This window comes from Camponotus floridanus, unplaced genomic scaffold, assembly GCF_003227725.1.
Source record: "Camponotus floridanus strain SB8 unplaced genomic scaffold, Cflo_v7.5 scaffold20, whole genome shotgun sequence".
NCBI lineage: Eukaryota > Metazoa > Arthropoda > Insecta > Hymenoptera > Formicidae > Camponotus > Camponotus floridanus.
Genome location: NW_020229326.1, coordinates 140,474 through 206,510, shown reverse-complemented (window position 1 = coordinate 206,510; position 66,037 = coordinate 140,474). Strand labels below are relative to the sequence as shown.

The following is a 66,037-nucleotide window of genomic DNA, read 5'->3' as shown; positions in this document are numbered from 1 at the left end:
CACGGTAGAAAATATCACGAGATGTTGCTCCTGTGCAGTGATGCGCATTATTTTGCTGAAATGTAGATGTATTTTATAATAACATATACGATGTATGTTTTATTGTAAAATATACCCACAATTTATAGAATATACACTACATTTTTATATTGATAACTATATTTGAAAGAAATTTTTGCAGTGTCTGAAAATTTAAGTTTCAGAATAATAATATTTTAGCAATAAAAAATTGCTTAAATATTAAAACAAAATAATCCTTAAAGAGATAAAATGTCTATTAAAATTAAATTTCTAAATCTTATTCCAATTTTTTGTTAATTTTAAGAAATAAGAATATTAAGAGAGAGAATATTTGACACTAATTTTAAAAAAGTTACCTTGTTCAATTTTTAAAATCTTTCAGATTCATTAAATAGATTGATTAAATAAAATATACATACGTAAAATCATATGTATATTACATAATATGTATATATTGTATATCCAATCTATGCATGTCTCTGAAATATTAGTTTAAAGATAAACGCTTTTTCAAACTGATATTATTTCAGTTTTGAACCAAAATCTAAAAGAAGATCTTCCTTCCTCCAATTCTAATCGAGCATCTCCAGGACCATTGGATGGACGACAAAGATATTCGGATGCATCGCGCGGGATGCTCGTAATTTCTCGGGTAAGCTCCGGCAAATTAGCTCCGGGCATACGTTACTCTCGCCTTAGTTGTCCCTCTCCTGCGCTCTTCTTAGTCTTCTCCTGCCGACGTTCTCGCCTTTATCGCCCCTCTCAGGAGAAAACCGAGCTTTTCTCATATAGCAAGCCACCCAGAGCCTCGACCATTTCCCTCTCCCGCTCACTTCCTTCCCCTTCCTCCCCCTGCGTTCAACCATCTCCCATACACCGTGGATAAACACGTACACGGCTCGCGAAAGTGTGAGATATCCATGTGACCGTCGTAAGGTGGCGAGACTCGCCCTCTTACCTCGAAAAAGCTCCGGAAGGGAAGAGAGAGAGAGAGAGAGAGAGAGAGAGAGAGAGAGAGAGAGAGAGAGAGAGAGAGAGAGAGAGAGAGAGAGAGAGAGGCAGCTCGACCAGAGAAGGCATTCAAAGTGGGGGAGGATGATAGCGAGATACGTCGTCCTGGACGTAGGACGAGCGCGCCGGCTTCGTGGTTCGACGCGAAAGCTACTCGTTCCAGGATGGGCAGAATCGCGCAAGCTCCGCCCGCAAGCTCCACGGTGTACGCCCAGGGTACCAGAGCTTTCACCATCCGGCGTTCCGTGCCGACCCCGGCAAACCACCCTTGTCAAGGGCCACCGCATCCGATAACGCGGTAACCAGCCACCCCCGCGCGTCTCCCCGCTCCCCCCTTCCCCCGGACACGACCTAGGACGCGCGCGTTCTTCGAATCTCTCCTCCCTCCTCCTTTTCTCCTCTCCTCTACCGATCCCTTTTCCACCCTCCGTTTCCCATTTCCCCCTTTCTACCGATCCATTCGGTACCCACCCACATCACGGTCCTCCGTTGTAGGAGTTGCAACTTCAGACCGCTTTGCACACAGATTGCATCATAGGCATCCGCGGATGCAATCGTTACCCCACTGTCGTGTTTCCTCACCCCGCGTCTTTGCCCCTAGGGAAAGGTGCACGCGCGCGCATGTATTACGGTATACGTGAAAGGTATAGTTGATGCCGGAACGCAAACGAAGAGTGCATCGCCGGACGGGGAAGTTTGAAACGAAGCTCTCGATTGCGATGCTTTATTGGCTTCGGTGTCGTAATCAGTGGCGCGGGATTAAACGATGGGTACGATCAGAGTAATAACGGGAACGAGTAACAAAGCGCTTGATAAAGCTTAGATAGCAATGAATCATGTTCCGAGTATGTATTCGTTAACTCTTAAACATGAATAGCTTTGTTCGTAAGCGCTAATAAATGAGATTGTTATAATGACATATAAAAGATCAAATTAGGTAACATCGATTGTCATTCATATTCTTTATATTTAAAAATTAGAATGAAAGTAATTAATAAAAATTAATCACGAATTTTGTCTTTATCACAGTCACAAAGCGAATTATGAAAGTGATTGATTAAATAAAATGCTGACAATTTTTTTTAAATATTTAATAGAATTTAAATTGTAGCAGGATTGATCAGAATGAGCAGCAGGATTGATCAGATTGAGCAGAACGGATTAAGACTGATGGTGGGATAAGATGCAGATGCGTTTTATGACGCCTCCGATTACCGTCTATCCCCGCGAAATAATGCGATCGGATTTGGCGAGTGTAAAATGCTGTATCGGCGAACGAAATCTCCAGCTAGAAACTCTTGTACTGTCGAGACAAATTTGTCTGAAGATTTACGTACGCGGCTTCTGACGATACGCATGAAAGCCAGCACGACAGACATATGTCGTAGTGAGATATCTTAATGGGAGCGATTCTAAACTTTATTATCAACGAACTTTAAACACGCTGTTGTTTCATAAAGAAGGAAAACATTTTATTTGAGTGCTATATCTAATAATTAAATTGAATGATGTTTGAAAATTTAATTATTATTTCTAGCTATTTAAATTAATTATATATTAGTATTATTATTATTTTATCTACTTAAAGCATTCTAATTTATTTCTCGTCTCTTTTGTATATTTTATTACAATTAAATAATTTTAAATATTAACGTGACAGTTCTATTACGTAAAGGCAATATCAACTAATACGTGTCAAATGGATAAGGCATTATCTATCAAATTATCTCGGTCTAATCTCGGGATTATCCAGTCTGCCAATTGAATGCTATCGGAGCTAATTATTATATATCGGATATACTACGATAATCATTTTTTTCTCTATCAATATAGGTAACAAGAAGTCGATTGTTTTTTATATTAATCGATGTGACTAAGCGATAATAAATATTCGAAAAAATTCTTTATAACGATTAAAATATTAAGCTTTGTTATTAGAATAATTTTACAATGCATTATCTAGTCTTTTCGGAAACGATAGTTTACAATTCATCGTTGGCATCGTTGGTTTCCTATCACATCTCTCCTTTAATAAGCATTCAGGAGAGAAAAACAACAAGAGAGCATCGAATCAAACAGATTTTCATCACACGAGAGGCGACAGATTAGGTAACATTGTCGATAAGAAATTGACGAATAAATTTTCCCACTGGTTACGTAATCAACGCATTATCTATCACGATTCTCGTTGATATTTCCAGTTACATCACAAATACTTCATTTTGTCGTTAATCCCTCGATAAAACGTCCAGATATTTGATTCGCTTAAGCCGCGAAATCATCCAATTCCAATGGATTATCAGATAATAATGCGCTTTTATTTACGCGAACCCGATCGACATCTTTGTTTCCTATCACATCTGACGAGATGAAATCGTACATGTGCATCACATGTACGAATATACGAAAATACATGTGTGTGAAGATACATAAATGTAGAAGGATGTAATCGGGGAAGAACGTCACTCGCGAAGCACCGGAAATTCATGGATACTAGCAAGGATCGGTAATGACATTACTTATTCGTCGTCTATGGAAATTAATTCTCAGAAATCACCTAATCCGACTGTGACATTTACAGCAATCTACGAATACGTACGTACGCGCATGTACTATGTATGTTATTGTATATTCCCTTTGAGATTCTCCGAGAGATTCGAACGATCCATTTTAATAGCGCGATGGGACTCGCACAGTTGACGTATCGAGGGGAATGCTTCTATATTAATTACTGCTACTTCAATCTAGAATTATTTTTATTGATTAAAAAGAGAGGATAAAAAATACATTACAAGAAACCTTAAAAGTTTGAAATCTTTTGCAATTTATATTTTTGAATTTTGCAATAGATGACGGTAGTTTTATTATATTTTTAATTTTCTCTTATTTTTTCTCATATTTTTGTTATATTTTTAATTTTTTTTTATTTTTTCTTACTTTAAATATATTTCAAGTTTCGATATAAAATCACACAAACCATGTTTTTAATACCAAGATACGAGAACAATTTCTTTTTCATATTAATCTGTGCTGTTAATCTATTTGCTTATCGATAGATGTATCTTAATGTTTCAGATTTTAATTACGAAGGTGAAAGAATGACTTTACCAAATCAGTTCCTAATTTGGATCTGTTGATTCTTATCGATTCTTATTCAAATTTTATATTTAATATAATTTTATATGTATTATTGACGTGGATTTGATTATTTTATAGCTTACACATACACGTTACATATTTTAAATATAATTTTTAATATTTCTTATATTATCTTATACCAACATACAGATAATATTATTCAACAAAAAAAAATGGAAATGTTCTAAAAAATTAATGCATTTAAAAAAATACTTTATTTAAAAATATCCCACAAACAGTACATTAATACATATGTGACATTAAATAGAGATTTAATATTTGGATATTAATATTGCATTGTATTAAACGTAATCCATTAATATAGGTTTCATTAATCTCTCAAATAAAATTCTTTCGTAATAATATAAATTTCTGTGTTACACATCAACAAAGAATTGTTCCAATGGGATGCTCCGCAATCGAGACCGCAAGAGATCGATGAGATGGCATGGATATCGCTTGATGCTCCTTCTGCATATAAGCTCGGTCATCGGCAGTCGCAAGTCTGTCGCAGTGAGCGTGTTGCAGGTGAACAGCTGCAAAGGTGTACGTGCATCTTATCTGTAGACACACCCCCGGAACACGATTCCGTGGTGGGGATGTCGAGGTGCAGACGAGAGTGGGGAATCGAGTTCGACGGAGGAAGAAGGATTTCGAAAGGATGGGAGGACGAGATAGGATGAGAGAACGGATCTTCCATGGCGCGAGAGGAAGAAGTATGGATATGAGCGAGGAATTTATGAAACGAGGAGCAGAGAATTAACAATAAAAAAGAGAACAAATATTTCGACAAATCATATCATATTTCGACATATCATTCGTAAACGTAAAACAAGCTTTTCAAACAATAACAAAGTTGTCACAAATTTCTGAGCAGAAAAATCGTACTTTCACTGATTCCAACGACAACAACACAAACGCGTTGAGATGCGATTAGGATAACATACGGCGATATTAAAAAAAAAAAAAAGAAAACATACAGTGATCGAAAAAAAACAACAAGGAAGGAATTAAACGGGACGAACGCGTGGAAGAGAGACGACGCCTTATCCGCAGCGAGCAAGCTTCGGAATCAAGGGAGGATAAGAGGGAGATGCGGAGGACGACGAAGGTGGGTTCCGAGGAGTCGACGAGAGGGTGAACCAGCAGCAGCAGCCAAGTGAGGACCAGAATCAGGCAGACGCGAGACGCGACGATGTCGCGGTAGGTGTTGGTGGTGGTGGTGATGGTAGTGGTGGTGGTGGTGGTGACGGATAGGGGTGGGGGTACTCGCGATCCGGCGCGTGGTGGGGGTTGATACTGACGCTCGCGACGCGGTAGGGCGTCGTAGGGGCAGTAGATCGAGCGCCGCGACGCCACGACGCGCACAGTCGCGGCTCGAACGCCGTTGCCTGCGAACGTGTGTCGCGCTCGTCCTCGGCGGCGCGAATGACATCTCGATTCTGCTCTCTCTCTCGCCGATCTCCATAAGGAACGCACGGGAGGAGAGAGACAGACGGCGATGTGAAGGTGATCGTGTGACTCCTGGACTCGACTCGAGAACTCTCCTATTTAAGAAATCGACTTCGATTTTCGGGGGACGCACATGTTCGCACTCTGACGATTGGTGCCGATTCGCGAAACGCGACTTGACTTTACGACCGGTGATTGATTTGATTTTGTGATCGATGAGAAACTCTGATGAGAAGTGTTGAGAACGGTGTGCGTGACATTCTAAACGAACGGACGGACGGACAGACGAATCCGGACGCGACGATCAGTGATCGGAAAACGGGACGAGACTGTAGATCGCTCTATTTACTTTGGGCGATACTTATTGTAATGAGTTGCGTGGCACGTGTGTGATTTTCCGCACTCTAGTCAGAACGCGCAGTTTAATCGTATCTAACGTTTCACGCTATACCAAATAGAAGTTAGAGCAGTTCGTAGACGCATAAGTTGTTTCGATATAAGAGAAATGATCATCCACATGTTAATCATTAGTATTCAGTAGTTAAAAATTAAGAAACTGTTATATAAATAAGCGGGCATCTCACGCGTCTCTACATATCTGTGATTTCAATCGTGAAGAAATTTTATGTCGCGCGATCATCGATAATTAAAGACACCGGTGCTCTCGTAGTGACGTAAAACTATTTAAAAGGACAAGGATAATCGACAGTTAATTTAGATGCTTTTGCACGCTTTTCAATCGCTTTTGACTACTCGATTAATAAATATCGAAGACAGAATTGACACTAAGAGAATTTGTGAGAACTCGGGAACAATCCGCGATATGTCACGAATGGCGACGACTTGCGAGGTTCAAGAGAATTACTGAGGGCCCCAGAAGGGAATGGATTTTCAGAGCGCAATGGACACTTTCGTAGAGGCATGGATGGCTGCTAACACGAAGACGGATCAAGTACAGGTAACACTTTGCTTGAATAATTCATTATCGATTATGCATATAATTATATTATTTTTCTCTAAAAACAACTTGAGAACTTCATCCTAAATTTTCAACAGCGCATGCATAATAGTGAGAATCTAAAAAATATAAAATAAATATAAAAAGTTTAACATTTATTACATTTTTTGAAAACAATATTAATTGGAAATATATAAAATATAAAATACAAATAATATTAATTGAAAATATATTTATTGGAAATAGAAACATAATTTAAAAAAGAATAGTTTTTTAATACAATAATTTAAGGATGAAAAATAGAATAAATAAAATTGATTAATATATTTTATAATTTTCCAATAGCTTTTTTTACAGATGAAGTCCTCAAATTATTAATAATAAAATTGAAGGCCCGATTGAGGCCAATATCGTATTATGTAGGACCAACTTATCGATTGAATTAATTTTAATAACCGAGTTGATAAATATATCAAAAAAATTTCGCAATATTAAAAATTAAATATTTCTATAATAAAAATATTTCTATAATAAAAATATTTCTATCAAAACATGTGTATAACAAACTTGATACGGTATATAAAATTTCGATAAGATGGTTTAGCCGTGGATTAGCCTGCCAATATCGTTTTCGGCATTCGGTCTGCCGAACTTATTATAAAAATAACGCAGCGTCTATATTTGGTGTCGACGAGTGCGAGGGGTGAGAAGCAACCCCTTTCTGACATTACACAGCCAATTGGCCACCCTACCGCTTCTTGCACCTCTCTCGTTTTCTCTCTCTTTCTCTCTAAACGCGCTTTCAGTCCGCTAATTCTTCGTCATCAATTTGGCACATTCTTTCGCATCTCAAAGCGGCCGGCGTTTTACGTGTAATGCGCGATTATCCAGGTGCCTAAAATAAGTAAACAAGGCGTCATTTTTAAGAAATAATAAAGGAGAGAAATTCTCAATTTAAATTTGTTCAAAAAGAGATTTTTTTCATGGCTATGATATTTATAAACATCAAAGTTTTACATTCCAGCAGCCCATTAGAGAAAACAAACTTATTATTACTTATTTATAGTTGCATTATGCCTACAATCTTAGAGAAAATAATAATGATTCGTTCGAGTGTCCCAAGAAATATATCGTTCGGATTCGATTTTTCGCTTAAAATTTGCGAGCCAAATTCAGACATGAATCCAACATGTTGTATATCTCTCTTGACGATCTCACAACGAAAGGACGACGAAGGGCGAGGGATAATCCTTGGCAAAGCCGCGACTCGCGTGTGTGCTGTGTGGACGAGCGGCGCGTACGTTTACACGTGTACGTATCGGGGGGTCACGGGTTCTGACCACGATACGGATGTGCCCCTGCCTTCTTCCTGTGCCACGACCATGTTCATGTTCTGACATTCAGCGAAATAAGACCGTATGTCTCCATTGACCGGTGGATCTCTCGATCCATAGCCGCCTTTGGTCAACGATGGCTATCGAAAAATTACCAGTCAGAAGTCGCACGAGTTATAAGTTTCACATTTATATAAAAATTATCGCGATAGTTAGATTAACATAGATTTATCGTAAATGAGAATCGCTCTTCGTTTCGCTATTAATTCAACATTTTATTCATATTTTATCTTCGTTATCTTGCAATAAGATAACGAATAAAAAATCGACACATATCGATAGATTATAAATTTATTAGACTTTCTAAAAAATAGTAATATTAAAATATTATATTAAGTATGTCATGTATAGATATTTTATGTGGATTGTTATTTTATTTATATTTTGTCGCGCATAAAAATTGCCGTATAAAGAATCAATTTTATTCGTAATCATTATTAGTAAAAATATACACGAAATAAATTTTTTAAAAAAGAAGGGCATACGCATTCCGAGAAATGCGTTGTCCATAGGCGTAGTCAAGAGAAAAGAAGTGAAAGAAATCAAATATAATCCCATAATACTGTTACTTCGAAATAGGCTTTGCTTGGTCATGGTATTAATGTACGAAAACTCATTTCATCTATAGTTTACTCCTCCAGGACGGAAGGACAATACACTCGGTTGTAATTACAGGATGTGGCGAAAAAAATTTGAATTCAGCTCTCATAATTTCCACTGTGGTCACTTAAATTATGTCGCTAAAGAAAAAATTAATATTCATAAATGATAGCAAGTGTCGTAACAAGGAAGAGGACGAGACGAGGATCCGAGTATGGTTAGTAACCGAAAAGATATGGGTGTGGCAGAGTGTTAATTAAAGTTTCCATCTAGATCTCGATAGCAGCCGGAAAGAGCGATCACTCGATAAAGATAATAGATCTTGATTCAAGTTCGCGAAATTGAAAAAGAAAAGAAAAAACGGCCGAGTTTATGATCTAAAATTTTCACACCGCGCACGCATCTCTCTTGTATTCCGATACATGAAAAATACGTCCTTGCAGCGCGTTACACGCAGCACTGGCTATGCACGAGCGCCACGTGTGTACTCGAAAGTGCGTCGTATGCATGTGCGTGTACGAGGATACGTTTGAAGCACGCATGGTCACGGTATTTGACCACCCTAGCTGCCGGAATGATTGTAATCCATCTATCCGGCCACCGAAGCCGATATATCAAACGCAGGTAGAGTGTACGTTCGCGGACTCCTCTCTCCGTAAACCTTTTTATATTGCCTTTTTATGCCAACAGCCACGATCTTTTGTCTTCTCGGCGAATATATTTTGAAGAAAAATATTAATTACGATGTTAAGAGGGAACCGCGTCGAGAAACTTTATTACACGTAAAAAATAAGGTGTTTATTCTCGTAACGTAATAATTATCTTTTAAATCAAGATGAATATAAAGCCATTTTTTTTCTCTCCAGGATCAAAATGCATAAGTAACAATTGATAAATATTTCTTTCTCGATTTAAGAAAATTTCTCGGAAATATTGTTTGCGATGCATTACGTTTGTTCCGAGTCCTTGTGCAAAGATATTATTAATTTCTGTTTATGGATGTTAATATGAATAAGAACGTCTCTCTCGGGTAAACTTGAAATGCATTTAGAAATTTTTTTCCTTGCATTAATATTAATGAACCGTTCGCGTATGTCGCGTATGTCGAAATGGATTGTAATTTTGGAATGTATCCTCGTATCCTCGCTGCTTTCTCTGATAAATCCTCGAAATCTCAATGCTTATAACCGGTACAAGATTGTATCTTTACTGCTTTCTAATCTTTAGCTGTACCATGTTTTGCACTTAGGAACGAGATGTCTGACATCGCGGTCGGCAACAATTTACGTAACGCGATCGCAAACGCATCAATCCGCGGATTATCTGTTGCGAAGAGGGAATCAATTATCGCCTGGGGATATCATTCGTTCTGATATTTTGATAAGTATGATTAGAATATTGCAGATTAATGTGGATCGCGTCACATTTAATTCCCTCATATGATGATTGTCGAAAGATAGCCAAATTATCGTGATGAAATAGATAGTGGATCGTGTTAAATTTTATTAAATATAAAAAAGAGAGAGAAAGAGATTAATAAATTATTATTAGTACATAATATTGCATATTTATTATATCTATTATAGAGATTAAGAATTAATGGAGTATTTTTAAATGCTTCATAAAAATGTGCCAAAAATAGGTTGTCTTTAATTGATTCTTATATAATTGATTTTTTTATATAATTGATTTTTAACAATTATAAAACGATTGCCTTGATTATTCATAATTTTTACAAAGTTTTGTACAGAATTTAAAGAAAATAATGTCCGACTTTATTTTCAAAATTTTAGAAAAATTTTAACTCCGATATTATATCAAATTAACTTAAATCATTTACGACTAATTAAAATCGAAATCTCTAACAAATCGATGAGAAACTTGTAAAATATCCACCATAAGAAGATTTGTCAGAAATAAACGAAACGAATCCTTGTCTGATTTCAAGATTCAAACTGGAGTTGTTGAATTTTCATAAAACAAATTAAATGCTGGAAACTAATCGCAGAATTTTGAAAAAATTTCAAATCGAGGGACATCGGAGCTATAAATCGCCAATTATTTGCGATTGATTATTTTACAAAAAGTACTGCTGAAACGAACAAATCTTGCGTCTTAGGAAACGGCGGCGCGATTTTTCATGACGCGAGCTCTCGCGACTTAATGCGGCATTCGAAGAATTAATCAAGACGCAAGCGAGACGAGAGTGCTCGGTATAATTTACACGCATCGAACATCGCAAGAGAGAATAGGATCCTCTTCAACGAAGAGGCGAGAGTGTGTCGCGTGGATTTTTTCCTTCTCTTTTTTTTTATGAGAGTAGAATTATAATCATACGAGAAACGCGACGACGCTGTCGCTGATGTAACACGCCGAAAAAGGACCACTCGTTCAATTGGCCCAACGTTAAAGACCGTCGTCGCGATTCGATCTTACGTAAGCTCGTTGACGCGGTGCGATGGTGCTTCGATCCGGCGTTTCGGAGTAAAAGCATCGTCGCAAGTTAATTTCTGGAATCCCGTCAAGCTCGCACGTCCTCTCCCTCGCGGCTCCAGGTCTACGAGGATTCTGTGCTCGGTCAGCGATTAAGGTTATCGCCTTAACGGGAAACACACCAGCAGGAAACGCGCCGTCGCTCCACGCATATCTCGCGTACACCCGGTAGATAAGCTGATCCGCCGATAAACGCCTGCCGAATCGTCGTCGCGTTTGCGACGCGGCGCGAGCGGGGAGCGAAAGATATCGCGGTTAATTATTTAACATTTCGTTTTTATTGTCGGCGCGATTGAGACACGTCCGTGCGATGTGTGCAAACATAGCTCATTCGAATTGGAAGCGGTCCTTCACGCAAAATCCATTGTCTTTTACATCAATGTCGACGCGAATATTAACAAGTAAGTTCTTTTGAAAACATTTTGTTTTGCTCAATTTTAGCAATTCTGCCATCATTAATATTTAACTACGATAAAATTTAATTGCGAGTAAAATATAATTCGATACGATACATAATTTGCTAATAATTAAATAATTTACCATAATTATTTCAACATTATTATAAATCTCAATTTAATTGACTTAGTTTTTATTTTAGTATCTTCGAAAAACGGTACTTTGATATGTCGTTATAAATAAATTAATTCGCGCGCAATTATAATATACTAGCGTAAAATGAATTGATAGCAAAAAATATTTTTATCGATTCGAGCGAGCAAAGTATTTCGGGCAGGAGAGAAACCTGTGGCCTATAAGCCTTTGGACTACGCGATTCCCCGATTCGATGGGAGGCCAAGCGAATCTTGGACCGTGGCGAGAGCCGGATCGATGAACGAACCGAAATTCCTGATTTTACGACAGCGGCCCGTCGTAACCCCTCGCGCGTCAGAGTTACCGCGATATCACTTGGACGTTAGCCGGATAAGCCGCTAACCCCCATCCACCTGTTGCCCCTTCTTACACGTTCTCGCGTTTCGATCTCGGTTCGTTCGTCTTCATTCCTCGCGCGTCCACGAGCGAGCCGAGGGGCCCCTCTCGTTCGTCCTCCTTCGATCCACGTGTAGACCCTCGGGGCCTCGTCTCTCTTCTGTCAACGTGACGCGCCGACTCTTTCCTTCTCTCTTTCTCGCTCACCTCCGGCACCTCGAGGCATCTCGCTTCTCCGCCACTTGCCTCCCTCCCCCTCTTTTCTTCCTCTTCTTCATCATCTTCTCGCTTACTCCCATTCCAGGCCCGGGTCTTCAGCGGTCTGACGTGTTTTTTGCGAGTGCATACCTCGAAGCAGCTCCCGAAACAGTAGCTGGTACCCGGTACAGTCCGGGCAAGTGAAAAAATCGCCGGTCGATCCTTTGCAGTTGATCGTTAGATTGCCCTGAAACGACGTATGGAGAAAGATATTCCAATAAAATAAAATATTTCGTTTTTTGTCGGCTTGGATAACTCTGAATATATATATTTTTATTTCCAAATTTTCCGCAAGTAAAAGGATACAAGAAATGTACTTATCTCGAAAGAAAATCAAGAAACTGTAAATTAAAACGTATCTCGAAGGATTTAATAATTTGCATAGATATAAAATGGCGACGAAATCTGTACCATTTGCAATCTATTTAGTCAAAGATTAAGATTATTATCTCGGAAACATATAAGTAATTCACGTTGTCAATCATCAAAGATCTCGTCGGATGCGCGAGCTTGGCGGCTGATTAAATTCTATAATTTCGTAATTAAATGACCGAGATTAAATAGCCGCGAAAATGGCTGATTGCGAGCGAGCACGAAACGCGGCCGGAAATCGCGAGAGATCAGAGGGTTAAACGCCGCATCTCTCCCGGCTCGTTTTGCCGCTGACGCTCGTATTCCAGGAGGCGTCATCATCGACGAGATCCAGTTTTACAGACAATGAAAACCATCGCGTCTCGCGCGGTGCATTTCGCACATCGGCGGCGGCGGCGGCCGCGATGGTGATGGTGTAGGATTGTCGCATTCTGGGTCCAGTTGACCCCAGTTGACACCGTGGACGGCTTAGCCGTTAGTGTTAAGTTCAGTTCACTCATACATAAATCTAAGTCCGCGCGCTTATGCCTTAGCCTGGCTTTTTGCCGCGCGGAATTGAGCACGTGCTCAGATTTCATCGGCGACGAACGCTTAGATCATCCGGCTCGCTGCTCTCCTCTCGAATGCGAGCCGAAACGTCGCAGATTCGACCGCGTTTAGGCGACGCGACACACTCCCATCTCCGTGAATTGCCGCCGAAGGCTTTTTTAATCGCCGCATTGCCTCCAATCGCGCATAGTTAATTCGTACACGAGCTGTTTTTGAAAAATAAATTGCCGCGACGTACGTTTATTACAAAGTACATTTCGCTAGAAATGCCAAGGCTGCTTATTGTGTAGTTTCCCTAAACACATTATCGCTATAAAAATGTCGTGGCAATTTTTGTAGTTTTTAAACACATTTTTTTCTTGGGAAAATTTTTATGATAGTCTAAGTGGCGCGAAAAAAAATTATGCGGTTGTTAGAAATATGACGTGTGTGTGTCTGTGCGCGCCAGGGAATTTTGTCATCAGAGATTAAGAGCAGCGAAGGATTTGTATTACCCTGCGGCGATTACCATGCTCTCGTCGAGATTCTGTACAAACCGACGATGAAGTAGACATCAAAATAATTTACATAATGTGCGTAGAAAATATTATTCTGCGACTTTCCTAAAAAGAATGCAAAGAGGTCGGAGGAGAACTTGTTGCCCGAGTAATAAGCGTAAAAATGAGCAAATCATGCTTTCCGATATTAAATTTTTTCCGCGTCATCCTCGCAGTGTATATAAAAAGATTTTCTTACCTATATTCTTATATACACCGTAAAGCTTATCGAATTACTCTATATTACTTTCTCATCTTCGTTTAATAATCGAAATGGATGGAATCGGTTCTAGCTATTTTCATGAGAAGGTGGGGATAATTAGGATAAACACTACGCTTTAATAATGGATACGACAATGACCGATATCATTCAGAGTGATCGCATCGAAATTATACCTATTATTCAAAATAAAAATGTTAATTGATATTTCTCTGCGGTTACAGAGCCAAGCATTGGCATTGACACATAAGGCCTCGCCGCCATCGAGACCGAGCAGCGTATCCTCGTTACCGAGGAGCCCTCAGTCTCATCAATCCCAGCAGTCTCAGCCGCAGAATACACCTCAACCACCATCGGTGCACCCGCTGCAGTCGCAGACACCTCTCAGTGCACCCCAGACACCGTTCTCCGCGCACAACCAGCACCCGAAGCAAGAAATCAGCGCCAGTCCCAAGCAGGAGGGTTTCGATCTCAGCAAATCCGCCTCCAGCACAGGTAAGTTTTTCTCTTTCTCTTCTTTACCATTTACATAATTAAGTACCGATCAATCTATCAATTATCAGCTGAAAACGGAATTATGATACTTCGATTATCGATTTTATTTTGACAAAATTTAAGAATCTCGGAAAATCTATTCAAGATTGATTATTTTATAATCAATTTTCAATATTATTTTTCATAACACGTTACGTGTACATATAATTTATATAATAATATAAAAAGAGATTGTGAAATAATCGAGTCTGGCTCTTGTGTACTTCGTACAATCCACGTTCGCTTCGTATTTCTTCATCGTCCAGTCCCTACTTTCGAGTACATCTGTGTACACTACATTACCTCGAGCTGCATCCCGGGTTTGACGGCTTGTCCGGGGTTCCCGCGGCCGTAAATCGTCGATTCGCCGGGCGAATTAAGTTACCTTTTACGAGAAATGGGGGTCGTGTGAAAACAGCTTTAACGTCTTTACAGCGTGGTCGGGATTTGTTCGGGATGACGGTGGCAAGGAAAATGCGGTAACGATGCACCGATGTCACGTCCATTAATGCACTCCGTCGAACGGGAGCAGCGTTAATCGTCGTCACTATTTCGCGTCGATATTTTGCGTAATAAATAAGCGAGCGATATATTTGAAATTTATTCAGTAATTTTGTTTCTACCATCTCAAAAAAATCTCGCCTTATTTAATCAATTAATATTTTATAAAAAAAAGAAAAAAGAAAAAAAAGTATACGCTTGAGGTATTTTTATCGTTAATGTATTATAGATAGTAATAGTATGAAATATTGAAGTGACAATTCTACAATGACAGAATGATTTTTGCTGCTACTTATCTACTGTAAAAGATTTAATCGCTCAAGAAATATGAAATGAATAATATAGAGAGCCTATTGTTCAAAATATTTTTATTTCATACGACAATCTAGGAACTTAGTTACTGTGTGTCGCGTCATAAAGTCCATTTCCGCCGAGGATGACGAAGACGTATATACTCGATGGAGGTCGCGCGAGAGGGGTCGTTAAAGCTCGTAAACGAGATAGACTATCGGCGGAATTTCCTTGATCCTCGATAATGCGGTGGAAACAATTTGTACGCGTTCGTTTATAGTGAGAATTAAACGCCACATGAGCAGAAATGCGACGTTTAGCTTTCATGTAAAATTCGTAAAGAATAATGGCCGTGAGAGAATTAAATCATATATGACAAATTTATTAAATGTTTGTGACGCTAAATGAAAAATCCGGTTTATTAATTATAATTTTTCGGATGCAAACCCCGGGGTTCTTCTCTGTTCGAAAATCATTTCAATATATCGGAAAATATATATTTGCTATTTGCTATTTTGCAATTATACTTAACGACTGATAACATAATATTAACGATATGTTATTTTTTCGAAAAATATTTATTTTCCAGAAAATACTTATTTATTGATATCTGAACTTGTTTTAAATATATTGGATAATATAAGTGATACTTTAAAAATAAAATGTTAATGCATAAAAATCAAATGTTTGCAAAATGAAAATAACATTTGTGTAGAAAATCGATAATTATAATCAAAGGAACAATCATAATTGAATTTAATTTAATCTATCATTTATATTGTCGTACGACTTGTCATTAAATTAATAAAATTCTCTATCTTTGCTACTGCAATATCTTCTTTATAATGTTGCTACGAGAAGAAAGAACACGGAGAAGACTAGTCAAGTTAAATTGCTAAACTGCGTCTCCCCCATAATACTTTTCTCAGACTAACTTTGAGAAAAATCGGTTTCAAGAATTCTTAAGAGAAGGTTCACTGTTGATCGTGACGATACGAGGGCATGCAGGAATGCAAAGAGCCGAGAGTACATATTTGCTTTTCCAGTCCCGACCTACGCGAGGAGAAAAGGGTGGCGCGACGCGATGGGGGATGCGGGTGGACAGAAGCACGCACTTCCTAAATCTACGGATTTCGAGGATCCCCTTAAATCTCCGTGCGTCATAGTTAATCCTTCCCCCTCTCTGTGCACGTGGATCCTTTTCCTGCCTTTTCCAGTTCTTATCTCCGCCTTCCTCGTCGACTACGGTTTTTTTAAATCCTACGAAAAGCGCGATCCACTTATTCCTAACTCGGACGATAATACGGAGAATAAAATTTATAGCATAGAGAGAAGACATTCTTGTACGCGATAAAGGCGGATCAATATTTTAAATCATTATTTAGGATATTTTTATTATTATCGCGTATACAATACCGTTAAACTCTGAAACGTACATAAATAATACAATTATGATCTTTGATTACGTTTAATATCTTAACATTGCAAATAATAATAATTATAAACAAGAAGATAGAAAAAGAACAAACGCATTCAAAGATGAATCCGTACCGCCTTTCTGCTAAAAAAATTATTTTACGTCGGCACATATCAAAGATGAGTTAGAAAGAGAGATGAGATTTGTTCCCTTTTACTCCGCGAGCCGTAAGCGTCAGCGCGGAATTAGGATAATCGTCCGCGTGTGTTCTGTCCGGATTTACCTGGACGTCTATATACGCGTATCCATGTGCACGGATGGAGGGTCGGAGACGAGAACGAGGTGCAGCCTTCGAGAAGAGGAGGAGGACGAAGGAGGGGAGAGAGAAAGAGAGAGAGAGAGAGGATATTGTGACCCTTACGAACTAATCCGGATTAAATTCAAATCCCTGGCTATGCGGCTAGGCGACCTGCGAACGTCTATCGTGGCGTCTTGCGCCATACGATCGGACTCGTTACGCCGTTTAACCCTATACGCGATGCTCCCTCCCGGGAGAGATAGCGCCTTTTGTGGCGGGCTGCCTTTGAATTCCCACCATTTTCGTTCCCGCGTCGCTCGACAGGATGAAAAAGTACCCGTGGCATAAAAGAGAGTTTTGATTTAGTAATCTCCAAGCTTGCGCGATACAAAAAAAAAAGGAAAACTCGGTCGGGGAATATATATTCATAATTCGCGGAAAAAAGTCGCAATAAGTACTTGGAATTTTCTCTCCGTAAACTAAAAAGAAAATATATATTTGATATTTGTAAAGTATAGAGAACGTAGCGTAATCCAGATGTATATACGGAATTATTACGCCCAACTATGGCTTTACGGGTTGACAAAGATCTCGTTTTTGAGATTTAAATTTATTTCAGTCTTCGGAATCTTTTCTATTTATAGAAATAATAGCTTCATATTGAGAAAATATAAATGACCTAGTAGTAAATGCAATAGCATTTAGCGAATTTATATATTTTGTAGAACGTAAAGCAAAGATTTTATAAATTACAGGAAATGATTTTCAATACTAGAAAAAAACATGCATTTTATATTATTATAAGTTATATTATATTTGATAAAATTCTTTGCAAAAAATTAAGTATTTAAAAAGAAAAATCAAGAAAAAAAAAAAAAATAACATAAGAAAATTCAAATAAAAAATTTATGTATCGTTTAATGAAAACGTTCATAAATTAAATTCATTTATCATTCAATCGACATGAAAAAATGAAATGCGTACGAAAATTGACAGAAATTTATTATCTTTCGTGTCTCTTACGATTCGAGAGTGATTCTCTCACAGGACGCCCTGTATATGTTCTAGCTTTCAACCTGACCACACGTTAAGCTAAAGGCAAAATCGATATCATAACTCGCGGAGAGCAATCGTGGGCCATATTGCGGATGGATATTTCTCACACGTATATACATACAAGCGTGCGTGAACATACGCGTTTTCCTATTCTTAATATTCTTATATCTTAAACTTTTTCGAGCGAATTTTCATGAAATATTTTCAAAATTTTACTCTCAAATAAAGATCAATACCGTTAAATTATTGATATCATGCATATGAACGTTTGCATTCAATTAAAAAAAGTAGCTTCTTCCGGAAAGCAATTATGAAAAATAACTTATAACTTTTGTAAACTTATATATATATATATATATATATATATATATATATATATAAATTTAATTCCAAATTGATTGTAAAAAAACTTTATCATCATTAAAAAAGAGAAAAAGAGAAAAATCATCATTAAAAATCATCATTAAAACAGAAAAAAAGAGAAAAATATATACAGGTATATATATATATGTACATTTTTCTCTTTTTTCCTTTCTTATTTAATGATGATAAAATTTTTTTACAATCAATTTGGAATTGAATTTTTTGGATACTGCCTTAAAAGAAGGAAAGAAAATTAAGTGACAAATCCAATTTCGAGATAGCCATTTACAAATACATATTCGAATATATGACTATCGATTAAATTCTAATATCTTATAATACATATATTAACTGGAAGGGAAATTTAGTTAATTATTTGCCGTGATACAACATGGATAATGAGAAGATTATAATGTAATTTTGGATGTAACGAAACTGAAAAACTCGCTTAAAATTTTCAAGTGTTGCGCATTATCCGTGATATCAGCAACAATGGTTATCATGTACATAACGTTTAGTCCAATGATTTTTAATCTCTCAGTTTGGATTTTGAAAAAAAAAAACATATCGGAAATAATCTCCATGTACTACTTTTACGCACTTTAATGCGAATGCATATTGAAAGTTTGCAATAGAGCGCGTAAAATGTATGCTGTTTTAAATAATGTAACGCTGGAAAAATACAGAAAACATCGATCGACGCAGTCGTATTGAAACGATAAATTTCGATACGATAATATCCTTGAATCTCAACTCTGCCCTATTCAAGTTTATCTTACTGATAAGTTACCGTGCGCGAAAAGACAGATGATTTTTATCATCGCTTCCATAAAATATCATGTCGAAACAAAAACCTAAAACAGAAATATTAATAATAATTTCGAGTCAATTCTAGATCGATAAGTTGCCGTAAATCCGATAAGTTGCCGAGTGGCTTTTAGTCGAAAAAAAAAAATCACAAAGACCAACGGACGCATACTTCCGGATACACCCTGTAGACAACGCGCTCCGCATCGTCGGTGGAGCACACACAGGATACGAGGGAGAGCGAGGTGAGGGCGACGAGGTGGCGGGAGGAGGGTGAAAAGGGGAAGGAGCGGGGGAGGGAGGAGAGCTCGAGGAGAAGGGGGGAGGGGAGGGGGTTAGGATTAGCTGAGTTGTGTGCGTTGGATTTTGGATTTGGACGGCGGGCGGCGCACACACGACCAATAATCCCGGATTAATCCCGGACACACATATACGCGCACACATGGATAGCCGCGAACGCGAGTGCATACATGCAGTCCGGTCAAACCCGGTGACGCAAGTGCACGTGTGCGTGTGTGCACCCTTGCGTACCCCGACACACGCACACATGCACACGTGCACGCGCACAAATACCCGCGGAAGAGAAAGAGCGAGAGAGAGGGACGAGAGAGAACCATACCGGAGCCACTAAAGGATTTGGCCACGCACACACACAAAGCGGCTCGCACATGTACGCGCGGCGCCCAAAGATAATCCCCACGAATACAGAGCCCGGATAATCCCCGTGCAGGGCCGCGCGTATACGGCCCGCTTTCCGTTCCGTATATATGCGTGCACACGTACGCGCGCACTCATACGCGCGCCGTGGATGATGGTTCGTACAAAAGGGCGGTCGAGAGGCTGCCGAAGGGGCGGGAGGGGAAGGGGAGGCAGCGGCGGGAGGACTATGGCAGAGCACACAAGGTTTAGAGGCTAAGCGGCTCATCCCCCAGGAAGCTTTACATCCCGTCCTGATACGACGGGAATTCTACGAACGATTCGAAAGATATTGCGCCTGTATGCGTCAGCATACATGTATGTATCCGCGCGAATACGTCGGGCTGTGCATCGGCGAGATATTGGTCGGGCGCGAAAGAGATCTGGAACAAGGCGCGCTTTGTCGCGCGGGATGACGGTCGTGAATGACGGTAGAAAATGCGCGGTGACGATGATCGGGTTGGGTCCCGGGATGAAACGCGTCCACCGGAACGAATCGCGGGGCAGAATTGCGAGGAAAATCAACGATTTTATCGCCAAATTTTTTATCCGACAAATTCCATTCCGAGAGACAATCATCAATCGCAATCGATACGTTATTTCGTTGTCGATGAATTAGACTGACGTGCGAGTGTACGTTTCCTAGTTAGGGTCTATTAGGAAGATACTGCGCTTTAATGGCAATTGCTATTTTTCATTTTAAGGAAAGCCGATCATTAATAGAGAATCACGATTATATCGTAAATGGATTTTTAACGCAATTTTAGATAAACGCTAAAATGAATGTAAATGATAATAATTAAGAAGACGGGAGTTGTTATTCGCGAATTGGCTCTTCACGAGGAACTTATATTTACATTTGTAAATGATGATTTATTCTATACATATGTATATCCGAAAGAATATATTTTATTTTCACGCTTAAGAAATTCGTAACGCATATGGCACGATACACAATCCGGTTTGTCTTCATGGCAGAAAAATTTCGAAAGAGGTCGTCGGTCTATGACCATAATCTTAATCCCTGGATTAAGCGATACGGGATTTGTATAATCTTGCCATTTTGTCTCCGTGGCGCGCCTTTGGGATTAAAGAGTCTAAAACCTCGCCTCGCGGCGGCATCTCCGACGATAAATCTGCGGATTGTGACCTTGGATTACGTAATGCCGAATACGCCGTGTAATAAATGATTCATAAAAAAGATTTAACGTCTTGGCCGTGTGTCACCTGACTTTTCAGCGTTTCCCGCCCAAAAAAAGAAAGGGAAAAGGAAGAAACAAACCCCCCCTCCGGTATCCTTGTAATAAAGATACAGTGGGATTTTGGGATTGCGACGCTTTATCACCGCCAAGTAATATCAAGGTTCGCTGGCTTTGAGCCTTTTGCAGTTCTATTAACAAAACTCTGATTATCACCGTCCCGCTGTCGTTTAATCCAGGATTATGGCCATAGCGCTATGGCGGCAAATAAATTATATGTAATGACAAACCGAAAACTCGCGTCGAACACAGAAATAACGGATTATGCGGAGGATTCGAGATTAGCGTATCAACGAAACCGTCGCGAAACAATAATCAATAACTTTTTGTTTCAAAGTAAGATAATTTGAAACTTTCGAGTAATAACATTTTGACAACTTTTTGACATAAAGACTATTAATATTGCATATGCGAAATTTTTAATACCTTTTATTTTATAAATATGGAAAGTGACGAAAAAATATTCGATAACATTTGTTTAAAGAGAAGAAACCCTTAATCTGAATCCTTCCTTAGGAAGAAATTTAATTTAAATTGAAGAAGCTTTTTGGACGTTACACTTATGTCATTTATGAAGGTATTGCATATGTCACTAAGAACAAAATTATACCGAATAATCGCACATGCGTAAAATTTTTCTCTTCGAATAAAAAGGATCGTCGTGTCTCGCTATCCCAAGTCCACGTTTCTATCTCCTTTATCGGGATAGAAACTTCCCAGGAGATTATTGCGGCGAGTTTCGTGGGCCAGGATAGCAGGAGGTATCGAGAGGGATCACGACCACGTGTAGATCCTTTGTGCGTGCCATCAAAGAAGCGGCGTTAGCCTGTTGCACGAGGACGCGAAAGAGGCGGCACACGTGGCGATTCGGAGTCTCTCTCCAAGTCGCTCGTTCAAGGACGTGCTCCGCGTCCCGAGGACGCCTCTGTCAGGCTCTCGGATCACGCGCCCGAGGGATATCGCGGATATCCCGCGCAAGGGAATTGGGATAAGGAGCGGCGGTGACAATCAGGCTCGCAGGAAGCGCGAAAGCGCGTCTCGCGACGCGTGATATGAAGGCCTGATCCTCGCGGATTTTTGGGCTTCCCGGTTTTCCAGACCCCTAAACCGCAACCGCATTCCCCCGGGCGATCCTTTGGCCGGATCCTGCGTTCCTGATGCTCAAGGGTCATCCGCTACCCTTTTTTACCTTCCTAAATGCTCCGTTCTCTTATCGATCGCGTTACATTGCGCTGCGCGCGTGAATATTCCTTCCTGTAGTAATAACACCAATATTTATCTTACTCTTACATATTTCTGAATAAAAGTAAAAAAATAAGCTCAAAGTAATAAACATTGTTAAGTGACAAAATTGGAAAATAAAAGCTGAGGCGCGATAATTGAAGGACGAGAAAATTTTCTTTTTATTAATTATTCCAAAATATATTCAATATCATTCAATTATATGCATTTAATTCCTTAATTAATGATATCATTAAGAACGTTATATAGTTTAACGATAATAAATATTTCAGAATTTATTAATAAAAAGAAAAAGGGAAAGTTTATTTTCTTGAGCTCTAATTAACAGTTCTTATTGGTCAATTTTGTCTCTTACTAATTAACACTTTTATATACTTTTATAATGACAACTAAAAATTTATTGATATATAAAAAGTTATAATACACAGCGTTTCATTAATAATCGTAAATCATGTAGAGTAATTTCATCGAAGAAGAAAATTGTTATAATGACGACAATTTTATAATTGTTAAAAAATGTGTTTTTTTCACTACACGTATTAAAAATATTTCATTCATATTGAAAATTATTTTCTCCTTGTATACGAAATATATTTAATAATATATATTTTATTTCCATTTTTATAACAATTTTTTTGAATTTAATTATATTTTTACAATAATAAGTAACTTTATAAATTTTTAAAATATTTTAGTATTTCAAAAATATTTGTAATATTTAGAATTTCTATCTTTTATGCAATTAATTATTTCATAATGAAACTATTTATATAACTCATGTGTTTACGTATAAATATTTCAGTCTGCTAGTTTATTAATAGACAATCAACTTTTTCTATTTGTCTCAAAAAATAGTGACTAATAGAATGAATTCAAGTTCGATGAGTTTTACAACTATATATCTTATTTGTTATTTTGAAACAACGTAGATATTTACGGATCAACTCACTGACCCGGACTTTCGTAATTACAATGTACGCATAGATATCATCTATGTAGTAAGATCTCATAAATTCAAATCATCCAAGAAGAAATGGTGAAGGCATTTAAGCAGCTGTTTGATTTAATCAAGAGATAAATTGCATACATTAGTTTCGACGAATGGATGCAATATCTTCGAAGTATATCTTAAATGCATCAACTTTATAATAGAATTCTGATACATATTAAAGGGAAGGGTGAAAAAGGGGGAAATGAAAAATATTATGCGAATAAGTGCGAATAAATATGATAAAAGAACGCTTCATCTTTTTTAGAATCTGAATTATTTACTTTTTCGACTTTAATTAACAACTGTAACATGATGACACAACGATTCACGTTTTTTTACAATGCAAATATGTGTACATTGACCCGATTACACCTGCCGCTCCGCGCCTCTTTTCTCGCCAGCTTCCGCTGGAGCTGGCCGCGCTATCGATCTGGGACAATTTATAGGCCTAATAGACGTCTCTTGTATCAGGAGCGCATACCCCGGCGCCGAGTGGCCGCGTTACCCGTTCTTAAGCACGTCGTGATACGTTGGAACGCCTATTCGGCGAACTCGGCTCCGGGAGACTCTGTCTTGCCGAAAAATATGCAAATGAGGTCCTTTGTCCGATACCTGTCGCCTTATTTTCGCTGACCGGACAGCAGGAGCGGCAGGAAGGTGTCCCGCATCCCGTCCCGGACCCTCGGAAATGCCCCGTGACCCAAATAAGGGCTTTTGTAGGACCCCGGCGATCAGGAGAGCAGGACACCAGGACGTGGCATTCTTACGCATGTGCCGCACACGCACCCTTTCTCGCTCCCCCTCTCGCTACTTCTCTCGCTCCCTCCCTCTCGACACTTGGATGCGCCTCTCCGGCTCTTCTCCACTGCTGGGTTTGCCATCCGCGCTTCCTCTCGTCTCTCTCGCTCTATCTGTCCGCCCGGCCGAATTGTGGCTCCCGAAGGACCGCGGATTCCAGCAGGGTGCGTATGCTATCCTGCTAGTTGTTTACGCACGAGAGTCGTGAAAAAAATCCTAGCAACCGGTGGCTGATTGGAGGAGGGGATAATGCGTGAATGAGCCTGCGCTGCATTCGTTGATATCTTTTTTGGATCGCTCGTCGCAGCTCAATTTGACAGATCGCGGTTTAATTATATATATCATCTCAACAAATATATTTTTCTTCTATTTGTTTTACGCTTTTTATTTAATTTTTCTTATTTTATTTTTATTTAAAGTTACATATAAATAATTTTTTATTACATCAATTTGTTTCTTCGACATAACAAATATCAAGAATACGAGATGCAAGAGATGCGTTAGTCTCTCTCTTTTTCTTTTCTGGAAAGAACAGATGTTTTGCTCAATTGTCTTAATTATGACTCTATTTTGTTTGTTATTTGAATATCATTTAGAATCTTTATCTTTATCATCTCGGCCTAATTATTTTATGAGGCAAATCAAATAAATGATACTCGACTTCTGTGAAGACAAAATGGAGTGCAATGCGGTTAATGCGAAGATGATGTATTGCAGGCACAAGTAAAAATAAGATGGATCAATTGCGAATTTTTATCGTTAATATGTTATCACTCGCATAAATTTTTTCGATAAATATTAAATAAATATTAACATTTTTTATACGCTTGATACGAATAAATACGATTATCTTTTACAATAAAAAAATATTGAATCGATTTTTTTTTTCATGCTCTAATGCAACCAATAAATGTATGAATATTTGGGGTAAAAATAATATACGATATAGATAATCGTATTTTTCGAAAAAATATCTGAAATATTAATATAAAATAAATAAATGGAACCGCACTCTTATCGGTACGCATGAAATTCATACTGATGGCAAATTAATTGCCACGTTTCTATCTTTCGAGTAAGTCCAACGTAAGCAATCCGCCGGATTATATAATCCCGTCATTTAGGACTTAGACTTACTAATCCTCAAAGCGGCCTCACCAAACAAAACGCCAGGGTTATATAATCTCAGAGATTGGTTAATTCATTACGGATTATAGACGAGACAGTTCGAAACGCAACATGGACGAAGCACTTGTTTCAATATATTTAGCAGTTATTCTAGTCAAATACTAATTGTTATTCTTATTGGTTTAGTAAATTGTCATTTTTTTATTTATGCTGATTTTTTACATAAAGCTCAGATTGTAAATTAAAGAGGAAGGGAAAATTTTATAAATTATAAAATATATAGCACATAAAAAAGATGTATTAATTATATCCATAGGATAAAAAACATTGGCAGATTGATATTTATTATTATATAAAGATTATCATAAAAATTTTCTGTCAAATACAAAGAGTGGAGAATTATTGCTAATGTTGAAGCAAAAGAAATTACAAAGAGACAGTTTCAAATTTGAATATGCTATATTTGGTCTATTTTTAAGATCTTTGCGAATAATAAAGAAATATTAAACGAAAAATATTTTTATTAATTTGATATTAATAATAAGAGAAATTGTGTGTTTCCTTAATTCAAAATAATATATTTTATTTTTCTGTATCGATATCTGCTTTCGAACGGAAAATAATATATTTTATTTTTCTGTATCGATATCTGCTTTCGAACGGAAAATAAAATAATAAAGTTGGAAGATAATAAAGAGATGCGAAAATCAGATGCAACGTCGGCTCTTCGCTCTTTCTGAAAACCTCGGACAAACTTATACCTCCAGCACCAAAAATGAAATCCTGATCATTGCGATGGAGTGTCATCACCGAGAAATGCCGATGCCATTTGGCTACCTCTGTGCTCGGATAGTGTTAGACAAACAATAATAATGTCGGTGATGCTCTCCTAGTCCCTCGGTAAACAACCCTCCGTCTGTCGAAGAATGATCGCTTTTTTTTAAAAAGAGTGTTTATCTCGAAGAAAAATGACTATAGCCATTTATTGAACAAAGGTATGACGCGAGTCTTTTCATCGCGCTAGAATTAATTGTAGATAAATGTATTAAATTTATTATAAGATAAAATATTGCTTATGGAAGGATATTCTTATATAAATATATATATGGATAAATATGATAAAAATATGTTTGAAAATTTTGCATAGTTTATATATTGGAAAAATAAAAAATTTGCAGAAAGAGAAAGAGAAACAAAATAATAAAGTAAATAAATAATTAAGACTAAAGAAATTATATTTATTCCTTACAACTTTTTTATCATTGAAAAATAAGGCATTTTTTAAATTTTATTAGTAGTTTAGTATATTATAAAGAATGCAAAAGTAAAATAGAATTAAAATATTATTAGTATTTATATTTTATATTATAAATATATATATATATATATATATATATATATATATTATAAATATATGTGTGTAAAAATATTAAATTAATCGTTACTTTCTTTGTGTTTTATTCGAAGCGTTAGTTTCATACACATTTATTATAAAATTTTGAAAATTCTTGACACGGCAATGCATAATTACATACAATGAAATTTTTAAAATATTTCAACATCTCTTTATCATTCATATTGATTCTTGCCCATATCCACGTCTGTAAAATCTCCATGTATTGTACACCCGCATGCTTATAATCTTAAATATTAATTATATACGAACTTGTCATTCTCTCGTGTTGAACGGGGGAAAATCAATTACGAATATTTCGAAGATCTTTGACACCCCCGTCACAACACGTCGTTTCCTTCCCCGTCCTTCCCCCGCATTATGCTCTCCTGGCACGGAGAGGTCACACGATGGCCTTACCCACATTCTCATGGGATATCGTGGGGAGCCGACAGGGATGATGACCCGCCATCATCCGGCAACAGGCGCGAGGATGGGAGAGCCGACGAAATCCGGGCTCGTAGGCATAGCGAGCAAAGCCCGTGGACGATTTAGAGGGGATATACGTAGAAGCTGATACCAGGGTGGCAGGATACAGAGGATCCTTCGGCAGGATTCTCGAGAGCGCGCGTCGCAAAATCCTTACCTCATGAGGTCCTGATGGCAAAACCTCCGCTAAATCTAGACAAATCCGTCCAACGGAAGTGGGGGAATTCGCTAATCTGCATGTCTTTCTCTCTCGTACGTCAGTCAAAAACTTTTTTCGCGCAAGATAAATTTAATCTCTCTTTCAAAACGGCCTACAATGAAACGCAATGCGATAGAAAGGTGATTAAAATATGAAGATATAATTTTTTTTCTATTATTATCGTAATTTTTTAAAACTTGCTCTATAAAATAGCGCTACATCATGCGATAAATTCTCCGGCGTTAAAAAAAAAACAAATAAATACGAGAAAACGCGGTTAATATTAATCCGCAATCTCAGCTGCATCGATCATTCCAAGAAGATTACTGCTTGATAAGTGCTTTAAAGATCTCAAATAGGGATTTAAAAGCTAAGAAGACTGAGTTAAACTCAATGAAAAGGACCCGATTACATCTTTTATCAACGCTAATATAATTTCTGTGCGGTTTCAAGTTTGACATTTTTAAACGATGTTTAATTTTTAAACGATGTTTAATTTTTTTAAATTATCATCCTTACAAATGTATATCTCGTGCAATCGATACGTAGACTGACAGTTACAACCGGAATGATCCTTTGGGTGATCCTGCCGTTTAGCGGTGAAGGCGCGAACAGTAAGGGCGCCGATGCGTAATCATGAACTCCTGATATGAAAACCCCCTAAACTCCGTCTAAATCCAGGATCAAGCGAGGTCTCGCCAATAGTTATCCTGGCGCGCGTTTCTTCCGCGAAGACACCGCGCGCCTTGTCCGCGTTTATCCTATAAGATCCTGGTACAAAAAGCCCTTCGAATTCAACGGAAATCTCGGGAGCGACCGGTGATCCTGCGGCGCGCGGGTACAAACTTTCGATTCCTTTTATGTTCCCCTGCTGACTTAAGGACTCGAGTATCCTTAGAAAGCTCGCTAGATAATCTCGATGTCCTTTTCTCCTGTTCCCGTTGCGTATTCAAACGGCCGTAACGATATCCCGTGTATTCTTTCGGAAATTAGAATCGCGCGCATCCCGGCGAAGGAAGAATTCATTAATCAGAGAGCCCTGTATCATTTGCGAGCCGACTTGGCCGTCGTCGGCCGACTTTGATCTCACTTCGACTAATTCCTCATCTCTTTGCGGAATAAAAATGAGACGGCGGCGAGGAGGGCAGGACCAACTAGCGATTAAAGTTAATCGACCTTGGTGAAAGTAGCCATTAATTTTTATCGTCGGGCTCCTTATAAACTCGACGTTAATAGACGCGTGTTTTTCTGGAAAGGCCATCGCCGTCGCCGTCGCCGTCGTTCGCAAATAAGTCAACTCTTCCCCTCGAATTAATCCCCGATCCCGGAGGTGGTACGAAATAATCCGAGATTAAAGCTCTTGCGCGCGAGAGATGGACTGCGAGCGATGGCGGCGATGAAAGAGAAGCGCGTATAAGCAAACTCGAGCGAGAGTAAGAGCGACGGGGGGAGAAAGGAGCTCGGCTGCAAAAAGGAAAGGACGGAACATGATCTTAATTCCGTCGAATGGGGACCGTCACAAATCTCGATCTTCCTGCTTAGCCGTCGTAGCCGAATAAAGAAACAGGACCGGGGTGAAAGGGGGGTGAGGGAGAGGGAGAGGGTAGAAAGAGGGATGGGAAATAATTTCACTTGGTCGAACTGGTTAAGATTCATAATTTACGATCTTGGCAATAATCCGCTGCGGGATGGAAAAGAGCGGGAAACGGCGGGCCATGGGGTGGTGAGGGGGGACTGGGGTGGAGGGGAAATACCGGGTCGGAGGAGATGGGGAGGCTGAGGGAGGGAGGGAGGAGATCGCGCGCGAGAAGAGGGGGGGGAAAAAGTATATGCGAATGAAAAAAAAGAACGGTAGGTAGGACTTATCCTTTGATCCAGGATTTATTTAACTACGGTCCCAGCCCGGGCTTATCCCGGGGGAGGTTTTAACCATCAAGGGGGCACGCTATTGATTTTTAGCTCGAGGGGGATTAAAAGCACACTTTCGTAACACTATACCGTCGCACACACGGACGTTGTGTACGCGCGCGAGTGCGTGTGTGTGTGTGTGTGTGTGTGTGTGTGTGTGTGTGTATCTGCTGTATGTATAATACATATATGGCACGATTGTCATCGGGCGGACGCCCAAATGTGGAGGAAATGCGGCGCGAGTTGAATTAATTTGGCGCTCTTTTTCGCGAAAGACCGAATCGACGAGCCTAGGGAAATCAGCGATTTTTCGTCTTCAGCCTTAGTCGATTTCGATGCACTTCTCCTCCTCTCTTTCTTCCATATTTCGTAATTATTATTTTGTCGCACTTAATTCTACATCGCGTTATCGAATCTCCGAACGTAACTTTTTGTTTGCTTAAATAATCCCGCAACGTAAGAGTCATAAAATTTTCGGCGCATTCAAGCTTAATGCTAAACGGTAGATTTTTTTCGCTATCATATATTATTTTGTAATCAAGGGTGTCGCTTTACGATATTTTTAAAAAATTACGCGACTCCGAAAAATCAAATGCAACGATAAGAAAATATCAGAGATAAAATGATTGAAAAAGATATTTATTATATACTTTAATAAATTTATTATACTTTAAAATCTGAAATTTTCTTATAATAAAATTTGAAATTTGAAACTATATAACACATAATTGTAGATAAAATATTATAGAAATCTAAATTTGTACGTCTCGCTATTGGAATATTTCTCGTGCGATTTGATATAGTCACTAAAGAACAATCGTAATAAGGAGAACCGCGACCTGCGATTTCAGTTTATACTCGATCGTGACGCAGTCATGTTATTGAAGCCGAAGAGCATAAACGAAACGTAATAATCCGGGTGCACGTGCCTTGTCTCGACCGCGAATGAGTAATTCGTCGATAAGGGAAAATCTGTTATGTGTATCGAGAAACGACTCCGTCATCCCCCTGTCCGCCTGTCTTGCGTTATCTGCGCGATTCCTCGCGCGTTGCAGGGATCAAAGTGCAACGAACGACGGCGGCTTCTGGAAACCCGAAAGCTGGCAACGAAGACGAGATGCAACACTCGGGCTACGCTCGCGGGGGTTGATAAAAAAGGCCGCGGCTTATGAGCGCGCGCGGGAAAGGGTGCGCGTGAATCGACGGAGAGGGTCCCGACGATCGAAGATCGGCTTTAGAGGAAGAATACACGGTCTCGGTTATCTTCACGGGTCAGCGCCCACGGCTGCCACGGCTTAATCTGACGGCCGCGACCAAGGAAGAAGACGAAGAAGGAGACGACGGGTCGAACGCGCTTATCTTTATCCGGCGCTCTCTAACGACTATGCGAGTCGAGTGTCGCTGTCTACGATTCTAACGATGCGTAGATTGCGATTATCCTGCATGTTTTAATCTCTGATGATGATCGATCGATCATTGATGTTAATCGTCAAATCCAAGCGACCTCCTTTCCTCGCGCGACTCTTTCGCTCTCGAAAATCTCTGATACAAAAATAATAATGGAGAAAATATTGAAAATAATGGTGCATGATTAATGAGATGCATGTTAATTAAGATGTCAATTAAAGATTGCACGTCTCGATTATAACAGAAATATATGTTATGCTGCATTGTGCGGAATATTACATAAATAAGCCTGTAAAATGGTGAATTCAACAGTTAAAACGTATGTAACTTGTGTAATTGAAAGGGCAAGTGGACGTAATATTTGCAGTGATTTAAGGTTATCTGCTTTAAAGTTTAATTGATGATCACCGTAGTATGATTTAATATTCCGCATAGACGCTTACGCCATGGAAGTTAAATCCATCAAATACTATCGCTTCATTAATTTAATAGTATCTGCAGTACAGACAATTGGAAATTACATGTATAATTAAATCGTTAGAAGACAACACATTTTTTATTTTTCCAACATTTGACTTTTTTCATAAAAACAATATATACATCTTTAATCGTCGTTGATGGCTCTTACTTTATAAGATCTCATGCGTAGTCGATGGAATTTCCTTTACAGAAAAAAACTGCATTTTAGAGCGAGAAGCTTTTTTTATCCTTGACGAACCTCGTCATTTCTTCCATCGTCATGAACAACAAATGAACACGCAATTCCTCGCATTCTGCATATATTTTTGCGCTAATGCTTGTAATAATTAAAACGAAACGTTCGCGCTTGGAATAACGATCAGGTGCAACCGGCCAAATCGTTAACGGCCAGTCGGGCTGGTGCGTGCGTCCCTGCGAGCACGAGCTGTGTAAATCGTATTAGGGATTATTGCACGATCAAAAATATCCCCCGTAGGATAATCCCCGAAGATGGCGGCGATGTGTTAGTGGCATTAACTCCGGCGTGTTATATCGCGATGCGTATAGGTATACGGCGATCCCACCGACCTCACCTTTCCCTCTCGCTTCGCCACCCTCGTCACCCCGCTCGTCTCTCTTTCTCTTTATACCTCTCTTTCTCCCTCTCCCTCTTTATCCCGCACGTTGCCACGACGGGAGCATGTGTGTGTGTGTGTGTGTGTGTGCGCGAAATCGTGTGCGCTTGTCCGTCGCCGCGTCGGCCTCCGCGAAAATCCACGCCTCTGCATCCTGCTTTCGATTTATCTTTCTCCTCTTTCAGGCTCGGGGCAGGTGATGTCGCCGATGGGAGCTCCCGGCCGACCGGTAATAATCGTTAAAACGTCTGTATTTCGTCGAGAATGGCTGAGAACGACACGACGGATAATTCGAATTTATTTCTAGCATCGTTTTTGCCGGAATTAATCATCGGAAGGTGATAACAATAAGCGCGTTGTAGGTCGAAATAGTTGTGTTAGTCGGCCAATTTAAGAGATTTCGCGTTATTTTCGAATCATATAAAATTTAAGGATGCTCTCTCCTTTTAAATATAAGGTGTGTTTGAATTCGATATTAGACGTATTAATTAAGTAGGTATTAATTAAGTACGTTATAAATGTGATTTATGTCACGTACACTTTCGTCGACAGTTTCAAATTTTAAAACGAAGAACTATACTATTATTATCGAAATCGCTTTTATTATAAATATCGATAGTCATTAATCGCACTTACTATTATCACGATTATAACATGCGAGCAATTATAAACTCAAACTTTATTTTCATGATATGTTTTCATGATTGTACAATTATTGATGTATACATTTTAATCTAAAATATCCGCAAATATTTACTATATTTTACTAACGATAGGAAAATTAAATAATCCAATTCACGAGCGAATCACGAATTAATTTCGATAATTTATCTCTATGATTCTCGCGAATTATATTGATTTATAATCTAATAAGAATAGAGATACGTTGTGGCGATTAATGCGAGTTGCTTTTGCAGCTCTAAGGATACATTATCGAGATAAGTAAGACGGGAATAAAGTTAAAGGGCGGCAAAGGGAGACTTCTCGTGAGCTGAATCGTCGAATTGGCTCCCTTTTTAATTATCCCGACGAGGATCACGGAGACGAAGCCGCGACTCTATTGTGCATTCATAATGACCGACTGAGAGCTTTTAATGTTCTAAGGCTCTTATAAATATAAATATAAGGCAGTATTAAGGAGAGCATCTTCTCAATGTTGTGCACCGACAATGTTGGCGACACGACATCGGCTTGTTTTAAATACCGCCGTCTCAGTTTCGCTGCTAAATGTATTTTTAATAGGATTTGTTAACCGGTGCGTTGTATATACAAAACTTTACATAGATAGCAATGCAACGTACCTTATTATCCTAAAAAAAAACTACAGAAGACGATTGCGAAACTCATCGTTTTCTTTCTTTCTCTCTCTCACCTTCATAGAATTGTATTTCTAGGAAAGAGGTTTTATGTTTTATAATAAGAATAAATAGATTTTAAATCGATATTAATATCGAGGTCCTCCATAAAAGGATTATTGCTGCTTATTACTCGATTAATTATTTGTTTAATTGAAGATTAATTTGCATGTAGCAAAAATTGATTTTCCCGGCTTAAAAATAAGAGCGTTAAGAAGCAACTGGTAAATTAGATTTATGCGAATCATAGGCCACCTTTGACGCAACTCTTTGCTTGACACGTGTCGCAATTTTCGTTCTGTGAAGCCGCAGCGCGACTATTGAAATGATATTGACAATGACCGCAACTTATCAGCGTTGTTTGAACATGAGCGCTAAGTTATACGCTGTAATCATCATTAATTATTATTTAAAGTTTCGTCGACGACGATTGGTACTCCAGGAATCCATTTGTCTTCCGCTGGCAACAGCTGCGTAGCAGCTTTTTGTTACTCCCTTTTTCAATTCCGCGTATCACGATATAGAGAGTAGCGGGGCGCGCATTAATCACTTGGTAAAACATCACGCGCGTTTTCGCGCCAGATCGCGATGCGCACCGATGCGAAATCCATGAAAAACATTGCCTTTATATCGGCAGTGTCGTTTGAATATTTCGCGACTTCCGCAACGAGATGCTACTACCCTAAAAAATTGTCATAGAATCTCTATTATCTGGATTTCTCGGAGAACACAAGATATTCATAATCGATTTCTTCAGATAATTGATTGTGTTATCTTAAAGTAAAAAAATGATAATGATCTTCTTTTTTTATTTTTTCTTCTAAGCTAATTTGTCTACTATTTTTAACATGGTTATTATATTTTCAATGAAGTTGTTTTCTGTATTTTATATATGCCATTTGATATTATATTTATTTTACATACTAGATTTTCTCTTCTTGATATTGTTTGGATAATAGAGATTTTATTATATTATTATTTCTTTTTCTTATCGTTTAATAACAAAGTTACTTATTTTATATGACAGTTGTAACAGTAGAATAATAATTGTTTAAAATGATAATTTCTTCATCTTATGAAGATAGATACAAAATTATCTCAATCAATAAATTGGTTGTTTTCCTCGCAATTTCCACACTAATATTAATTAAAATTATTAATATCGAAGAACGTAGACTGAAAGAATGAAGATGAATTATCGAGAGGAATAATCGAGGAAATCTCAAGTAAAAGAATATTTAATTAACAATTTATAAAAACACAGAGAAAGATTACATGATATTTCTCGTGATAGAAAACAACCCTCAGCGAGACACAGAGGCAGAGCGGAAGACACGCCTCGACAAGGGCAAAACAATCCTATTTCTTTCTTATGCAAAATCTCCGTACGCGTAGCGTGTTAAGGGATTAAAAGTCTGCTCTATAGGGTCAGCCGGAGGCTTACAAGGCCTAACAAGATTAGCCTAAGACGCCGAGTCCGCATACTTCGAGGATTACATATTATGTATTCACCTGGATGTATTCGAACGCAGATCTAGTTCGAGTTTCTCCGCCGAGTATGTGTAAGAAGCGCAACTTAGTATCGCCTGTGCAAGTAGTTAACGATCGCATACGTTAAGCACGGTGATCTTAGATCATCAAGGGTGGGAATAAACGCGCAGCAGGGATTTGTGAATCTTCTGAACGAGGTTGGAACATCGTCCTATTTAAGTCCTTGCATTGCTCGAAATTCTGCTTTTCATTCTCAAATTTTATAAAATGGTTTATTACATTTAATTAATTCAAGAACCTTAAATTTAATTATTAAAGGATTATATTTAATATTTTCTTATATATTATTCTAAATTTTATCATGTGAGATATTTAATAATTTTTAATCTTATAGAGGAAATAAAGATAGCATCTATCTATTTGGACGTTTCCTAGCCAAGAAATTAGGAATACGTGAACTAACAATATGTCAATCGATGACACAGAAAATTATTTCAGATCGCTAATTTACATTTAATAACGCTATTTTGCCGACATCACAGATTAATGTCGTGCACGCACATAGACTCGTCGTTGAGATAAAAGTGCGTAAAGAAACGCTATACTTCGCGTCCCCTGTTCTGATCTGTCACGCTTTATCACGCGGGCCGAAACATTTTTCCGTTTCGCCGGGATCTGACATAATCTCCTCACCGGGCGCGGAAATCGCACGCGACTCTCGCAGGCGCGTCTGAATGTATTGTAATAATAGAGCACGCATATAGAGCGATCCTATAAGAACGCCGGAAAGAGAGCAGCTCCGAGGGGGAGTCTTATCTTCCCTGGTTGGCTAGAACTCTATTTCGAGGCGAGATACCGCGGGTCTCGCCGCGGCTTTTAATGTCTTTTCTCTCTCCGTGTTTTGATTAAGAGAGCGGAGAAACGTCCGGGAAATGCCCCGCGATCGCGACGAGGAGGAAAGAGGGATACAACGAGAGATACGAGAGAGAAAAGACGGGAGGAAGAAAGCGCGCTTTGAGTAATTGTCCGTTTGTAACTGTCAAGTCGTTAGAAACTGACTACCTGAGAGAAAGAGAACGAACATCGAGATAAACTTTTATCTCTAATTCGATGGCAAATCTCGTGAATCCGAAAGAATCAATTTTTCCAAAAAACAATTAATCATAATAAAACGATAATCGAAATTAATGTTCAATTAAAATTCAAATGACACATACACAAAGGAGATATTAATAAATTATCAAAGTGAAATCTGCTATCAAGATAGAAATAAAAATAATTAATAGATATAAAAATAGATATAAGTAAATAATTAAATATTAAAATAAATATCTTAAAAATAAATATCTTACGCTATTTAAAAAAAATGTTAACATGACTGATGCATCAATAATTCATCCTAATCGATATTGTTGCATTCAGATATATACGCGGTTTTGAATAATTAAGTTTTGAATCATATGAAGAATACAAATTTGTCGACAATGTATTTTTTTCGAAAAGGGTTAACGTCACCGAATTTTACGCGCGATCTTCGGATCGAAGAAATAGGAGTAAGAATTTCCTTAGTCGAATACCGCAGATATCGGGCGAAGATGGTAGGAGTAAGTGGTGGTTTTGGCAAGGGGATGTTCTGATGCGATTTCACGCTGGATTTGCCTAAGATCTCCGCTAAGGAGCCCTTTAACCCTCCCCTTTTACCCTACCCCAGACTTTACCCTTCTATCACGAATCCTCTTGCTCTAGTGGCTGCCGTTCCTCCGCCCCTCCTACTCTCGCTTCCTCACTTCGATCTTAGTCACTTCCCGGGAAACCCCGGAAGATTACGTACCTTAGCACGATGTCTCTAAAACGCCGTTATTGTTTAAAAGAACCATCTCGACACTGCGTTTCAATTAACCCCTGCACTCTCGAAACTGAGAATACCCTGAAACATCATCTTGAGTCTTAAAGTGCGGGCGGGGGTGATCCGCGAATTTTATAATTCATTTCTACATATTCTGCATAAAAAGAAAATCTCTCAAGCGATTAAATTATATTTAACCGACGAGGGTTCCCGGGAATGGGAAAAGGAAATACAGACTTGTTAGCGAGCTGTTTAACGGTCTACGATTTCGTAAGACTCGACGCGACGTAACGTTCATTATCAGATGCTCGCGAGGAATGCAAGTCATACGCGAGTGCGAGACGCACGTTCGTAATCTTACGCGTTGGCGAACTTGTTTGATCTCACATCTCGACTCGTCCCAGACCGACCGAGTCGATCCAGCTAAATATTTCAGATCGGCCAGAGCGACTGTACGGAATAGCCAAATCCGTTAGTATTCCTCGGCCAATGGGAATTCGGGTTTTGCTTGAGACCCTCGTGGATTAGACGGCGCCGGGGCTGCGCATATCCGTGTTTTAAGGACCGCGTTGTGCACGCGGCCCGGTGGATGTGCCCGGTGTCTTAGTGTCGGCCCCATTCCACGTGTATGCAAACCCTCACGGCTTAAGCTAAGGCTAAGGCCGAGGCTCTCCCCCGGGATTACTACGTCATTCTGCAGGACTCCTCCGGTCGCCGGAAGGATCAGCTCTCTTCCTTCTGAGGATTTCGTACAGAAGATTCCATCCTGTTCCTAAATCAGCTTGTCAAGTCGAGTCATTGCGCGCCAGCTTCGTTCTTATTTCCTTCGCGCGATTGTTATCATCGCGCTTATGGCGATGATATTATGGGACAATAGCCCAAAAAAATGTCGTTTTTTCATAAATTATTTTAATATTTTATTATTTTATTTAATGAGAAATAGATTATTTTTATTTAATATTTTATTTTATTTTATAAAATTAGAAATAAATTATTTTATTTAATAAATATTTTATTTTATAAAATTTTTTAATAAATTAGAAAAATTTATATGCTTTCATATTTTGTTATATACTTTCACATTATATGATTCATTTATAAATTTTATTAACTAATATTAAAATTGCATAGAACAAAATTATTGAATAAAGTCGCAAAAATATTCGCTTTAAATGGCGCAGAATTGAATTAGTGTTCGACGAATAAAAAATTCATGACAACATGAAGAAAAAATGCAAAACTATTTCTCTCTCTCTTTCTTTGGATATCATCTGATTTATATGTTTACCGAAATAAGTATGTAAAAGTATATAAATTATGAGAAATAATATCTCTCTCGTAAGAATTGCGCTAGAGTGATACGAGTTCTTAGGCTCGCTGCAATAAATATGCTAATACAAAGCTAGGTCCCTCCCGATTCTGGCGTTAATATTCGGCGCGTTTCGGAGACGACGCTCACGGTCCCTCCTATCACCGCGAGCTTCCGCTCCGGAAAACTTTTCAGAGTGACAGGCGGTTACGCGGCCCCGGCGGTGATAAGAAGTTTCTAGATATTACTCTTCAGAATCCGAGGAATAATCCGTCTATCGCGCGACGGTAATAGACGACCGGAACCTGTCCTTGGTGCCACCTAAATCATCTCCCAATGAGTTGGCGCTCACAATAACTCGTTACCGAAAATCCAAATTAAGCTCCTTAGCCGAGAAATTTACGAGACGTTCGCCCTCTTTGGGGGGGCCCCGCGTTTCGCGCCACCCCTTTCGTCCTGCGCGAGGCAGTTTACCGAAGTAATTTTAATCTTCCGCACACGCGAAACAGACGCGTGTGTACGCGAATCGATCGTGCGTTACGCACGTGCAAAGAGCGCAGACATGGAACGCACCGGTGAAGTATCGGAGAACTACACCCTTCTCTCTTATTCTCCACGTTGTATAAGAGCTTACCCTCTAAGCATCTTAGGGCAAGTTTTCACCCTTGCTTTCAGGGAGCAACCTTCGTACGTTTGCTGTCGAACCGACGATTTCGACGATCGCTCGTCCGCGAAGAAATCGGTCGAATCCATCTCGGGAAATAAAGATATTAATTTTTTTATCATTATTCTTTCTCTCTCTTCCTCAATTATAAAAGACAATTCGAAATAATGTATTAATATTAAGGCATCGGTAATTTTCGAGAGCAGAAAATCATGAGATTTTGATCAATTAAACTTCACATATTCTCAATTATAAATTCAAAATAACGTATCGATATTAAGACATCGGTAATTTTCGAGAGCAGAAAATCGTGAGATTTTGACAAATTAAATTTCACACAATAATATAGTAAATAAAATAATTTTATTTAAGTTGTAATCACAGTCGGAACAAATGAAAATTCTTTCTTTCTATTCAACTTGCACTCCGCGCTTTATTTTGATACATCAGTTTATCAATATGATGAGAACTTCTAGATGCTATTAAGATATGTTGCGTGTTCAAGTCGCTATGAATCGGCTAACATTTAGATTTAGAAGGTTTCGTCGCATGGCCGGTGATCTTATAAGCTGCACTAACTGGAAGGTTATCTCATTATATGTCTTATCCAATGTTTTCGACGTGAGCTTAACGATACCGAAAGAGCTTAAATCACACGCAAGCTTATGACCTTCCAATGCACTCGACCAGGAAAGCTACCGGTATCCGCGGTATTCTTAATCGATTACAAATAAACGATACCAATACGAGAATATTGGTATTTTTCGATTTTTTATAGATTAATCAAACGTTGATTGAACAGACGTAAAATCTCAAACGTATATATTGACATATTATAAGAAAAAAAAAAACTAAATGACTGGGACGAACAAATTAACTCGTTAACGAGAAGAAAAATAGAAATGACAGGGAAGAGACAGGAGGAAAGGGGAAGTAGAAAGGGGAATGAGAGGAGGGAAGAGTGGACGGGTGTCGTAGATAAAGACTTTGAAAGAGTCGGTCGTTTATCTGTAAAGACCGACATCCGCCGGATCAGCCTCAGATACGGAAACCACCCACACTTTCCTTTTGGTGAGCGCTTAGGCTAAGTTCCGAGGACGGAAGTAGCCGACTTCCAGGGATCGTGAATACCGTACGCACAGCTGGACGTGGAAATATTTCACGCCACGTGCCGATTTATTTTCTACAAATTGACTTTTCCAGTCAATCGCGTGCAAGTCGGTGCCGCAAATCAATAAGAGAAAAATTGCATTATTCAGGCGATTTAAACATGGCTTCGTGATTTGACTTGATTTTTCGAATGATTAATCGTCTTGGATTATCGAGTCACTAAGAGGAAGGAGAAACCTTAGAAATAAAGGGTCATAGTTTTCTTTCATTCACTTATACGATTGATTGCAATTTAGGGATTTTTAAGGTGTTTTTAATCTGTTCGTGCCACACAATTATTATTAATATAAATATTTTCTTAACTTATTCTACTTAATTTATTTAACTTAGAGCGTTAAAAATAGCCAAATATTTAATGAAAAGATGTTTCTTCTTATTATTTCAAATCGCTCGACTCCATTTTGATTCATCTAGAAATGAAATTCACTTTACTTCTCCCTTCGTTGCTCTGCTTAATCGCATTCGAATATACCGATACAGTGACGAAAATATCATTGATGATGAATCTAAATGGCGCGTGTTTTTCCCGTCGATGATTTAGAAAGATCCTCGGTAATCTCGGGGCCGCGCCGGTAATCATTTCGCGTGCAGAAACGAGGGTTGAAGAGACGTGGAAAGAAATATTCGACGGAGGTTCTTTGGCCGCGGCCCCTTCGAATCGCGCTTTCCGCGCCGAACGTACGCCAGCTATTATCGCGATGCGGAATGGGCGATGGTCGGGGTGTCGAAAAATATGTTCCAACTTTTTATCTTGTATCTGCACCACCGCCTCGGTGCAAAACTGGGCGTTCATTTGCGAAGTTGAGAGAGCGCGCTGGATACGCTGGAACTCGACGCATTTAAAAAGGGATGATTTCATGAAGGAAGAAAACGAGTTTTTAACCCGTTCTCTCAAATATTTAATCAGAGATTATATTTTCTTTCGAAATAAAATAATAAAATCTCCCTCTTGTATATATTTTCTAATATTTCTCAGCTAGATTTTAATGCTGATGAAAACGTTGTGTATGATTTGTTCGCATAGTTTTTATTGTAATCAAGTTAACCCCATATAAATAATAGAATTTACATATACATATAATTTTATATTTTTATATTTAGAGTAAAATTTATATAATCTTACATAAATTTTAAATTTATTTATTATATTATCATTAAATTCTAAATTTCTTCTCTATAGTTCATTAAATTTGAAGATGATTTTTCTCTAACAAAAATATGATCGATTATTCTTTAATACTCTCTTATTTTTTATATTAAATTTTAAACGAATATTATATGTGACATAGATCGAATCAAAATTAAATGGATGTTACCGTTGGAAGATTTAACAATACGAGAAATCGCTAACGCGAACGCGAAATGAAAACGTCGTAAATGAAAAAGAGCATCGAGAGAAACTGGTTTTGCTTCTTCAAGGGTTGCCCTTTGGATGAATCTTATCTTTCGACGAGAGCTGTCAAAGACGAAGTAGCATGACGCTTCCGTCGTGCGGGGAGATAACCGGAAGCCTGATAGGACCTGCACCAGAAATGAGAAATGTCTTTGCTGCAGAGATTAAAGATTTCGTGGATGAGTGGTTGCCTCCTTCGTTTCTCCGTTTACTGTGATAAACTTACATTTTTACACAATGTTCAATTGTAAAATCTAAATATTATTCAAACGATAAAGACGTGGAAAAATACTATGATAATTAATCTATTATTTTTAATTAATTATGTTTTGATGAGAAATTTTAATCGATTTTACCGAGAAAAAAATCAATTTTGATCTCTGAATAGAAATGGAAAATTAATTAATTTTTAATTAATTAATGTGTTATTTCAATTTATAGAAGTGGATTCATAAAAAATATAGATGGACATTTTCGTGATGTGCGAGGGTGAGTGTGTCGTCAAGCCACGTAGAGACGACGACGCGTCGGTAATAAACAGAGCGCGTAATACGATGTGTCCCCGCGATTAAATCCTACGGCGTAAAAGCCCACCTTAAACCAGCTGATCCCGGTACAAAGACGACGCAAGGACGGGGCGCCTTAATGAAAACTATACGTCCCTAGATTAAGGTGGACGCCGGTCAGCCTTCGGACCCGGCCAGATACGACCTGTCTTATGCAACGTAGGGCGCTCTATGATGTCCGGCGTATTAGATGGAAGTTTTGGCCATTAATACCTAATATCATGCCGCGCCGGCAGTAAATCCTTTGTTGGTCATCTTTGACGGGGACTTAGCGCCTTGCAAGAGACGTTCGACCTTATCAATCCGGGTGCAATCCAATATTGCAGTTTGATTAGCTCATTATGCTCGATGTGCGATCGTATCTTTTTTTAACAAATTTTGGATTGATTTTTAGCAAAAATTAAAAATGTAAAATTATTGTTACAATGGTTTAATCATTTGTAATATTAAGTGTCAATATTATTATTAGGCTCGTTGGAAATTATCGAAATTTTAAATTTATTGTTGAAACTCCATCTAAAAAATATTATAATAATAATTGTGACAAATTAACTTTATTCTTTACCGATGAATCAATCAACCTTTTTCATTATGGATATACTTTTCGGATGCAATATTTTTTTTTTTATAGATCAAAGCAATTATGTACAAGCATTTCGATAAATGGAAATTGTTTATTGAAAATTTGACGATGCTCTTTAACGACGGATAAGCATAGTAGAGAATAGTATGAAACTTTCCCCTTCTCTCTCCTTCTTCTTTTCATTCTTTCTTTTATTATCCCTCTCTCTTTCTCATTCTCGCACTCCATTTCCTCGGTTTCGCAGAACTCTGGGATTATGATCTGGAGTGGGATAGACTCCCGGACTTAAGTCAGGGTTACACAAGGATCGCAGCTATTGTGCCATCGCGCAGGTCCCATTGTCTCGGGATAGACGAGTGGATCTGCATATGCTTAGCACCAGAGTTAAACTCTTCTCTCTCTCCTCCTCTCCCTCTCTCTCTTTCTCTTTCTCTCTTCTCTTGACGATCTTCAGTATGCGCCCCGCGAATCATCCTGCTCCTCAAATTTGGATGCCGAATGCCAAAGACTCTATACCTATTGTCAGCCGGATGTACAGAAATAGTGCTTCAGTCGAAGCTACCAGACGATTTAAGGCATTCACAGACTGAGCTTTCGTGAAGATATCTTCGGTTCCCGGTTTCCGAATCGAATTAATTACATCTGCTAACAAGACTCGTATAATAATATTCTGACAGAAATCCTTAAATTTTTTTAAACTTTCTCTAGCGAAGGAAATGGAGCAGTTATAAAAGATTTAGAAAACATTAATATATTAATTGTAATTATTTAATTTTCTAAATGAAATTTTATATAATTATATACATGAAAAGCTGTACATCTTTTATTTAATCAAAATTTCAAAAATAATCATAGAGTTCTTAATTAGGAATTAAAATCACACATGTAACTAAATCACATTCGTAAAATGACGCAATTGTTAGTTAATGTGTTATGCTCATAAATTTATCATTCTATTGTTTCTCATAATAAGAGGATTGTCGTTGCTTCACGTGAATTACTTTGTCTGTTACAGCGAAAAATCTGCCGGTGCATTGTGTGGTGGAGACGATTCACAATATCGTGGAAAGTCATGTGAGCAACAGCCGCGAAAAATGGCGGAGTCCTCAAGTGGAAACAGACTCTTACGTTATCATTCCGGTAGCCATGCCCTTTCAGGTGAGAATATTTTCTTTTATATCAATACTATCATTATTTTGATATAAATAATATAATTCGTTAATTAATCGTAATAATTATCGGTAATCGTTATAATTAAAATCGAGATATTTATTTTAATTTTATTTTATATTTTAAGAAATTAAATCTTTACGATAAAAATGAAAAGCTCATGATATCAAAAACGAAATATTGAATTAATAACATAAATATAAAAATAAATATCTTTTTGAAAAATAGAAAGATACTTCTCATAGATTTAATTAAATTAATATAAAAATAAATTTAACAACATTACTAAAAATCTTGATCTCCTGCCGATAGGATTTGGTGGGCGAGGCTCTCGTTCGTTTAGGATATTCCAGCGATCTGATACCGAGCGCTAGAGGCAGCATCGTTATACGAAACTGGAAACCCTTACCGATGGAAAAAGTCGCCGATGGCCCGTTACTGACAGTAGGGGACATTTTGGCCGAATTGACATCAGTGGCAACCCTGAAGATTCAGGTGTACAGATCGAGACCACCACCTCCCAGCCCGGCTGCGGAAGTTCGAAATAAATTGCTGAGGTTGCTACTGTTGCACAGCCATACGCTTCTTGTCTCTGCCGGATGTCCCTTGGACGAGGTACGATTACCCCGAATCTTTAATTTTCGAATATATATCGATCTGAGAAACAGATAGCACGTGATTTTACATTTTAATTATTTAAATATTTAAAAGAGCAATATTTAGAAGCTAGTGAATACATTAGAAGGATGCAAAGGATAATGAGATATATTCAAAAGAGTGTATTTTTTATACAAATTTAAGTTTTATTCTGAATACATACATTGACAAATATCTCATGCACATTCGCATCTAGCAATTATAAAACTATGATATAAATCTTCCTTAATTTTTTTAAATGACAGTAATGTATACATTATGTCTTTTTTATCTTCTTCTATATCTTGATGTTATTAGAAGCGAAAGTACAATAGCAAAAATAAGAGGAGGAAAAAGAAAATACGTAAGCTGTATATAAAGGTGCGTTTATTTGAAGAACGAGGTTAAATAACCGCGCACCGAGAGAATTTAAGGGCCATTCAAGGCGAGATCGGAGCAGGGAATATTCGTAGTAAGACGACCGCTTAAAAATGTATAAAATGTAAATCTAGCCCAGAGAGTGTTTGTCGTCGGGGCACTTAATCTCATTAAGAAGTCCTCCGGCTCGGTGCTCTTGTACCTCCCGCAAGAACGCGACGAGTGGTAATCTTTGGTAGATTCTTGCTCGCGGCCCGTTGATCCTCATCTTGAATAAATGCTCTTCCTTGGTTTCGAGTCACTAGTCGAGAAGTCACCGTGCGTTTCTTGTAGCTTTCCATCTTGAATCGAAGCGTTTTCACGCGAATAACGAAGTTTTCTCTGATCTTGAATCTTCTTGTAGTTTTTCGCAAAATTTTATGTAGCGTATCTATTTTTATATAATATATCTACAACGATATCATATTATTTTAAATATATTTTTGCGAGATAATTAAATTCGATAAAATTCATAATATATTAGATAATTTATTTCTCAGTCTGACACTTATTATTATATATTTGTCAGCCTCCATATTTATTATCTGCCATTTCTAAAACCATTGTCCTGAATCAATATTTTAAACAATTGCAGAACTTAATGAAAGAAACAACGATTATCTCATCTGACCATAGAAAGAGAGATTTCACCACAATGTCAACATTTTTCGACGATTCCACGCAAAAGCCGATTCGACGAAAGTTTAACGTTGCGCGAACTAGTGGCTCTCGTTAATCCTCAACGATGGAACGAAATAACGTAATCTCGACTATACCAGCTAACGCGAAATTCCTTTTTTTTTACGATGACTTTTCGAGGGGTTTATCCCGGCCGCGATCCTCTCGATTTTCCGTTCAACGAAAATTGAAATAGGTGCGCGATTTTCCGATACGGCCAGCGCGCGCGCAGCCGTGCCCTTCCGACAGCGGAAGATCTCATAGCGTGTGATAGGATTACCCTTTACTCAACCAAATTCGCAGCCTTCATCAAAAGCCCCCTCGATATCGGCATCGGGGGAGAGGAGGGTTGGTACCCCGCCGCCTCCTCCGGACCGGCATTATCTAAGTGCACTCTCTTTGAAGATCCCGCTACCCGCCCACCCCCGAACTTTAATGCCGCTCGCGGTGGTCTATGATTACCAATTTTCCCCGGCAAACGTTTCCTGCTTGAGTTTCGTAGCCCGACGGCTAATGGCGAACCGCCGTGATGGAGAACCGACGTCTTTCGCGTAGATTTGGCCTAATCTGACGATGATGCAGGAAGACGTGCCGCCGAACGAATCTCCCCTTTCTCTGCAACTCCTTTGCGCGATATTTCTTTAGCATAGGAATCTTCTTGAAAATCTTATTATTTATTTTTGAATTTACTACCTGTTTTTAAATTTACGTTTTATTATTAAAAAACCTGGAAAATTAAAAAAATTTTGTTAGTAAGGAATTTTTTTAAGGGCAGTTGAATAAGAAAGCATTTCTCTGACAAGTTTTTTGTTAATTTCTAACAATTAATTTTCTTCTTGAGAGATTAGAAATAAAACTTTAAATTAAATATATTAAAGAGAAAGTTATGTTAAAAATTAATGGAAAAAATATTGACATGTTTTGCGTTTTGTAAATTTCGTTTCGCTTATCTAACGTAATTCTCTTTGTCAGGAGGTTAAAACCAGTTATTTCTAGTGTTTGTGAGCCAGATAAAGTGCACGATTTGTGACGTTCGGTATATCTGGATACATCAAAATGTTGCCTTTCATTGGAGAGCGATTAGAAATTTAAATATGCAAGAGAAATATATAAGCGAGTAGCATTAAAGTACACACGATTTTGTGAAAAATACGCTCATATTTCTTTCGGGATAATGGAAGGTTTCGAAATGGTAATAAATACTTTTCAAGGGGCCCGGGGACGTGAAATTCGCATTAATTGGAATCGGCGAGCATAAATCATCGGTGTCAACACAGTTTCAGACAATAAAAAGCAGCGAAATCTATTTTGGATCCTATTTAGCTTGAAATGTAGAACAGTGATGTAACAGACGTCGCCTGATATATCAGGATTAGGGCTTAACCATATTTATAGCGCCACAGCGACGCACACATATGATTTATCTACTATATATTTTTACAAAATTGTTCTACATATATATCCCGAAATCTGGTTTCCATTTTTATATAAATATATATAACGTAGAATACTAAAATGCTCAAAGAGAGTTTACTTAAATAATTTACTCGATCGCGAGCATTTATATCTTTCAGTCTATAAATTAAAGTCAGCGTTGCAATTATGAGAATATTACAATAGGTATATTAATATATTCTTATTAAGATTTTACGTATGAAGAAGTTGAGGCAATTATAGTTTGATTAAAAAAATAGGAATGGGGTAAAAAACGAATTTTCATTCAATTATATTTTTATAATGCTAATTTTTTTTCTACGGAAAAAATATTCATAAAAGATATCGGTAAAATACCTCCCTGATATACGTTTCACGAATTCGTTACAATCTCGCAAATTGTTTGATCGCGGTCCCATGATCGCGATTGATTTACCACTGTTCTACGGATCAGCCGATTGCCTTGTGTGCGTGCGCAATGACTCTTGAATAATAAATACAGTGTAAATCAGGCTCGAATATCGCATGGCGCAACGTCGTCAGATAAGCCGGTCGACGGTGCGTACCACTGTTTGTCGAACGATTTCTGAAATCTCGCGAACGCCTGTCAGACTCGCGCCTTAGACCTGCCTACCTGGAGTGATTAAGTGCGGTGTCGTAAAAGGATGAGAATTCGAGGAGACTCTCTCTCTCCTTCGCTCGCGCGAGATGCCGTCGTGGCGGACGGATAATTGTCTTGTCTTGATGGTATCTGACACTGTCAAGAGATGCTACGGATACATTACGGATTACCGCGTTATTAAGGTGGCGTCATGCGCCTGATCCTCGAGCCCGGAGATATTTGTTCTTATAAATCATCGGCCAGATAAGGCGCGCGCACTGCTTCCTGAGGCGCGAAACTTTTCCATAATCTGTCATCTTAATGCCGTGACGATGATGGCGACGAAAGTGACGTTAACGACGACGGCGGCGCCTGTTTTGCGTCAACAACCGACCGGATAAATCGATCGTCAAGAGAACGAATTTAAATTCGTGCAATAAATCTGTTCCGGCGGGAATTTTGCTCCGATTTATAGTACTCGCGTTTTTCCCCTCTCCTTTTCTTGTTATCTTAAGACTTCTTTAGACAATCTGTAATTTGCGACGAAATTCACATGACAAGATTCTATTTATAAATTTTATGTCATATAATATAGGAAAATGCGTATGAATTAAATATATTACACATATATTTATTAGAACATGTAATACATATAATTATAAATAGAATCTTGTTTTGAATTTTGTTGCGAGTTATCAATCGCCTAAAGATAATATAAAATACAATACAAAAGACAAAAAAAATTATTGTGCTTGATTATTTCTTCGATAATCCTCTAATTATCCTATAATAAAGATTGTTTTTAAATATTCTCTATAAGATATAGAAAAGTATTATAATGAAAAAACGAGATGAGATTTAGAGCACGTCATCTGTCAGTTTTATATTTTTTTGCGAAATGCATTATCGATGCGATTAAACGATCGGATATAAATCGGCAGCAATCTAGGAGAGCAAGATTTTGAAAAAAAAAAACAAAACACATTGGTTCCCTTGCAGATGACTCTGCTGTCCCTCTGCAGAGGCGGCAACGACCTGTCGGAGGAGACAAAGAGGAATTTCGAAACGTGGCTGCAGCAGCAACAGATAGGTCTCGGCATAAATCCGCTGGCGCCGTCTTCTAACCATCACCATCATCATCATCATCACACGCAGAGTCCCCAACCCGACAGCGGGACCACGATAGCGCCCGGTGGCGGCGGCGGCTCGATCGGACCGCCGCATCCGGCTCTGCTCCAGTATTCGCACAAGACCAGGATGAGGACCAGCTTCGACTCGGAGCTCGAACTGCCGCGTCTCCAACGTTGGTTCGCCGAGAATCAGCATCCCTCGCGCGAACAGATACAGCACTACGTCGCGGAACTGAACTCTCTGGAGTCGCGACGAGGCAGGAAACCGCTGGACGCGAACAACGTCGTCTACTGGTTCAAAAACGCACGCGCGGCGCAAAAGAGAGCCAGCATGAACGGCTGCAGCCCACCTGGACTCAGTCCCAGAGGCGCTAGCCTCGTCAGCGAGGATTGCACGGACGAGGAGGAGGACACCAGGCAGCAGGTACATGCTCTTCCTTGAATGAGATAAGAAAAGATTGAAAATGACATTTTAATAACAAAAGCATTAAAAATTGAATATTTCGAAGCTTTAAAAAAATGTTCCTCGACGGAGAAAAACAGCGAAGAATAAAAATTGAAACTTGTCAGACATTTTGAATTCTAAGATCATCATATGAAGTGAAACAAACTCTACATCTTGAGAATTCCAAAGAGTTGAGATTTTCTAATCGATGCTTTCAGTCGACGTCCGGATCACCTTGTCCACCGAGCAGCCCACCTGTCGGTCCTCTGTCGTTGACGACGAGACCCGAGGATCAGCAACAGCCACCGACGTCGACCCCCTCCTCGGTGAAGCAGGAGGACGCGAGGGTATCGTCCGGTTCCGAGGACGACGAGACGAGGCACACAGGCCCGATCCCGCCGGGATTCTCCCTGGTGCCGAGCCCCATGTTCGGCCACGGTATTATGTACATGTCGCATTATCTGCCGCCGCGCGGGCCAGCCGGCTGTCCCACTAGCATGTTGGCCGACGAGAGGAGGAAGAGAAACCGGACGTTCATCGATCCTGTGACGGAAGTGCCGAGGCTCGAGTATTGGTTCAAGCGCAGCACACACCCGAGCCATGCGGTATGTATAAATCACCCTGTGTCGTTATCGCGCTAATTTGTCCCTCCTAACAATATTAACGCGCTTATTAACGGCCAGAAACTTCTGTTGGATTAATAGAGCACAATCTCGTGCGCTCATAGTTACTCTCTTGCAGCATAAAATATTTAATTTTATAGAAGTAGGAAGAGAAAAAAAATATTACACGCAAAAGCGAATTCTGTTTTACTCTTGTAATTTTTTAAACATTTTTTAAAATTATCACGACGTAAAATTAGACAACATTAATACAAATGTTTCACGTGAGTTTAAATTTTCTTAAATAATTCCGTCATCGTGTAAATGCTGATGTATGACTCAGAAATCTAGCTCTCTTGGAGAGATGTGCTGAGAAAGATTTTACGATCGGTCCATAGCTCATTCTGTCGTACACGGAGGAGCTGAACAAGATGCCGTATCGCCAGAAGTTTCCGCGTCTGGAGCCGAAGAACGTGCAATTCTGGTTCAAGAACCGTAGGGCCAAGAACAAGCGGCTGAAGATGGCTCTCTTCGAGGGCGAGTCGCCGCAACAGCATCCATATCACGCAGATTAGTTAATTTCCTTAAAATAATTAGAGGGACAGAAGCGCGTAAAGCAAACAACGGACGCGCTGAAATAACGCGCCGAAATCGTTAATCGACCTGTTACTCCTTACTATCGTTGACAAGCTGCGTCCTTAACGCTTACCGGCCGCAGCTCATTCATTGTAATTATCACGTAACAATTAATATAATTATTATGAACTTTCATGAATGTAAATACGAGATGATGTCGAATAAAAAATATACGTCAACGGAAAATATATATAACTGAACATTTCTCCCTTGCTTTGCCAAATTGGCAAAACATATTTTGAGGCAAATGCTACCTCCAGGATGATGACATATTTATAGTTCATTTATATATTTTAATTTATATATCAATTATACTTCTCGATATAGATAATGTTGAAAATAAATATCCATCGCGTGTTAAAATATTTAAGGGTTGACTGAGCAAGGTTATTTCATTTTATTATTTCATCAATGAAAAATTGCAACGAATTTATTTTTCAAAGATTTGCCATCGATTTTGCAGTTTTCTTGGGGTTGTCTCGAGAAGATCGAAAAACAGGAGCTTTATGATACCGTATTCATTCGTTTGTTTGTCTTGCAAGGGACGAGTACAATAAATCGGTGAATGGCGAGTTTCACGAGTCTTCTCGTAGAACTCGCGATACGTATATATGTGTAAACGAACGATGTAAACGTTCACATGCGCGTGCATACAAACGTGAGATACTGTCTCCAAGTCTACGAATGCACAAAGCAACCGCCCCGACCGAAATCTCGCAGCTAAGATAAGACAGCCGAGCTGTCATCGAGTCAACCCTAACTCAAACGTCACAATAGTCAATGAGTCTTTCTCTAAAAGCGACGTTATGCTATCTATCTACTCGCGTTCGCATCACTCGCGAGAATTTCAGGACGATACGACGGTGACAAGGCACGATGAAGAGATTTAACAACAAATGAAATGGAAGCATAATTGTATACGTAATATAAAAAAAATATCTATCTCTCCCAAAAGAACATTTTTATTCAACATTTTCTATTATATTTTTATCAATTTATTTTTCTTCGTCAGAAATAGCAGAAAATACGTATATTCTGTACCAGAGTTCCTTTTTATTGATTGCATATTTTTTCAATAAACCGCAGGATTTAAGGACGCTCTTCCACTAGTAGATTTGCAAAGAACAAGACGATTAAGGCGGGATCCTTGTAGCGATACGGATTTTCGAGACGAGTTACTCAGCTACATCGCAAGATAGAAGACTCTTGGCGTTTAAGTACGTAGCAATGTGCAAAGATGATGCCGAGAGGGGGATATCGTCATCTACGACACGCACACCAGGATCGTCGTCCTGGTGGGCCCGCCGCGCTCGCGGGGTCGTCCCGGATTTAATGAGGATAGGCGGATTTGTCCAATTAAAACGTCTTACAAGGATCTATCCGGGTCGGCGCTCATTCGCAAAACATCGAATCTAGACTTTGCCGCAGCAGCGCAGCCTCTTCTTATCCCCGCGCTATACAGGTACCGTCCTACCGTTATCCCTCTCTCGTTATCGTTATCGAACTTCGCTTTCCGAGAGGCGGGCAAGGATTTACGGAACTTGTTTCGAATGCTGTCGAAATCCGCGAGTGCAGATTCCGCTACGTCATCGGGCAAAACGCAATTCATGAGCAAAGGTGAGCGGATTTAAGTTACATCATTAGCAGTCTATTAAAAATAACGATAACAGGCTAGTCATAATATTAGCCACTCTCGACTAAAAGATACTAAAAAATTACTAAAAGCATATTATTAAAGAACAATCTGTCTAAAACAGACACTTGTTTCAAATATTAATGAAATCATTTTTAATTAAAATTTTTATGCACAAAGTAATATTAAAAATGTTATTTCTTAACAAATCTAGAATTACAACATTTTACATAACATTTATAAACAATGTTCTCTTCGATTATTTTAAACTTGCAAGTATTTTTCAGTAATTTTACTAATCGAGTTTCATACAAAATTGCACAGTCGAGCGTCGATTCATTATCGTTACCGTTTCTTGAAATTTCGTTTCTTAGTTACGACTATTGAGTTTCCTCATTTCGAAGAAAATGAAAAAGAAAGATTGGTCGATCGGATAAGAAAATTGCTGCTGGGCCGAAGAGTGTGAAGAATCAAGAAGGAACAGGGAGATAGAGTAAGGGGGAGGAACGTCTTATGAAAATCTGAAAGTCAGCAGCCCGAAGGATCATCTCTATATCTGATCTTAATTTGTCAAGTCGCGCGCAGACAATTTAAACCGCACCATCCGCATTAAATCGTTATGAAAAATGACCGGTTCGACTGAGATTGGCTTCCTCTTCTCATACGTATAATAACATTTTTTTACGAAATATCATATGTGTAATTCCGTGCTTGCGCGTGTTTATTCTCAATAACATATTAATGCAATACATATTTATTTCATTAACGACACTAATTAATACAAAAATTAATTAAAATTTGAGAGATATCACTATAAATTAATTGTAGAAATATATATAGATAATTTCGAGAAAAGCTCTCTTTCGATTTAATTAAGAAATGCGAAATATATCGAATAAATATACATGCAATGCGCAATTTCATAAATGACAGATAGGGGAATAAATCCAGGATGTGCAAGCTACGCGATGTCGAGCGATGGCATCCGACAAATTGCGAACGATCGAAGAGAATTTAGGATCACAACACTCGCTAGACATTCCCGTGCGATCGTGGCACACGAAAAGTATCCGCGAGACGTAGGTATACGCCGTTCCAAAGGAGTATTGTGTGTGCTTTGGCATTCAGAGGACGTTCTTATCTGCCTATCCGGGGAGCTGTCAGCAAAGTTCCTGAATAATAACGGAGGAGAGCTTGTAGAGGAGAAAGAGAGAGAGAGAGAGAGAGAGAGAGAGAGAGAGAGAGGAAAAGCCAAAGAGGAAGTTATAGGTAGCAAAAGGGAAGAGAGAAAGATGGAGAGAGATGAAAGGAGAAAGGAAGCTGGGCGGTTCTGCTATCAGCCACAGCTAGGATATGCCTAACTATTTCATTTCCATACGGCTGCCGGACGTTTCGCCATAGATAATGTTGGCCAGGATGGTTTGATTGTTGGATGCGATTATATATTGATAAGAACCGAAAATGTGCTCTGCGCCGCTGAATCAGATTGTAACGAAAGTGCGTAGCGAACTAGTCACGTATAGCATCGTTCTCATTAATTATTCATTTCATATTCATCCACTCGTCGGGCAAAAGTGAACGGTATTTCGAAGAGTAACTTTTTCTAAAAAAATAAAGTTGTTAAAATACGCAGACTATAAATGCCAATAAGACGTGGTAATTTATTCCTTATACATATCTTGAAATATAGCTTAAGTCGTGATTCACAAATGAAACTTTAATAGGTTACAATATAAATTTATAATGCATAAATAAGATTTATAGTAGCTATAAAATTTTTGAAAACATTGCGAATATAAATACAAATACAAATTTTCTGAAAATAATCTATATCTGCTAATAATGTGAAATTTGAAAAATAGAAAATTAGAGAAAGAGATAGAGAGAAAGAGAGTGCGAATGAATTGTCACTAAAGATATAAATATAATAACTTTTTTCCGAGAGATAGGCAAAAGAAACAACGGTTAAAATGGTTAGAAGGGAAATCAGAGAGAGAGAAAGCAGTTTGGATAAAGTCAAGAAATAGCGGTGGGGTTTGAGAATTCGAGAGCTCGCAAATTAGCCGCAGGATTGGCCTCATAATCCTTGAGGGATGCTACGGTTGGCGACTCCATCTTCTTGTCCTGCTCTCATTTCTCTCTCCCTTTCTTTTTCTCTTACTATACCTTCTTCTTTCTCTCTCTCTGTCTCTCACTTATTCTTCTCTTTCCCGAGGGTAGCTGATGAGGTCATATAAACGAACTCCGGTTTCCCCTTCTTATTCTTTAATCCCACCCTCCCCCACGCTTGCACGGGGGCGGCTATACTAAAAATTACGAGTAGCGAAGAAGAGGACGACCGACTGAAGGCCAACGATTGAAAGTAATGAGCCGTAGAGGGAAAATCATCCAGGGAGTAGGCCGTATTCTCCATTGCAAGTAATCCGATAGTCGGAGATAATTAATCCCGTTAATTTATCAGCGCCGACCCTGACGTCGCGACCACGTGTGAAGAAAGAATAATACTTCACCGAAACGCAAACGTTTCTTTTTCTTTACGAGATATAAAACACATTGTGTAATATCGAGTCAATTATTGATCTAATTAATTAAGAGTGTTCAAATAATTAGAGCGATTTTATTAGAATTTAACTAAATTACAGTTTATGTAAAATAATAAAAGTTAGTAAGCTATAATAATAATAGTTTACTTTCTAAATTGTAGAATTATATTTTCATCTAATTTATGCTTATTCTCTGAAAAATCTGAAGAATGTATTTTGCAAAAAAAAACTTATAATTTTAGTTTCTCCAAGATTTAAACAAAAAAAACTATCTCGTATTTTAAATTTGATGCAGATTACATAATAATGAAATTAATATATTGAACTGACGAGAGCTGACGAGATTAATATATTGAACTGACGAGAACTGACTTTCAGAGAGAAAGAGAATTCGATGAAAGTAAACTACGTATTTTTAAGAGCCAGAAATCGTGATTCCTGACTCAGCGTCGACGTCTTAATTGATCTACAGCTAAATGTTACACGACTACAAGGGTGGGGAAAAAATAGGAAAGAGAGAGAGAGAGAGAAGTATTAAGCGTATTAAGCCTCGGAGAGTGGACGCTTAGTCGGTCATTGGCCAAGATCTATCGCGGGAGTATAGAGCCTAAGGAGAGGAGATCATACCACTTAGCCCGCTCGGCGGAGGAGCTCCTTTCGCGACCGTAAATAAAAGAAATCCTTGTAATGGCCTTTTGGCGAAGATCCTTCTACCGGCGTCCCCCTCGTTCCAAGGATCCTCACCCCGGTTATTAAGCCCCGAAGGCAACCACCCCGACGTATCAGAAGCTCGTAGGCCCGAACGGTCGGCTCGGCCAGCAGCGGTTAATTCCTTAACCCTTATAGACTTCGAGAAAATTTAGGGACCCCCGGCGATGCGTAGGGATAGGGGTAGGGATGCGCGACGTTATATAAACCGGGGGTTTGGGGACGAGCGAGTGGGGGGTAGTCCTGGAGAGAAACCGTGAGCCGAACCAGGAATACCAGGTGCTCCTGGGATCTTGGCGGCATCTTACGCCCGGACGATACATAATTTATGTCGCGCTCCGGTGGGCTTAAGACAGCATTAAGATCGACCGAGTACCAACATCTCCGCCACATCCGTCCCCCCCCCTTTTCTTCCTCTATCCCTTCGTCCCCTGTGCGGGATCTACCGGTGCCCTGCATCCGCATGACCGTTATTTGCACGTGGTAAGAAAGCGCTTACGAACGGAGGCCCTGGCGATTAGCTCGCTTCATAGGCGGATAGATCACCGGATGGGCTTGGGGCTGCTTGTAAACGTGAACGCGTTTGTATAGGATAAGAGAGGGAGCACACGCTATGGGGGAAAGAAAGTACACCGACTGGCATACGATACCTGGAAAAAAAATAGATCGAGCAAATGTAGGAAATAAAAGTTACTTTGAAAACTTGAATTTATCTGCCATTTATTTTGTTTTCGTCTAACATTAAAAATTTTACGCGATATCTTCTCTTTTTTTAAATGTCTGATCGCGAACAAATCATCCTCGACATCGCGTTAAAATTTTGTAAACGTTATTCTTTATTTGGAAAAGAAGCGAAAAAGAAATTTTACATCTTCCAGCGGATAAAAATAAAGAGAAGGAAAATGAGAATATTAATTTTATTCTTTCTCTTGCACGCGATGACATGAAAGGCATTTAAATTTGACTTTTAAATTTTTGACTTCTCTGGTCGCGAAATATCCAAGGAATTTCAATTTGAACGGAAGCCAAGTCCAAGAATAGATCGCGAGAGGATGAAGATCAATGTCACGTGTGTACCGAAGCCTTCGATAAATTCGAGAACACTGATTAGTTCTTCTTTTACGGGGATCAGGAGGAATGCCATACGGCTTAGGTTCCGCTCCTGAAGGAGATCAGGATTCGAGAGAACGGAGGGGTTGCTGATACGATACCGATGGCTTTTAGCCTTTTCATGGTTGGCCAAACAGAATCCTTCGTACCAGCACACACGCATCCTTTTGATCCTCCGCGCTCCGTATCCTCCGCGCGGAAGCCGCGACTGGAGCTAACTGTGGAAGGATCAGGATATTGCGCACATATTTCCTCGCCGGCTGACTCCGGGCGATCTTTCTTACCCCCGTGTTTATTTATTGCCGGGTTTAACGTTACACGTGTAATATCTGACTATATTTTCGTGAGCCGAAAAACCTGTCGGGGCGACAATATTATTTTAAAACTCGACTGATCATATTCTATCAGTAAAAACTTTGATTAGATGTTCAAAATATGTGTTTTACTCTTTTTCAGTACAATTAAATATATTATTTAATTTTTCCGATTTTTTCCAACAATATTAATGAAAGATTAAAATTGCAAATAATATTAGAAAAACATTATTCTTTTGTTTCAAGATATTAAGATCAATGCGCAATATCCTTTAATAAAAATACTTATATAATACTTATATAATACTATGATAAGTTGATACGTCTAAATTCAAATACATCTGCGAATTTACTCGACAATCGTCTGATTAAATTCCAATAAAAATATATCTCCATAGCCGATTATCTTACAATCGTATAGGAATCAGTGGGGATATCAACAGAATTTAGGCTTTTTGCACGGTCCAGACGGCCAGATGATCAGCGGTCAAGCATCCCGACGTCCCGCGGGATCGCGGAAAGAGGATAGAACGGAAGAGTCTAAGAAAGGAGGAGAGGAAAATAATTGAAAATTTTTGGGCGGCCAGGCCGGAAGGAATGGGTATGGTCGTCTTGGCTGGGCGACTCGCGATAAAGCAAAGAGCTCGCGCTAAATACTTACATAAATCTGTATTGCCTTGCGCAGCACGAGAAGAGCTTATACACCCACATAGACACGCCTTCGCACACTTAGACACACACATATATATATATATCGCACATTTTCGCAGGAGGATGTAACCCGCGTCGAGATTTGTTCCCCGAAAAGGAAATGTCGATGCTCTCTGTGTGTTGAGTTACAATCTCTCGGAAATAATTTCTCTTTGCTTGTCTACGTATCGAATATTTCACCCTTCAAGTGAAGTGTCTTATTATTGGAAGATTAGTAAAAGTGAAAGTGCTTGAAATATTTTCAAATAAATATTTATTTATTTATTTACTTGAAATATTTTCAAATAAATATTTATTTTCAAATAAATAAAAAATAATTATGGCTTTGTTTAATTTTCATCAAAGTTATTTTTAAGAATTCAAATTTTGACATTAAATTTTTATTTAATTAAAACTGAATCTTTGAGTATGGGAATTGTTTAATGGATAATCGTGATGTAAATTAGCGATAAATTTAATCAATAAACTTTGATAATTTGATATGTCCCTAAATCATTTGATGCTAAAATCGATAACGATAATAGTTATATGATATCATAATTATAACTATCAAAATAATCATGATTAATTATATAAATAATTATATAAATAAATAACGAAATATGTATAAACAAATTGGCTTTCTGTTACTTCTATACCCGATTTTTACGGTAATTATTACACAAACTATAAGAGAAAATTAGAAAAAGTGTTATTAGAGCGGCCTTAACTTTGCACGACGCAATCAATCGCAAATCGATAATGGTTAATGCTGCGCATTTAATACACAACAGCACTAGAAATGCGGAGTTTCATGTCTAATATACAGCGAGCCATAAATATCGGAACGTAGAACCGTCGACGGTGTCTGTTACGGCTCGGAGGGTGGGCGGTGCAGGTAGGTAGTAAGGGTATCTCGCGGAGAAGACTCAATTGATAAACGGATAAAAGCGAAGCCACAGTGGTTTCGTATCACGCGGAGACGATGTAGCTTTCCATCTCCACGCGCGTTTGACCTAATTAAAGCTCGCGTAGCGGTATTTAAAACCGATATCGAGAAGACTTGTTTATAGAAACCACTCGTAAATCGCTTATGAGCGCAGCTTAATTTAATTTTATAAGAGAGAGAGATAGAGAAGTATTTAAAAGCGCATTATATGAAACAGAATTGATTAATTAATAAAATCGGTATAATTTTCAATATATTTTTAGCAATTAATCAATATTGTATTTTATTTTATTCAATTTAGTCATTCTAGTCATTTCAATCTTAAATGTTCAAATATTATATACAGAATGTATCAAATTTTAAAATGACAAAGAAAGAAATTCTGTAGAATTAATAACACCAATTTTTGAAACTCTTTAAAATTAATGCATATTAAAAAAATAATCTGCTAAATTTAAAATATCAAAATTTCATTGAGTATATCTGCATTCCATGCAAAGCTTCATAGATCTAAGGAAGCACATGCAATTGTACTTTTTCCACATCTTCCTCGAAATCATCACCCTTTCGATTCGACACGCGATTCAAAATTTCGTTAGCGTCGAAATACGTTTGCTACAGGGAGGGTAGAAGCATACAGGGTTGATTGCGCGGGCCAAGAGACGTAGGGTGATCCCGAAGAAGAGAAAAACGAAGGAAGCGGAGCACAAGGGAAGCATAAGAAAGGGGGCACGCGAGAAGAACGGCGGGAGGCGAGGTGGGGTCGGTTTCGGGTCTTCGCAGAATCCGCGGGTGCCGGGGTAATAAATCTGGCGGGTATATCTGAGCTCATGAATGTTATTAAGATACAACCCCCCGCGAGCTGAACGGCGTGCGCGGGAGGCGTGTACGTTACCGGCGCAGGGAGATATAGGCAGTGTCGGGAAGAAGCAGAAGGAGCTTCTCGCGGCGAGACCTTCGGGGGCCAGCCAGTCCAGAAGAGAGAAGATCGCTGAAGGCGAGGAAGATGGTGCCCGGAGTGAGATGAAGAAGAGAAAAGAAAGAAAGAGAACGAGTGAGGCAACCCGGAGAAACGGTTATGAAGAAATACCGCCACCGGTAATCCCGCCATAGATCACTGGTGGCCGCCACTGTGTGTGCCTTCAGTTCGTTTCTTCGTCTTCCTCCTCTGTCGCTCCCCGGGACTCGAGTTCGTTCTCGCTCTCCTTTTCTTCCTCTTACCGGTCGTGGCCACCTCCTTCTTGCTGCCATCCACTGCGTCTTAATTTCGGATTTGATGAATTTGCTATCGAGATGATATGTGGAAAATCGAAATTTGCACGTGTCAATGTCGCGGATACACGCAGATAGTAATTGACGAAGTATCAAGAAAAAAAAAGAGAGAGTGAATATTATATCTCGAATATGTGTGTTAATTCGACAAATTTAATCATATTTGAGAAAAAAATTAATATTGAAGATGAACAATCTTGAAATTTAAAGATAATAAAAATAAATTTAAAAAAAGGGTTGCATTGACACACTTTCTATCACTTATCATAATTGCTTAGTAACACAGTTAATCTTGGCAAATAAATACGACGGATCTTGATTTCGCAATCTATCGTTTTCGATGGAGAACGGAAGATTAGGATCTTAGAAAGTTGAATCGTAGTCGAAAGATTACTTAAGATTTGAATTAGCGATATTGCCATAATGTATTGCCCTATCAAGTTGTACGCAAAATCAAAAATTGTCCGTCGTTTATCGAAGAAAGATTTAACGTTGTCTTGAAACTATCGAACTCATAAGCGCGTTCTCTCTCTTGCCAATTAATTAATTGAGCTTTGCAGTATGAAATGGACTGCGGTCCTCGACATCAAAGCGAAGCTTTCGGTCTTCCACCCATCCCTAGCTGTCTGTCAAAGTGTCCTGCTTGCCAATTAATAAAGGACCTATATATTTGTCCATCAGTTCCTGCGACGTCTTATCCCGTAATAGTAAGTAAATATAGAGATCCCGCGACACATCTCACACACACACACACACACACACACACAAGCATACACAAATAAATGAATCTATGCTGCTGTGGCAATATAATTTTTTTCAATATAATTTATAAAAATTATATAGCATACAAAATTAACAAGAAAAAGATAAATACTTTATATTATTTAATTTTTCCGAAAAAAAAAAACGGTAAAATTTTGTTTCTTATTAGAACTCGAGAAATTAATTTATTCATAATAAAATTTAATTTTATAAATATTCTCCTTGAATATTAAACAGTTTAAAATTTTTATCGTATTAATATTGCATCTTTTTTAAAAAAATTTTTAACGGAAAGGAAAGAAAGGAAAGTAATAAATATTTCTTGCAGCCATGTTTGAGAATGTTTATGTCTCTTTATATTTTTCACGACAATATATTTTAAGGATATCTCTTTAATTTTGCATGAGACAAGTCAGATAGTCCTTCAGACACCATTCTCGGGCTGCGCCAGTGGACGCGAATACGCGATTTCTCGCGAAAAACACCGACATCCGGATTTCTTCTTGAGAATCGACCAGGAGCATCGTCGTCCTGGCGAAGATAACGGGGGTTGTATACAACGTATACGTAGTAAGCCTGAAGGGTGGTTTATGTATCGCAGGGCAAGATATCCGATGATTTAGCTGCGGTCTCGAGGCTCCGCCGAGAGAGTCTTCTTATCTCGCGGGTGCCCGCAGTAACCGCGGTGTAATCTTTTATTAATTCGGCGACTTACGAAATTTATCGCGGCTTTTGTTTACCACGGCGCCGCGCGATCTTAAATCTAAACCTCTGTCCTCCCGTCCCCCCATTCTTCTTCTGCCTTCTTTACATTATCCGGCCTTTCGTAGTTTTCGTTACTACACCTGCCATGGATCGCAGCTTTGAAACCGTTACTACACCTGCCATGGATCGGCTTTGAAACCGTTTTATACGAAAATCACGCGAAAAAATTTGGCCAGCGAGCGATCTTTTAGGGATCCTCCATGACAATCGGCATTGCATCCATCGAGTGAGATACCAACATCGCTCTAGAGTCACATATCACTGTGTTAAAAAGCAGCATTAGGTGTCAGGTCCGGATAGCTCGGTGGTTCGATTCTCGATTCAGCCACTTGCGCCTCACATATTTTCACGGATGGATTCTGTCGCTCGTTGATTAAATGGGCGTAAGGATATGTCCGACCTCCCATATCTCTATCTTTCTCTGGAAATTCTTCATTTTATCATTGATATTAATTATACGATTAAATGTTATATTTGATCGGGAATCGAAACTGAGTCTTTCGCTTTCCGGGTAACTGCTCTAGACCACTGAACTATCCAGATACCTCACACCTAATGCTTTTTTAACATAGTGATATGCGACTCCAGAGCGATGTTGGTATCTCACTCGATGGAATTCGAAATATCTTTTTATTTTTATTTTTATTTATTTTTATTTATTTATTTTCTTTATTTTATTTTTATTTCTCGAAACAAAATCAAGATCACATTTCGCTATCTCGGATTTTCTATCTTTTGAATTTCAATAATTCTCTTTCACCATTTCAATGGCGGTGAATTAAACGAATAATTACTATTGTAAAAATGATATTTGTCCGTAACGATCGGCGATATGTTACAACGCCAGGAGATACGCACACATATGCACGCACATATACGATCCGTTGGACTCCGCCGAAGTACACAATTCCGGCTATACGCGCGTATTCCTTATAACGGTGTCGGAATGGCGCTATATTATTATTAGAGTCCCTTAAGTCTAAGAGCCTTAAATCTGCGATAAGTTATGGGCACCCCTTTGCCCTCTCCACCACGCGGGGAACCTGCCAGCCGCCCCATCCCCGCGTCCTACGTTCCACACCTTATACCATTTCCCTGTAATATCTTAGTCTACGGCGCCTCTTCGGCCTTTATCTCGCATACATTACACACCCCCGAGAGCGGACGCGGGAAACGACTATGACGCGGGGGTAGGAGAGCCTGCGGCACCGAGCAGGGGGCGGAAGGATAATTGAAAATAACTGCTGCCTGCGAGAGAAGCGTCTAATCCCTTCTATTCTAACCAAGATAAACCTGCGGGATCATCCTGCGATTTTCCGCGCCGTTACGATGCACGCGAATTCTCATGCAGATTAATCAAGTGTATAAAGATCTGGCATAAAGATATATGATAATTCATTGTGTTTTAACTTATTATAATTTCGCACTTGTATCATCTATGATAAATTAATAGTAATAATAATTATAAATTATTATTGACGTATTATTCTTACTAGAATTATTTAATATAAAAAATATAAAGTATTTTCAAATTGCTAAAATATGTATGTATTTTTAGCAAATAGGTAAAATTATTGAAATTATTCTATTATTACACGCAACGAGCTCTTCTTAATTTACAGTGATACGTTACGACGACGTATAGGCTTGCCATAAACGGCCCGAGACGGGAGGAGAAAGTTAGAAGAAAGTTCAAGGGATTTGCAAATCCCAGCCGTGTAATTACCATAAGATAAATGAGCAGTTTAATTTGCATCTATAACTTAAACCACCCGCCGTCGATAAATAAAGGGACCAGACATCCCTGTCCACATTCGCATATCTGCGGAGATTTTTATCGTGCAATTAATCTTATTTTAATTATATTTTAATTGACATCACTTTATAACGGAGAGAAGAAAAGAAAATGCAATTTATAAAGATACTTAAAAATATGTATGTCTCCTCATAAAATTGTCTGATACGATTATTGTTTATTTAATATATTTGCGTTATCTCGACATTTTGTCGAGCAATTTTACTTAACGCCGAAGCGGGCTTTACTTTGAATGAGATTGACTAAAATCTCGTTAAATCTTTCGCTGGGTGACGGGGGCACAAACCGCGTTTTATCTAAGGTGGAACTTCAAGTCCCATCCGCGGAACGGGGTTTATAGGTAGAGGTGGATCAAAGTTTTTAAGTCTCCTGAGACTGACGAGACCTCAGTATAATTCAAGCCTCGCTGCGTTGTATTTTCTCGAACATCTTGTTACAACATCCATTACATCAAGAAATCAATTACGACGTAGTCAGACATGACAAATGTCTTTGTTTAATCGGCGCATTAAAATCTCTAGAGTGTGCTATTTATTTCGAAAGTACACGAGGATATAAAATTTGTCTGCCAAATTAATTTTAATATTTCCTTAAAATTAATTTTTTATAATGATGTTTATTAAAAGAAACATTTAAAATGCCGTTTTTTATTTTTAATCCAAATGAACAAATATATGTAAAATATAAAAAATCATAAATGTTAATTAACAGTTAATTTAATATTAATTATATTCTTTCGAGCAATTCCAGCTTTTTAATTATTAATAAGTGTTATTTTTTAATGATAAAATCGATAAAATCATGTCAAACGATTGTATAATAAAGTTATCCGCGGAATTATCATTGATAAAACCGAACAAGATGGCTAAGAAGCACTATCATCATCGTTTCTCATAATACAACTCGTACATGAGTCGACAACGGGTGCTTATCGCGTTTCTTTTCCTTCGCGACCGTAAAGAAGACACTTTCTGCCAAACGTTGCAAGGATCGCCGAGCGCGTAACACGTGGCATGGTGGCAAGAAAACGTCCATTAAGGCACAGAAGTAAAGATTACATTCGTAACGTTTCACTTGTACACCATGGCATGGGGGTTGAAATTGGGGAGGATGACAGTGCGGCCGCTTATCGCGGCAATAAAAGACATCTCGTGCAAGATTGGCATGTTGCCCATCGTACGGCATCGACGTCTAGCTGCTCTCTTTTAGGCGCTCATCGCAGATGTTCGTATCAATGTTAAGTATGTTCATCCTTTGATATCTCTGTGATACGATAAAACAATCATCAGGCGCATTAAGAATGAATGTTGTCAAGCAAAAGTGCATCTTCGAAAACGTGCAAGTGATATTTTATTATTAATGATGATAATTGATATCTAAAGATCTTGGAAAGTTATTATTAAAATGAAAGACTAATAAAAAGTAAGAGAAAAACATTTTGAGAATATTTTTTTAACAAGACATTCGGAATAAAAATCTCTTGTATTAATTACATATTTTAAAAGAAAGTCTCATATTCTTACATTTTCTAAAGAGTTTTAATCGTGAAATTTTCTTTGATGCTTAACAAGGAAATACAAATATTAAATTAATTTATTTGTGTTGCAACATGATTTAGATTGTTTTATGATGCGATACAGATGCTAAGAATATTATATAAAACGAGTAAACAATGAACTCCGTTGAAGAGAGGAAGGGGAGAGGAGCAAAAGGATGGGACCGGGACGCGATTAGACAATACGACGGAAACATTGGAGGATACTGAGGTTTGGCGAGGGCGAGTCCTTCTCTTCCGGGGTTTGGGAGCGTCAACAGATGTGCGAGCTCGCTCGCATACACATATACATGAGCGTATCGCGCAGACACGCGAGGGCCGTGCATCTCATCCTTAGGGGTGTCGTGCCTCAATGTCCCTGATCTTGTTAAGGACGCAGTGAACCACAAATAGCCGACATCCATTCAAATATCAGCGAGAAATCCAGCTACTTAAGCTACTTCCACATCGCGCAGAGCCGTCAACTAGCAACCCGCTTAAGCGACAACTTGATAAATGTCTGCCGTAACATCTCACATTGATTTCAGCGCAAAACACGCCGTCTGCATCGACATACAGTTGAGTTTGTTCTAGCAGTGTGACGTACGGTATTTGATGCTAACTATATGAAATTATCAGTCGTTGCTTCATACATGGCAGCTTTTGAACAAGTTAGCGCTTAATCACGCTTATGAAGTTTAAATACGTGACATCATAAAGGTCTAACTACTTACAGGCAATGTCTGAGAGAGTCGATATACGTATATAACTCTCTATCGAATATATAAATAATATCACGTGAAAGCTGTCGTTAATTAATCCTTTGCTCCGATTAAAACAAAACGAGCATAATGATTTATACGGTAAGCTATATGTATAAAAATGTATATTAAATATATTTCCATATGTTATTTTAAAAATAATGAGAGCTAACAAATGCTTCTTAGTAAAACGAGAGAAAGATAAGATATTAATCGTCGAATCTTATTTTTAGAAATTGTATGGGGTTGCAAGGGATTTGTCAGAAATGTCTTTTCAATTATTGCAAGGCTTGTAGATTGAAGCTTTGATTGAATATTTGAGGTGAAAGTTTGTATTGTGATCATAGCTTTATTTCTCTGCGAAACGCACGTAGGTAGGTGTTCTTCAACGCGGAAAAATCGCAGGATTTGATTTAGGGACACGCCAAAGCAATTACGAGTGCACGTTTCAAGAGACGTCTTCTCGCGCGCGACCCCCTTACGAAGGCATAAAAGGTGGCGGAGAGGATGTGCCAGGAGGGCTAGAGTTTGGCTTTGTACGGGGTCGCGGTGGCGTTGAAGCCGACAAAAGATAAGCCGTTATTTATAACCCGGCTTAAGGAGAGAGGTGGGGACGCGTTTAGGGAAAATAAAATCACTCCGAAATCGCGCGAATCGGCGAGCATAATATTCCACATGTCTTCGTCCACCTGTGTCGCAAAATAAGATAGCATGAACGAATGGGAATTATTTTCATGATATATAAATAAAAAAGAAAACACGCGCATTCAATACATTCTAAATTTTCACTAATAAATATCCTTTTATTATAGTGCATTCAAAAACGCTTACATAAATACGTTATGTAAAAAATTAAAAAGTAACATCTTTATTTACTATATTCATCTTACATTTTTAATCATAATTTTTTTTATGTATTTTTTCATATATTTTTATATACTTTCTATATATTTATATATTTTTTATAGCTTTCTTCGAGATATTCAACAAGATTTTATTACTCTCGCTTTGATTATTATTTCTATTTTTATTCGGTTTGCTTCCATTTGTAATTTCATAAATAAAATACCCCCTCTTATTAAGCTTAACGTTTTATTACTTTTAATTATTATACTAGTACTTTTATTATAGTTCGTGAACATCGAAGAATTTTTTCCTCATTCACATTTAATTTTATTATTAATATCGAGAAATTTCTTGTACACATCCATCTCAAAGCCATCGATGCCTTTGAATCAAGTCCATCCGAATTTT

General features: G+C 38.5%; 1 protein-coding gene across 1 annotated transcript; it reads left to right on the top strand.

Moving 5' to 3' along the window:
* Nucleotides 1–5,492: 5,492 nt before the first annotated feature.
* LOC105250593 lies at nucleotides 5,493–50,126 on the top strand. The gene is made up of 7 exons (XM_011256774.3): nucleotides 5,493–6,580; nucleotides 14,154–14,424; nucleotides 43,193–43,335; nucleotides 43,660–43,962; nucleotides 48,113–48,667; nucleotides 48,907–49,293; nucleotides 49,689–50,126. The coding sequence occupies exons 1-7, from the start codon at nucleotides 6,506–6,508 to the stop codon at nucleotides 49,863–49,865; spliced, it is 1,911 nt and encodes a 636-aa protein (XP_011255076.1). The 5' UTR covers nucleotides 5,493–6,505; the 3' UTR covers nucleotides 49,866–50,126.
* The last annotated feature ends 15,911 nt before the right edge of the window (nucleotides 50,127–66,037 follow it).

Excerpts from the sequence above, each read along its gene's own strand:
- LOC105250593 (XM_011256774.3), top strand. The coding sequence starts at position 6,506 with ATGGATTTTCAGAGCGCAATGGACACTTTCGTAGAGGCATGGATGGCT. Across the intron at positions 6,581-14,153 it reads CGAAGACGGATCAAGTACAG|AGCCAAGCATTGGCATTGAC; the intron begins GTAACACTTTGC and ends CTGCGGTTACAG. Across the intron at positions 48,668-48,906 it reads AGGAGGACACCAGGCAGCAG|TCGACGTCCGGATCACCTTG; the intron begins GTACATGCTCTT and ends CGATGCTTTCAG.